Source organism: Bubalus bubalis, chromosome 14, assembly GCF_019923935.1.
Source record: "Bubalus bubalis isolate 160015118507 breed Murrah chromosome 14, NDDB_SH_1, whole genome shotgun sequence".
In the NCBI taxonomy this organism is placed as follows: domain Eukaryota; kingdom Metazoa; phylum Chordata; class Mammalia; order Artiodactyla; family Bovidae; genus Bubalus; species Bubalus bubalis.
The window spans coordinates 35,144,292-35,216,380 of record NC_059170.1 but is presented as its reverse complement, the minus strand read 5'-3'; positions in this window follow the sequence as shown (position 1 = coordinate 35,216,380).

Below are 72,089 nucleotides of genomic sequence, written 5' to 3'. Positions count from 1 at the left end.
TTGGATCACAGCCATTCTGACTGGCATGAAATGGTACCTCATTGTGGTTTTGATTTGCATTTCTCTGATAATAAGTGATGTTGAGCATCTTTTCATGTATTTGTTAGCCATCTGTATGTCTTCTTTGGAGAAATGTTTGTTTAGTTCTTTGGCCCATTTTTTGATTGGGTCATTTATATTTCTGGAATTGAGCTGCAGGAGTTGCTTGTATATTTTTGAGATTAGTTGTTTGTCAGTTGCTTCATTTGCTATTATTTCCTCCCATTCTGAAGGCTGTCTTTTCACCTTGCTTATAGTTTCCTTTGTTGTGCAGAAGCTTTTAAGTTTAATTAGGTCCCATTTGTCTATTTTTGCTTTTATTTCCATTACTCTGGGAGGTGGGTCATAGAGGATCCTGCTGTGATTTATGTCAGAGAGTGTTTTGCCTACATTCTCCTCTAGGAGTTTTATAGTTTCTGGCCTTACATTTAGATCTTTAATCCATTTTGAGTTTATTTTTGTATATGGTGTTAGAAAGTGTTCTAGTATCATTCTTTTACAAGTGGTTGACCAATTTTCCCAGCACCACTTGTTAACGAGATTGTCTTTAATCCATTGTATATTCTTGCCTCCTTTGTCAAAGATAAGGTGTCCATAGGTGCGTGGATTTATCTCTCGGCTTTCTATTTTGTTCCATTGATCTATATTTCTGTCTTTGTGCCAGTACCATAGTGTCTTGATGACTGTGGCTTTGTAGTAGAGCCTGAAGTCAGGCAGGTTGATTCCTCCAGTTCCATTCTTCTTTCTCAAGATAGCTTTGGCTATTTGAGGTTTTTTGTATTTCCATACAAATTGTGAAATTATTTGTTCTAGCTCTGTGAAAAATACTGTTGGTAGCTTCATAAAGATTGCATTGAATCTATAGATTGCTTTGGGTGGTATACTCATTTTCACTATATTGATTCTTCTGATCCATGAACATGGTATATTTCTCCATCTATTAGTGTCCTCTTTGATTTCTTTCACCAGTGTTTTATAGTTTTCTATATATAGGTCTTTAGTTTCTTTAGGTAGATATATTCCTAAGTATTTTATTCTTTCTGTTGCAATGGTGAATGGAATTGTTTCCTTAATTTCTCTTTCTATTTTCTCATTATTCGTGTATAGGGATGCAAGGGATTTCTGTGTGTTGATTTTATATCCTGCAACTTTACTAGATTCATTGATTAGCTCTAGTAATTTTCTGGTGGAGTCTTTAGGGTTTTCTATGTAGAGGATCATGTCACCTGCAAACAGTGAGAGTTTTACTTCTTCTTTTCCAATTTGGATTCCTTTTTTTTTCTTTTTCTGCTCTGATTGCTGTGGCCAAAACTTCCAAAACTATGTTGAGTAGCAGTGGTGAAAGTGGGCACCCTTGTCTTTTCCTGACTTTAGGGGAAATGCTTTCAATTTTTCACCATTGAGGATAATGTTTGCTGTGGGATGGTCATATATAGCTTTTATTATATTGAGGTATGTCCCTTCTAGTCCTGCTTTCTGGAGAGTTTTTATCATAGATGAGTGTTGAATTTTGTCAAAGGCTTTCTATGCATCTATTGAGATAATCATATGGCTTTTATTTTTCAATTCGTTAATGTGGTGTATTACATTGATTGATTTGCGGATATTGAAGAATCCTTGCATCCCTGGGATAAAGCCCACTTGGTCATGGTGTGTGATTTTTTTAATGTGTTATTGGATTCTTATTGCTAGAATTTTTTAAAAGGATTTTTGCATCTATGTTCATCAGTGATATTGGCCTGTAGTTTTCTTTTTGGGTGGCATCTTTATCAGGTTTTGGTATTACAGTGATGGTAGACTCAAAGAATGAGTTTAGAAGTTTACCTTCCTCTGCAATTTTCTGGAAGAGTTTGAGTAGGATAGGTGTTAGCTCTTCTCTAAATTTTTGGTAGAATTCAGCTGTGAAGCCGTCTGGACCTGAGCTTTTGTTTGCTGGAAGATTTCTGATTACAATTTCAATTTCTGTGCTTGTGATGGGTCTGTTAAGATTTTCTATTTCTTCCTGGTTCAGTTTTGGAAAGTTGTACTTTTCTAAGAATTTGTCCATTTCTTCCAAGTTGTCCATTTTATTGGCATATACTTGCTGATAGTAGTCTCTTATGATCCTTTGTATTTCTGTGTTATATGTTTTTTCTCTCCTTTTTCATTTCTAATTTTATTGATTTGATTTTTCTCCCTTTGCTTCTTGATGAGTCTGGCTAATGGTTTGTCAATTTTATTTATCCTTTCAAAGAACCACCTGTTGTCTTTGTTGATTTTTGTTATGGTCTCTTTTCTTTCTTTTGCATTTATTTCTGCCCTAATTTTTAAGATTTCTTTCCTTCTACTAACCCTGGGGTTCTTCATTTCTTCCTTTTCTAGTTACTTTAGGTGTAGAGTTAGGTTATTTATTTGACTTTTTTCTTGTTTCTTGAGGTATGCCTGTATTTCTATGAACTTTCCCCTTAGCACTGCTTTTACATTGCCCCACAGGTTTTGGGTTGTTGTGTTTTCATTTTCATTCGTTTCTATGCATATTTTGATTTCTTTTGTGATTTGTTGGTTATTCAGCAGCGTGTTGTTCAGTCTCCATATGTTGGAATTTTTAATAGTTTTTCTCCTGTAATTGAGATCTAATCTTACTGCATTGTGGTCAGAAAAGATGCTTGGAATGATTTCAATTTTTTTGAATTTACCAAGGCTAGATTTATGGCCCAGGATGTGATCTATCCTTGAGAAGGTTCCATGTGCACTTGAGAAAAAGATGAAATTCATTGTTTTGGGGTGCAATGTCCTATAGATATCAATTAGGTCTAACTGGTCTATTGTATCATTTAAAGTTTGTGTTTCCTTGTTAATTTTCTGTTTAGTTGATCTATCCATAGGTGTGAGTGGGGTATTAAAGTCTCCCACTATTATTGTGTTATTGTTAATTTCCCCTTTCATACTTGTTAGCGTTTGTCTTACATATTGTGGTGCTCCTATGTTGGGTGCATATATATTTATAATTGTTTTATCTTCTTCTTGGATTGATCCTTTGATGATTATGTAGTGTCCTTCTTTGACTCTTTTCACAGCCTTGTTTTAAAGTCTATTTTATCTGATAAGAGTATAAAGTAATGCTCAAAATTCTCCAAACCAGGCTTCAGCAGTATGTGAACCGTGAACTTCCTGATGTTCAAGCTGGTTTTAGAAAAGGCAGAGGAACCAGAGATCAAATTGTCAACATCTGCTGGATCATGGAAAAAGCAAAAGAGTTGCAGAAAAACATCTATTTCTGGTTTATTGACTATGCGAAAGCCTTTGACTGTGTGGATCACAATAAACTGTGGAAAATTTTGAAAGAGATGGAATACCAGACCACCTGATCTGCCTCTTGAGAAATCTGTATGCAGGTCAGGAAGCAACAGTTAGAACTGGACATGGAACAACAGACTGGTTCCAAATAGGAAAAGGAGTACATCAAGGCTGTATATCGTCACCCTGCTTATTTAACTTCTATGCAGAGTACATCATGAGAAACGCTAGGCTGGAAGAAGCACAAGCTGGAATCAAGATTACCGGGAGAAATATCAATAACCTCAGATATACAGATGACACCACCCTTATGGCAGAAAGTGAAGAGGAACTCAAAAGCTTCTTGATGAAAGTGAAAGAGGAGAGTGAAAAAGTTGGCTTAAAGCTCAACATTCAGAAAACGAAGATCATGGCATCCGGTCCCACCACTTCATGGGAAATAGATGGGGAAACAGTGGAAACAGTGTCAGACTTGATTTTTTGGGGCTCCAAAATCACTACAGATGGTGACTGCAGCCATGAAATTAAAAGATGTTACTCCTTGGAAGGAAACTTATGACCAACCTAGATAGCATATTCAAAAGCAGAGACATTACTTTGCCAACAAAAGTTCGTCTAGTCAAGGCTATGGTTTTTCCTGTGGTCATGTATGGATGTGAGAGTTTGACTGTGAAGAAGGCTGAGTGCCGAAGAATTGATGCTTTTGAACTGTGGTGTTGGAGAAGACTCTTGAGAGTCCCTTGGACTGCAAGGAGATCCAACCAGTCCATTCTGAAGGAGATCAGCCCTGGAATTTCTTTGGAAGGAATGATGCCAAAGCTGAAACTCCAGTACTTTGGCCACCTCATGCTAAGAGTTGACTCATTGGAAAAGACTCTGATGCTGGGAAGGATTGGGGGCAGGATAAGAAGGGGACGACAGAGGATGAGATGGCTGGATGGCATCACTGACTCGATGGATGTGAGTCTGGATGAACTCCGGGAGTTGGTGATGGACAGGGAGGCCTCGCGTGCTGCGATTCATGGAGTCTCAAAGAGTTGGACACGACTGAGCGACTGAACTAAACTGAACTCCTGCTTTATTTTGGTCCCTATTTGCATGGAATAACTTTTTCCAGCCCTTCACGATCAGTCCGTATGTGTCCCCTGTGATGAGGTGGGTGTCTTGTGGACAACATATATAGGGGTCTTGTTTTTGTATCCATTCAGCCAGTCTTTGTCTTTTGGTTGGAGCATTCAACCCGTTTACGTTTAAGGTAATTATTAATATGTATGATCCCATTGCCATTTACTTTATTATTTTGGGTTCGAGTTTATACACCCTTTTTGTGTTTCCTGTCTAGAGAAGATCCTTTAGCATTTGTTGGAGAGCTGGTTTGGTGGTGCTGAATTCTCTCATCTTTTGCTTGTCTGTAAAGCTTTTGATTTCTCCTTCATATTTGAATGAGATCCTTGCTGGGTACAGTAGTCTGGGCTGTAGGTTAATTTTTTTCATCACTTTAAGTATGTCCTGCCATTCCCTCCTGGCCTGAAGAGTTTCTATTGAAAGATCAGCTGTTATCCTTATGGGAATCCCCTTGTGTGTTATTTGTTGTTTTTCCCTTGCTGCTTTTAATATTTGTTCTCTGTGTTTGATCTTTGTTAATTTGATTAGTATGTATTTTGGGTTGTTTCGCCTTGGGTTTACCCTGTTTGGGACTCTCTGGGTTTCTTGGACTTGGGTGATTATTTCCTTCACTATTTTAGGGAAGTTTTCAACTATTATCTCCTCAAGTATTTTCTCATGGTCTTTCTTTTTGTCTTCTTCTTTGGGTACTCCTATGATTCGAATATTGGGGGGTTTAACACTGTCCTGGAGGTCTCTGAGATTTTCCTCATTTCTTTTAATTAATTTTTCTTTTTTCCCCTCTGCTTCATTTATTTCTACTATTCTATCTTCTACTTCACTAATCCTATCTTCTGCCTCTGTTATTCTACTATTTGTTCCCTCCAGAGTGTTTTTGATTTCATTTATTGCATTATTCATTATATATTGACTCCTTTGTATTTCTTCTAGGTCCTTGTTAAACCTTTCTTGCATTTTCTCAATCCTTGTCTCCAGGCTATTTATCTGTGATTCCATTTTGGTTTCAAGATTTTGGATCATTTTCACTATCATTATTTGGAATTCTTTATCAGGTCGATTCCCTATCTCTTCCTCTTTTGTTTGGTTTGGTGAGCATTTATCCTGTTCCTTACCTGCTGGGTATTCCTCTGTCTCTTCATCCTGTTTATATTGCTGTGTTTGGGGTGGCCTTTCTGTATTCTGGCAGTTTGTGGAGTTCTCTTTATTGTGGAGTTTCCTCGCTGTGGGTAGGGTTGTACAGATGGCTTGTCAAGGTTTCCTGGTTAGGGAAGCATGTGTTGATGTTTTGTTGGGTAGAGCTGGATTTCTTCTCTCTGGAGTGCAATGAAGTGTCCAGTAATGAGTTATGAGATGTCAGTGGGTTTGGAGTGACTTTGGGCATCCTGTATATTGAAGCTCAGGGCTGTGTTTCTGTGTTGCTGGAGAATTTGTGTAGTATGTCTTGCTCTGGAACTTGTTGGCCCTTGGGTGGTGCTTGGTTTCAGTGTAGGTATGGAGGCATTTGATCCTGTTGATTAATGTTCCTTGGAGTCAGGAATTCTCTGGTGTTCTCAGGCTTTGGACTTAAGCCTCCTGCTTCTGGTTTTCAGTCTTATTTTCACAGTAGCCTCAAGACTTCTCCATCTATACAGCACCGTTGATAAAACATCTCCTTTCAAAGACAATGGGCTGCTTTTCTGGGTGCCTGATGTTCTCTGCCGGCATTCAGAAGTTGTTTTGTGGAATTTACTCAGCGTTTAAATGTTATTTTGATGAATTTGTTGGGGAGAAAGTGGTCTCCCCTTCCTATTCCTCCGCCATCTTAGGACTGCCTCTCACAACTTAAAATTATTTTCTTTTAAATATTGCTTTTACGTTAAAAACTATTTAACATGTATTGTTGTTTGAAACTGAATAAGGCATTGGTTCTTTCATCTCTGGGGACTTTGGTTTTAAATCTGGCTCAGTTTAAGCAGAAGCAAGTTTGATCTTGTCACTCGCACCTTTCTAAGCTTTTAGTTCAGTTCAGTTCAGCCACTCAGTCGTGTCTGACTCTTTGCGACCCCATGAACTGGAGCACACCAGGCTTCCTTGTCTATCATCAACCCCAAGAGTACACTCAAACTCATGTCCATTGAGTTGGTGATGCCATCCAGCCATCTCATCCTCTGTCGTCCCCTTCTCCTCCTGCCCCCAATCCCTCCCAACATCAGAGTCTTTTCCAATGAGTCAACTCTTTGCATGAGGTGGCCAAAGTACTGGAGTTTCAGCTTTAGCACCATTCCTTCCAAAGAACACCCAGGACTGATCTCCTTTAGAATGGACTGGTTGGATATCCTTGCAGTCCAAGGGACTCTCAAGAGTCTTTTCCAACACCACAGTTCAAAAGCATCAATTCTTTGGTGCTCAGCTTTCTTCACAGTCCAACTCTCATATTCATACATGACTATTGGAAAAACCATAGCCTTGACTAGACGGACCTTTGTTGGCAAAGTAATGTCTCTGCTTTTTAATATGCTATCTAAAAAAGCTTTTAGGGTGAGTGTTAATTATAAAGACTGATACCACTCCAAAATATATTAGCATTTCATTCTGTTCCATGAAGAATAGGTATGAAATATTTCATTCGGCAGTCAAGGAAGATTAGCGTTTTTCCTGAAAATAATTACATCATACCTTAATCAGAAGAAAAATGATGAACTTCTGTAGCCTTTATTACAAACTATATTGGAAATGAAATCGGAGTATTAAGTATGAAACTGTTCACAACATTGTGAAGGACAGACTGATGCCTGGTGATCTGAGATTGCTATAATCCTTCTTGAGAGACCAATCTTGGATCCCTCAGGTCCCAATCCCCCAGGAAGTCTTTTCTTTATCACTTATCCACTCCTACTCTAGAAAACTGCTGACCATCAATCCCCTGGGGTTCCATGTTGAAGACACTAATTTAAGGTCATATCCAGCCAGAGAACATTTACATTTTAAAGGATTTATAGTCTGAAGCTGAAGAATGAAACCAGGGATTGGGAAATTTTGGTGGACAAAAGGTGTGAGACCTCTTGTCCTCAGGGGAGCCTTTGAATCTTCCTTTGAATATCTTAAAAATTAGATTTAAAATCTAAAACAGCTTGCTCACATGACTTGGAAAAGTCATTTGAATGAGGTCATTTTTGAGCCATTTACTCATGTGCAATTCTATTAAATTTATGATGGCCAATAGTATTCTCATTTTGGTCTTTAGCTCTTTTGGTAGTTAGCCAATTGTGTTTACCAGAGAGTGATCAAAGGATATTTGAGACTAGATTGTGGCTTCCTTATTCTACTGAATATAAAATTGCTGGTTGAGGTTTTAAAATCCTTTAAATAATTTGAAGTATTCATACTGTATTGTTATGTGAAAAAAAGTTTTTACAACACTATGTCATAATATGACTCCAATTTTCTAAAAGATCTATGTGTATGTGTATATATCTGATTGGAAAAAGGAAGAAAGCTGTTAAATAAAATATGAATCAGTAATTTTATTTATTTCCAGGTGGTGGAGAATATGAGTGAATGTTTAAGTAACTATCCCCCTCCCCCACGTGAGTTTCATGTCTAAAAATGCATTTGAAAAATATAACTGGAGGGTTCTGTTTATGCAGAGATGGCAATAAATTAAGGAAAATAAGATATTTGTTCTTTATTCTAAAATAGCAGCATATTCAGGGGTCTCATTAAGAATATAATTTGGGGTACTTGCTTTTTTTCCAGTGGCTTCTCATTTTGTGACTGAAGAAAGCCTTCCTCAGTGAACAATGCAAAGAAATAGAGGAAAACAACAGAATGGGAAAGACTAGGGATCTCTTCAAGAAAATTAGAGATACCAAGGGAACATTTCATGCAAAGATGGGCTCGATAAAGGACAGAAATGGTATGGACCTAACAGAAGCAGAAGATATTAAGAAGAGGTGGCAAGAATACACAGAAGAACTGTACAAAAAAGATCTTCACGACCCAGATAATCATGATGGTGTGATCACTGACCTAGAGCCAGACATCCTGGAATGTGAAGTCAAGTGGGCCTTAGAAAGCATCACTATGAACAAAGCTAGTGGAGGTGATGGAATTCCAGTTGAGCTCTTTCAAATCCTGAAGGTTGATGCTGTGAAAGTGCTGCACTCAATATGCCAGCAAATTTGGAGAACTCAACAGTGGCCACAGGACTGGAAAAGGTCAGCTTTCATTCTAATCCCAAAGAAAGGCAATGCCAAAGAATGCTCAAACTACCACACAATTGCACTCATCTCATGCTAGTAAAGTAATGCTCAAAATTCTCCAAGCCAGGCTTCAGCAAAATGTGAACCATGAACTTCCTGATGTTCAAGCTGGCTTTAGAAAAGGCAGATGAACCAGAGATCAAATTGCCAACATCTGCTGGATCATGGAAAAAAGCAAGAGAGTTCCAGAAAAACATCTATTTCTGCTTTATTGACTATGCCAAAGCCTTTGACTGTGTGGATCATAATAAACTGTGGAAAATTCTGAAAGAGATGGGAATACCAGACCACCTGACCTGCCTCTTGAGAAACCTGTATGCAGGTCAGGAAGCAACAGTTAGAACTGGACATGGAACAACAGACGGGTTCCAAATAGGAAAAGGAGTACGTCAAGGCTGTATATTGTCACCCTGCTAATTTAACTTGTATGCAGAGTACATCATGAGAAATGCTGGGCTGGAAGAAGCACAAGCTGGAATCAAAATTGCTGGGAGAAATATCAATAACCTCAGGTATGCAGATGACACCACCCTTATGGCAGAAAGTGAAGAGGAACTCAAAAGCCTCTTGATGAAAGTGAAAGAGGAGAGTGAAGAAGTTGGCTTAAAGTTCAACATTCACAAAACAAAGATCATGGCATCCAGTCCCATCACTTCATGGGAAATAGATGGGGAAACAGTGGAAACAGTGTCAGACTTTGTTTTTGGGGGCTCCAAAACCACTGCAGATGGTGACTGCAGCCATGAAATTAAAAGATGCTTACTCCTTGGAAGGAAAGTTATGACCAACCTTGATAGCATATTCAAAAGCAGAGGCATTACTTTGCCAACAAAGGTCCGTCTAGTCAAGGCTATGGTTTTTCCTGTGATCATGTATGGATGTGAGAGTTGGACTGTGAAGAAGGCTGAGCGCCAAAGAATTGATGCTTTTGAACTGTGGTGTTGGAGAAGACTCTTGAGAGTCCCTTGGACTGCAAGGAGATCTAACCAGTCCATTCTGAAGGAGATCAGCCCTGGGATTTCTTTGGAAGGAATGATGCCAAAGCTGAAACTCCAGTACTTTGGCCACCTCATGCGAAGAGCTGACTTATTGGAAAAGACTCTGATGCTGGGAGGGATTGGGGGCAGGAGGAGAAGGGGACGATAGAGGATGAAATGGCTGGATGGCATCACTGACTCGACAGATATGAGTCTGAGTGAACTCCGGGAGTTGGGGATGGACAGGGAGGCCTGGTGTGCTGCGATTCATGGAGTCGCAAAGAGTCGGACACGACTGAGCGACTGAACTGAACTGAACTGAACTGGATTGCAAGAAGATCCAACCAGTCTATTCTAAAGGAGATCAGCCCTGGGTGTTCTTTGGAAGGAATGATGCTAAAGCTGAGACTCCAGTACCTTGGCCACCTCATGTGAAGAGTTGACTCATTGGAAAAGACTCTGATGCTGGGAAGGATTGGGGGCAGGAGAAAAAGGGGACAACAGAGGATGAGATGGCTGGATGCCATCACCGACTCGAAGGATGTGTGTTTGAGTGAACTCTGGGAGTTGGTGATGGACAGAGAGGCCTGGCGTGCTGCGATTCATGGGGTCACAAAGAGTTGGACATGACTGAGCGACTGAACTGAACTGAACTGAATTTAAAAATATTAGTTCCAAAGGCATTGTTCTCCTCCAGCCTTTGAGTTAGCTACCAAGATATTCTTTGTTAACATAGAAAAGAAATTAAAGATTTTTTATATTTTCTCCCATTTCACTTGTCCAGTGACATCACTGATTACAATCTCCCTTATCTGAAGCAAAATTTTTGAATTACTACTAATTAGAATAATTCATCTGCTGGAGAAATTGTTGAGGGGCCGACCTCCTTTTAAAATTCTAGCTAGCCTGCTAGATAAAGTTGTCATTACATTTAACTTGGCCTTTAATTATAAGCAGATGGATGAATTATTTTAATCGCTGCTATATATCTTAACAGTAGTTCATACATTGACACAAAGTGAAGAACATCAAACAGAAATTAAATGCTAGGGCAGGAAAGCAGCCAGCCTTCAAGGGAAGCAATTGATCACAACCTGTCATCTTTAAAGGCCAGAAGAATGCAAAATAAACACTTGGGATTTGTGTACTAAATATGGTTCATCAGTCTTCAGCTCTGCCCTCTGCTAATTCATCTATCTCATTTATTTTAATCCTTTATCATGTATATACCCAGCTCTGTAATTAGCCTTTCAGGTATCCCCTCTCTCTCTCTTTTTTTTCCCTGCCTTTGAAATTGTGTGTGATGAGATTCTGCAAAGAGAGGATATTATTACCATACCCTACAGAAGAAATGACTCTTGCAATGATTCTGTTTTATAGCTTGCATGCTGGAATTCCTACTAAAACTTAGAGAATGTGCTAAAGTTAGTTTAAAGAGAAAGTCTTAGTAAATTTGCTATGTTCTTTCAAATGGAGAGTTTAGTTTGGCTATAGGTAAACTGATTTTACAGGAGGAGTCTGGATCTAGGCTCATTAAACTCAAAATGCTAATTGATTTTTTAAAAATAAAATGTACCAAAATTAGCTTCTGAATTAAAGTCATTAAATACTAGCATTTTATAGATTTGTTTCTGAGTGAAGTGTTTATTTTTCCTTTACTAAAAAGAATACCATTAGTAATGTGTTTTCTCCCATAGCAATGCATATACTGAGATTATAGTAAATTATATTTGGGATTTATACTCTGCCATGAATTTTGCTGTATAACAAAGTATTCCCACAGATCTTTTATAAGATGTAGATTTATTAATTTATTCATCAGTCTCAGACTATTACCAATGCTGAATCACTTTAATTACTTATTACTAAGCACTGAAAACCTGAAACAATGCATACAATTCAAATAGGTGTATTGTTTTTTTACCTTGATGTTGTAAACATGAGATTTTTCTAGTATTTTGGGTGTAGACATAACATCAAAATACTGAGTTATCATAAGCTTCTTTACAAACTCAAGAGTAAGGGATTTTCTACTTTTAGGTTCACTTTAGTATGATTCATTCATTTTGTTATCAAAATTATTTGATTGTTATCAAATAATAAAATAGGTTATCAAAGGAAGATTTAATCCTATCTGACTTTCTGTTGTAACGTCTCTAGGGTACTTCTCTTTGATAAGTGTTGGACAGTTCCCATGGGCTTGAACCTTTCTTGGAATTAACTGAAGACCAAGATGTCTTGGAGTTTTCTGTGAAAAATTCACATTCTAAAGCTAGAATGTATATTCATTTTAAAAATTCTCAGATGCATTCGTTTATTTACATGATTGTTCCTTTTTGTGGTAAGGATTGATTACTTTGGAAGAAAATATTCCAAATGTGGGGCTATCAACAATAGTATATGTGTTTTGGAACAACAGATTGGAGGAATTTGCACACAAATACTGAGAGTCAGCAGAGAGTCAGACAAGCTCATATACATTTTGTTTGTATATGAACCTAATGCAAAGAATTGCAGATTTTTTTAAAAATTTTATTTTATTTTTAAACTTTACAATATTGTATTAGTTTTGCCAAATATCGAAATGAATCCGCCACAGGTATTTGGAGGCTTATATGACCCATCTACCAAATTCATTTCCCTTGTTTGTTCACAAATAAAAAACACAAGTGGGAAATTACTAGTTTTTTTAGTTAATTATTACAGCTGTATGACTAGTTTCTGTGTAATCTTCAGAGAATCTGTTAACCTCTTGCAACCTACATTTTCTATGAAATAAGATACAGTACATGAGACAGTGTATTGAAAAGCAGAGACATCAGTTTGCTGGCAAAGATTTGTCTAGTCAGTTCAGTTCAGTGCAGTTCAGTCCCTCAGTCGTGTCTGACTCTTTGCAACCCCATGAACCGGAGCACGCCAGGCCCCCTGTCCATCACTAACTCCTGGAATCCACCCAAACCCATGTCCATCGAGTCAGTGATGCCATCCAACCATCTCATCCTCTGTCGTCCCCTTCTCCTCCTGCTCTCAATCCTTCCCAGCATCAGGGTCTTTTCAAATGAGTCAGCTCTTCACATCAGGTGGCCAAAGTATTGGAGTTTCAGCTTCAACATCAGTCCTTCCAATGAACACCCAGGACTGATCTCCTTTAGGATGGACTGGTTGGATCTCCTTTCAGTCCAAGGGACTCTCAAGAGTCTTCTCCAACACCACAGTTCAAAAGCATCAATTCTTTGGCACTCAGCTTTCTTGATAATCCAACTTTCACATCCATACATGACCACTGGAAAAACCATAGCCTTGACTAGACGGACTTTTGTTGGCAAAGTAATGTCTCTGCTTTTTAATATGCTGTCTAGGTTGGTCATAACTTTCCTTTCAAGGAGTATGCATCTTTTAATTTCATGGCTGCAATCACCATTTGCAGTGATTTTGGAGCCCAGAAAAATAAAGTCAGCCACTGTCTAGTCAAAGTGGTGGCTTTTCCAGTAGTCTTGTATGGATGTGACAGTTGGACTATAAAGAAGGCTGAGCACTGAAGAATGGATGCTTTGGAACTGTGGTGCTGGAGAAGACTCTTGAGAGTCCCTTGGACTAGAAGGAGATAAAACCAGTCAATCCTAAAGGAAATCAACCCTGAATATCCATTGGAAGGACTGATGCTAAAGCTGAAGCTCCAATACTTTGGCCACCTGATGTGAAGAGCCAACTCATTGGAAAAGACCCTGATGCTGGTAAAGATTGAGGGCAGGAGGAGAAAGGGGCGACAGGGATGATTGAGATGATTAGATGGTGTCACCAACTCAACAGACATGAGTTTGAGCAAGCCTTTGGAGACAGTGAAGGACAGGAAAGCCTGACATGCTGCAGTTCATAGGGTCACAGAGTTGGGCACAATTGAATGACTAAACAAAGACAACAACATGAGAAATAGTAGCACTTGATCAACTTTCTTCTCTCCTTCTCACCTCCCTCCTTTTGACCTTTTTTATATGTGCATTGAGGAAGAGAAAACTAACCCCTTATGGCCAGGAGCTAGTCTGCAACTCACAGCTGGGCCTTAGTATTCTCAAATATTAATAATTTTATAGAATGTAGATATCAGATATAGCCATTCTGGAATCTTGATTGAGCAAGTCAAATCAAGGCAATTCCATAACATGTCAGAGCATGGACTACATCTCTAAGATAGCTCACATTGATCCCCTCCTCCTGGTACTTGTGCTTGTGTAATCTCTTCCCAAATGTATCAGAGATTCTTCCTGTGACCAACAGCATGCAGTAGAGATGATGGTGTGTGATTTTTATGGCTGAGTCATCAAAAAACATTGAGGTTTCTGTTCTGGTCTCTTAGATTCCTTGCTCTGGAGGTTACGAGTCGCCATGGTGTTAGGAAACTCAAGCAGTCCTGTGTTGAGCCCTGTATGGGAAAAAACTGGGGCCACACACTAATAACAACACTAACTTTCCAACATTGTGAGTGGAACATCTTGGAAGCAGATCCTGCAAGATAGGGACCTGGCAAGACCTTAAGAATTCAGATGATAGCAGCTCTGGCAGATATTTGGACTGCTACCACATTTGTGACTCCAACCGAGAAACATCCTGCAAGTTACTTCCAAATTTCTGACATGTAGAAATTGCGAGAGATAATAAATGTTTATTGTTTTAAGCCACAAATTTTTGAGAAAATTGTTTACATAGGAGTAGGAAAGTAATACTCCTCACCAGAAGTTCATGCCTTCTTGGTGATGCAGAGCAGTCTGCTGCTGCTGTTTTCCTCTTTCAGTCGTGTTCGTACATAAACAGAGTGGTGTGCTAGTAGATGTTTAACAATCAGCTCTCACAAAATCAAAGAAACAATGCCCTGATTTTTAGTATTTGCTAGTTCACCATTGCCAATTTCATGCTACCAATGTGACATCATTGAACATGGAATTTTAATGATAATCAAAGTGCATATGATTATATAAACTTTCTTCCATACAGACACAATAGATATCAATAACCTTAAGAGCATAGATAATAGTAAAATGCAGTAAGGTAATCAGGGGAGATGAAGTCTGAATATTTATTACTTTTACTTTTGATATGGTTTATTTTGTTGCAAGCTTACATGATTTAAATTTCAAAGGTCGTTATATATAATAATCTGCTAGCAAAATTCCTGAAAGTTTAACAACTGGATCTTGTGATCTAGTGTGAACTGGTTTCAGCACACCATTGCCAAAGTGATTTTTTGAGTGACAATGTTTATTTAGATTCTTCTTTAGTTGAATTACCATTTGGGTGGTGATAAACCACAACTGTAATAAATTGTGTTAACATCTATATTGCTGATCCTGTTTGTGATGCCAGTTACCTCACTGTTTGCTGAACCTATGGTAGGCAACTTGTGAACTAAGAGGCTGGAAGGAGACTCGAAGAGCCATAGGAACTGCAGACATGTTTATTCCCTTATTCCCTCCTGGCTGGAACAGCGGCCATAACACAGACTCTCTCCTCTCTGACACAGCAGCTGTAGCAGCAGCCACAACATAACCATAACATAGCCATAATATAACCTCATATAACATAACCATGATGTTGCCCCAATGTAGCCCCAATGCAGCAACAGCCAGGGCTTTCATGGTGAAGCTTATACAGGCCTACCACACAAAGTAGACTGTGACCAAGTGAGCACCTCATGACATGCACGCACACTGCTATAACTGATATCAACCGTTACACAACCATGCAAAATCATTGTTTACAGAACATGGGGTGAGAGGGTGTGAGAGCATGGGGTGAGAGAGCCTGACTAGCACCATCTTGTTAATTTCCCCACAATATCTATAGCAAATTGTGATCAGGGCACCCTGATGAAACAATTTTAGGAATTCATGACACATAGTTGGTAGTAGTCATTACCCTGCAAGGAGCTGGACCTATTATATGCTTCTAGCTTAAGCTCTGAATATTGGAAGAATCAACAATTAGCCAGCATGGCCTGTGGCTGTATGAAAAGAAAACAACTGACTTTCACATTTTAGGGGCACACAAGTGAGTGGACAATCTCTTTTTACTTCCACATCTGTCCTGCTTTGTGGGGTCATTGTTGTCTTCCACTTTTATGCTTCTAAATCTTTTCTTAACTTCTAGGAGACCATACAATTTACTGGTGTGAATATGGGCTTTCAAATTATGACTGGTTCCTTGCTCCTCAAAGTTAATAGCTGTGAAAACATGGGCACATTACTTAGCCTTTCTGATATTCAACTTCTTTATCCATGAAGAGCATTGTTATGGGGACTCCATGAAATTGTGTCTGTAACATGCTTACATAGTACCTGATGTGGATAATGTATATTATCATTAGCCATTATATATTCAAAATAACTAGCCAATTCACTGACACCATCTCATGCTGACATGAACTTTAGTTTTCAGAAGTTCCTTTGGATCTTTTTGCATTATAAGTTGCTTCTTAAAATCTTCATTCTGTTCTAAAAGTATCTTCCCAAAATGCTTAATCTGAGAGAGGTGGTGAAAGATGGAGGCGGCAGGCCAGGTAACCCAAGAAACTTCCAATTTCTGGTCAGATAATGCACTGGAAAGGGAAGTACCTCTCTTGTAAGACTAGAGTCATCCTCTTAATGGGAAAAAGGGCAACACCTTCTCTTCACCGAAACATGAAGATGGAGAATCATTGTGTGTTGGTTACTTTCCCTGTGTCCTCCTTTCTGTGTTTCTTTTGCTGCTAAGTCACTTCAGTCGTGTCCGACTCTGTGCGACCCCACAGACGGCAGCCCACCAGGCTCCCCCATCCCTGGGATTCTCCAGGTAAGAACACTGGAGTGGGTTGCCATTGTTTCTCTTAAATACCATTAAAAGCAGACCCATCAAGCCAAGGACTGCAAGATCTTTTGTCTTTGTTAGAGCTTCCTCTTATCCCAGTTGGGGTTGTGGGAGGAAGTATTTATTCTGGACTAGGACAAGATCCTTGGTTTAGGTTCTACTCTCCTAATCCATGTCCCCTTGGTCTTTCAGTGCTAGTCATGGAAAAGAGGCACCATGTATCACCAGTTATCCAGATTGTCCTCCATTCACTCCCCTGAGTAACTCTCTGTTTGAATTGATCAAACACAGATTTGAGTCTCAGTTCTACTCCTTACCTTGGACAAATCACTTAACTCCTCAAAACTTCTGTATATTAAGTCATATAATGCTCATAGGAATGGTTTCACTTCTAAGGGTTGTCATGAGGATTAAATGATGTATAATGTTGCTGCATATAAAGTGCTTAATAAAATGATATTTTTACAGAGTAACTACACATATGCAGGAAACGCTCCTCAATATGGATTTTTCTATTTCAGCTATTTTCTATTTATTTCATCAATCAGTTCAAAAATTTTCCTTGAAAATATGCATTCTAAGTGACTTAAAAGACTGTATTGTGGCCTGGAATATTCAGCTTCATTCTCTAGAGCCTCAAGCAGTGCCAAATCCAGAAAAATGTATTTTTTCAAACATGTGACTACAGGGAACAATGATGTTGTACCTCGAATTAGGCCAAAAAATTTTAAAAAGAAAAAAGAAAAGCACCATTCATGCTCCAGAAGGTGATGAAAGACAGAGGAGCATGGTGACACAAAGCTGATGGCTGTGGCACACATCTTCTGATGATGCCAGAGAACTGACAAGCCGACTGGACAAGAGAGACACTCATGGGCTAACGCGGCAGCTACTTGAATGTCTTGTTTCTTATCAATCTCCTTGGAGGGCATGCTCAGAGGAAACCTTTGACGATCTGATGCCTGGGCTCAAACTAATTTTTGTCATGTTGGTGCCACATCACAGCGCTGCCAACCCTTGACCCTCCCACCCTCCCTCTCCATTTCATCCTAAAATTACAAATATTTTCACTGACCTTATTCCTTCCCTCCCCCAACTTACTTTGATGAATCAGTCAGATGATGGCTTGTAGATACACATCAGGCTTGCTAACTAATTGGAAAACTTCCAGGAACATATCAACAATGGTGATTTGGAAAGTAATATGCCCTGGAGTATTGTCATAAGGATAGTAGTGTTTTTTGTTTCCTTGTAGCAGCTTGGTTTCTCCTCCTCAGGATAACTTTTTTTCCCCCATCTGAGATAGCTCTATAATTAAGAAGGATGGACTTGTTAAGCTTTGTAAATTACCGATTGACAAGTAAATTTATTGAGTACCTTTGGAGTTCCAGCTTGAGTCAGAACAGGCATAAAGATAAGAAGGTAGAGTCCCTGTGGTCATGGGGCTCACAAGAGGACAAACTAGTAAACAGACTGATTTAATACTGTCTGGTGGAAAACATGATCAAACTTTCCAGAAAGACAATGGGTGTACTTGAAGCAAGAGAGTCAGGTACTCCTGCTGAGATGGGCTGATTCACAAGTTGGGTTTTGAAGAGTTCGTTTGTTACTCATCCCTCTCCAGACCCATTCTCCTCCCTTCTTTGCCTAGGAAACTGACATGTGCTGTGGTAGATACTGTAATATGCCACCCAGATTCCATTTCAGGAATGAAGGAATTATTCTCTCAGCTGCTGGAAGACAAGCTTCAGATGTAAGCCCCTTTAGGGGATTGCATCTCCTGGAGAAACTGCCTCCTGTGTCCAATGACTGGTAATTACCAGGATAGAAAAACCAGCTTCAACTCACTCCATCTTAAGAGAAGTCAGTTAGTTCAGTTGCTCAGTTGTGTCCGACTCTTTGCGACCCCATGGACTGCAGCATGCCAGGCTTCCCTGTCCATCACCAACTCCCAGAGCTTGCTCAAACTCATGTCCATTGAGTTGGTGATGCCATCCAACCATCTCATCCTCTGTCATCCCCTTCTCCTCCTGCCTTCAATATTGGCCAGCATCATGGTCTTTTCCAATGAGTGAGTTCTTCACATCAGGTGGCCAAAATATTGGAATTTCAACTTCAGCATCAGTCCTTCCAATGAACACTCAGGACTGATCTCCTTTAGGATTGACTGGTTGGATCTCCTTGCAGTTCAGGGGACTCTCAAGAGTCTTCTTCAACACCCAGTTCAAAAGCATCAATTTCTTTGGTGCTCAGCTTTCTTTATAGTCCAACTCTCATATCCATACATGACTACTGGAAAAATCATAGCCTTGACTAGATGGAGCTTTGTTGGCAAAGTAATGTCTCCACTTTTTAATATGCTGTCTATATTTGTCACAGTTTTTCTTCCAAGGAGCAAGCATCTTTTAATTCCATGGCTGCAGACACCATCTGCAGTGATTTTGCAGCCCTCCTCCCCCCTCCCCAAATAAAGTCTCTCACTGTTTCCATTGTTTCCCCATTTTTTGCCATGAAGAGCTTGGACTGGATGCCATGATCTTAGTTTTCTGAATGTTGAGCTTTAAGCCAACTTTTTCACTCTCCTCTTTCACTTTCATAAAGAGGCTCTTTAGTTCTTCTTCACTTTATGCCATAAGGGTGGTGCCCTCTGCGTATCTGAGGTTATTGATATTTCTCCCAGCAATCTTGATTCCAGCTTGTGCTTCATCCAGCCTGGAATTTCACATGATGTACTCTGCATATAAGTTAAATAAGCAAGGTGACAATATACAGCCTTGATGTACTCCTTTCCTGATTTGGAACCAGTCAGTTGTTTCATGTCCAATTATAACTGTTGCTTCTTGATCTGCATACAGATGTCTCAGGAGGCAGGTAAGGTTGTCTGGTATTCCCATCTCTTTAAGATTTTTCCATAGTTTGTTGTGATCCACACAAAGGCAGAAGTCAATAAAGCAGAAGTAGATGTTTTTTTGGAACTCTCTTGCTTTTTCAGTGATCCAGCTGATGTTGGCAATTTGATCTCTGGTTCCTCTGCCTTTTCTAAATATAAATATAAAACTTGAACATCTGGGAGTTCACAGTTCACATGTTGTTGAAGCCTGGCTTGGAGAATTTTGAGCATTACTTTGCTAGCGTGTGAGATGACTGCAATTGTGTGGTAGTTTGAGCATTCTTTGGTACTGCCTTTCTTTGGGATTGGAATGAAAACTTTTTCCTGTCCTGTGGCCACTGCTGAGTTTTCCAAATTTGCAGGCATATTGAATGTAGCACCTTTACAGCATCATGTTTTAGGATTCGAAATAGCTCAACCGGAATTCCATCACCTCCACTAGTTTTGTTCATAGTGATGCTTCCTGGGGCCTTGAGAGATCTTGAGAGAAACTGGAAGGATAATCCCAGCTCCAGAGCTCATCTATTTCACAACCTACCTTCTCCTCTGCCCAGTCCTGTTTCTTTCCCCTCCATTGCACACATGACCATACTAGGAATGCTCCCTAGTAAATGTCCTTCTTGGCACTCTATCTCTGGTGAACTTGACCCATCTGTGGACTTCAGCCCCCAGGTTTCTGTGCTAGCTGGATTCCTGATGGGTTTAGCCAGTGGCATATGATCAGAGGTGGGAGGAAAGGGAGGTTTATACTCTGTGCCTCTGCCTTTTTCCACGATGTTCTCTGGAAGTAGCTGGTCCCTTGGGACTCTGGCTCCTGCTCACGAGGGCCCTTCTTCCAGTGATGGCTCTCACCATTGCTTCCCTTTGCTCCATCAGGTCTAAGAGTGATAATGTTTCCCTCTTCTGCTAGTCTCCAGAGGCCTCAACATCACTAGTTGGTTTCCTTAATCCTACTTCTTAACTCAGAGATCCTTTGGCTCAACCTTCAGTTGAAGCAGTAATGTGCTGGTAAATGTTTCACAGCTGGATTTCTGGAAAAAACAAAAAGCTCTGATTTGTAGCTTTTGACAATTTCTATGGGGTAAATCGAAGAAGGCAATGGCACCCCACTCCAGTACTCTTGAAGGAAAATCCCATAGACAAAGGAGCCTGGTGGGCTGCAGTCCATGGGGTCGCTAGGAGTCAGACACGACTGAGCGACTTCACTTTCACTTTTCACTTTCATGCATTGGAGAAGGAAATGGCAACCCACTCCAGTGTTCTTGCCTGGAGAATCCCAGGGACAGGGAAGCCTGGTGGGCTGCCGTCTATGGGGTCGCACAGAGTTGGACACGACTGAAGCGACTTAGCAGCAGCAGCAGCATGGGGTAAATGAGGCTTCCCAGTTGGTGCTAGTGATAAAGAACCCACCTGGCAATGCAGGAGATGCAAAATACATGGGTTTGGTCCCTGGATTGGGAAGATCCCCCGGAGAAGGGAATGGCAACCCACTCAAGTATTCTTGCCTGGAGAATACCGTGGACAGAGGAGCCTGGTGGACTATAATCCATAGGGTCACAAATAGTCAGGCACGACAGAAATGACTTAGCACACAAGGGGTTAATACACCCACTGGCAGCCCAACATGATGCTATTAAATTTGGAATTGGAAAAAAAAGTTAAACAGTTCCACTATACAGTAGCCCCTCCTTATTTGAGATTTAGTGCTTTCTTCAGTTACAGTTACTCTCAGTTAGCTGTGGTCCAAAAATATTAATGGAAAATTTCAGAAATACGTAATTCATAAGGTTTAGATTGGGTGCTATTCTGAGTAGTGTGATGAAATGCCATGCCCTCCTGTTCCATCGCAGGATGAGAATCATCCCTTTGTCCAGCATCTTCTGCCGATTAGTCACTTGGTAGCCTTCTGGGTTATCAGGTTACCTGTCATGGTATCACAATGTTTATACTCAAGTGACTTTTTAAAAATTTAATAATGGTCCCAAAGTGTAAGAGAAGTGGTGCTGGCAAGTCAGGTATGCCAAAGAGAAGCTATAAATGCGTTTTTTTAAGTAAAAAAGGGAAAGTTCCTGACTTAATAAGGAAAGAAAAAAGTCATGGTCTGAGGATGCCAACATCCATGGTAAGAACAAACCTTTTACATGTGACATTGTGAATAAGGAAATAAAATTCAGGCTAGTTTTGCTTTTCCACCTCAAATGCAAATATTATGGCCACAGTACTTGATGAGTGGTCAGTTAAGATGGAAAGGACATTAAATTTGTACAGTAGGATATTGAGAGAGAAATAGAGATAATTCACATAACTTTTATTATGGTATTTTGTTAAAATTGTTCTATTTAATAATTAGCTATTGTTCTAAATCTATTACTGTGCCTAATTTATAAGTTAAACTTTATCATAGGTATGGATGTATAGGAAAGTAGTGTAGATTCAATACAATTGGCAATTTCAGGTGTCCATTGGAGGTATTGGAGGATATACCCAGTGGATGAGGGGGGACAACTGTGCAAATACAATAGATGTAAATAATCTCAAGATTATATGAAATAGTAAAATGTAATAAAGTAATGAGGTAGGCATGAGTATGTAGTATTTATTGCCTTTGTTTTTAATATAATTCAAATAGTTGAAGTTAATTTATTTGAAAATACTAACAGTGTTTAGCAATCAGCTTGAAAAATTCATAAGAATTAATAATTTTCTCCTTTGAGTCAGTATAAACCAGCTCCAGCATACTATTGAATTGAAGTATCCAAGTAGAATTCTGTGTTATGTTGAGACTCTGCTTGAAACAGGTAAAGAAAGTGAAAGTCACTCAGTTGTGTCCAACTCTTTGTGACCCCATGGACTATAGTCCATGGAATTCTCTAGGCAACAATACTGGAGTGGGTAGCCTTTCCTTTCTCCGGTGGATTTTCCCAACCCAGGGATCAAACCCAGGTCTCCCACATTGCAGGTGGATTGTTTACCAGATGAGCCACAAGGGACAGTTAACCAGGCAAGTTATAGGTGAGATTGAGAAATGAGTGGTAAGGGTGGAGTTGAAGCTGAAGTTGAGTAAGTGATAGGGCAATTAAGAAGTGTCCTAGACCAGTGTGTGAGTGTGCACTAAGGTGTGGCCACTAAACAGATTCTAAATTTTCTAAACAGTGGGAAACACAGATTGTCATGGACCTCTGACCTTGACAGTTCTTTCATGGCCTTTTTTGACAGTCGCTTCATGACTTCCCTTGTGGCTCAGCCAGTAAGGAATCTGCTTGCAATGCAGGAGACCCAGGTTCAATCCCTGGGTTGGGAAGATCCCCTGGGGAAATAAATGGAAACCCACTCTAGTATTCTTGCCTGGAAAATCCTATGGACAGAGGAGCCTGGCAGGCTATACAGTTCATGGGGCCCCAACATGTCCCAAAGTTGGACATGACTGAGCAACTTCACTTCTTCACTTCTTCATGACTTTTGGTTACTTAGCTACATTATGAACATCAGAAAGGAAGGGTAATCTGGAGTTAGCGAAGGGGTTTGATATTTCAAATGAGATTTTCCCATTTCCAGGGACATGAGGCCAAGGATTCAATAGTGAGTTCTGTGTCTCAGGAGTGTGGATATGGAATGCGGATGTTTGAGTTGGAAAGATGAAATCTTGTTGGTTAGCAAAGGTCGAAAAGATGAGAAAATGGGAAGACACTGAGCAGACAGGAGTGAATTTGCAATAAGAAAGTTTTTTTGTTTCCCTTTAGAGCTAGTTCTCTTCTGATTTTTTTACTATAATGGTGTGTGTGTGCTCAGTTGTGTCTGGCTGCTTTGCAATGCCATGGACTGTAGCCCTCCAGGGTCCTCTGTTCATGGGATTTTCCAGAAAAGAATACTGGAGTGCATTGCCATTTCCTTCTACAGGGGATCTTCCCAACCCAGAGATTGAACCCATGGCTCCTTCCATGTCTCCTGCATTGCAGGCAGATTCTTTAAGGCTAAGCCACCTTGCTCAAAGTTAAACACCTTGAAAGTGAATAGGTGACTGCCTCCAAGTCTCTCACATTCCTACTTACAAATCTTACCAGACACAGAGGTATGGCCTATCCCCTCCAACTCATTTAGTTGGGTTGGCTCACCATATCTGTGGGCTGTTTTAATGGAGGTGAAGCTCTGTACATGTCTCTGCCTCAGTTTTCATGGTGAGGACATTGGTGCTTAGAGACAAATAAAGACACCCTAAACTTTGAGAGGAGGGAGGGACCCTTTTACCTAAATGCAATGCCATTTCAGGTCTCTGTCTCCATCGTTTTCAGCGACATCAGGGAAATGAATTTCTGTGAAAGTGTCTCCATGAACTATATCAGACAAATCTGTGTTTGTTATTTTCTTCCAGTCCTTGCAAACAGTTTGGTAGGTAAGAGTTCAACTTGAATTTAACAGTCTTCATGGCATGTGTCCCTGTGCTGCTGTGTAGAGCCAGGGCTGGGCAGGCAGGAGGTCCTCCAGGGTGCTGGGAGGGAAATAGTTGAGCTGACAAATTACCTATTGAGAAAAGCTGGGAAGCAGGAGGTCATGGAGCAAACAGCAAGTAGGAAGAAGGAAGCTTATATTTATTGAGCACTATCTGTATACCAGGCCTTATGATGTTTTACTGAATCATTTCATTTAATACTCAAAATTATTTTATGAAATAATTGATATCATTGTCTTCAATTTTCAGGAGAAAACTGAGAATGGAGACATGAATAATCTTGCCCAACAGCTAAAGAGGGGGATGGGGAGCAAGGATTTGACATGATCTTTTTACAATAGCACCACATTCCTCTGTCTCTCAGGTTCTAAATCCAATTTGCCTCAATGCTTTGCTCCAGCCATAGAGGCTGCCATATAGTTTATAGAACCCTGTGATCTCTGCTTCTTATGCAGTCTTTCCTCTCCTCCATCCTCTTGGATAATCTTGCTCATCCTCCATGTCTCGGGTGCACACAGAAAGCCTCCCAAGTCCCCCCACGACTATACCAGGAGCTCAGGGAACCCACCAATCTGTACGTTTTCCAGTGGTGCACACACTGTAATTTGTGCTTGCCTCTTTCTTTCACAACAGAGTAAGCTTCATAAAAGCAAAGACTGTCTGATTTGTTTGCTGTTGTATTTACAACAGCCTGAGTCAAAGCATGTTCAGTAAAAGCCTGCTGCATAGTGGGTGAGGATCCTTTTGTCCCTGGGCTTTGATGCTATGCCATGTCCTCTGCCTTACCTTCTATTTTTCTGGATATTATTTCGCTTTGTGTCTCTGTTACATGTTTCCTCCTTATAACCCAAGTTGGGTTAGGTACTCCTCTTAGGTTTGTTGTGGCATCCAGTTCTCTCAAACTCATCATTCATCCCATGTTGTTATCACTGCTTCTCACTAACTGGAGTTAAAACTGGACTGAAAACTCCTCGAAGACAGAATTTATTTTCTAATAGTGTTCTCATTAAGCAATACAGAAATACAGTTCTTAGTGCAGTGTGATTAAAATTTATAGGGTGAATGGATATATTACTTTAGACACAACTAATTAAGGGACTGTGATACTAGCAAGGCTCATTCATCTCATTTCATCATCATTCATCATTCATTTCATCATCAACATCAACAAATGTTGATTCCATGCCAACTTTGTGCCAGGCATAAGCCAGGTAATGAAGGTACATTAATGAACAAACTGACATGTTCTCTGCTCTTGTAGGTCTTAGAACCCAATGGTAGAGGTGAGAGTTGTGGGAGGAAAGAGGTTCAGCTGAGGTTAACTGCTGAGCAATTCAGTTGTCCATATAAGCAGCCTTCATAAAGAATCCTGTAGAATACCATCCTTTCCTTCTTGAGTTAGTGTTGAGGATTACGGAGGTCACACATTTTGTATCTTACAGCTTCTGTAAATCTCCAACTTTAAATGCATGTTTTACTATTACGGTATGTTGTTCAGTCACTCAGTGCTGTCTGACTCTTTGCGACCCCATGGACTACAGCATGCTAGGCTTCCCTATCTTTCACCATTTCCCGGAGCTTGCTCAAACTCACGTCCATTGAGTCGGTGATGCTGTCCAATCATCTTGTCCTCCTTGGCCCCTTATCCTCCTGCCTTCAATCTTTCCCAGCATCAGGGTCTTTTCTATTGAGTTGGCTCTTCACATCAGGTGGCCTAAGTATTGGAGCTTCATCTTCAGTATCAGTCCTTCCAATGAATATTCAGGTTTGATTTCATTTATGATCTCTTGGAAGTTTAAGGGACTCTCAAGAGTTTTCTCCAACACCACAGTTCAAAAGCATCAATTCTTCAATGCTCAGCTTTCTTTATGGTACAGTTCTCACATCCACACATGACCACTGGAAAAGCCATAGCATTGACTAGACAGACTTTGTTGGCAAAGTAATGTCTCTGCTTTTTCATACTCTGTCTAGGTTTGTCATAGCTTTTCTTCCAAGGAGCAAGTGCCTTTTCTTTTCATGGGTCACCATCTGCAGTGATTTTGGAGCCCCCCCAAAATAAAGTCTGACACTGTTTCCACTGTTTACCCATCTATTTCCCACGAAGTGATGGGACCAGATGCCATGATCTTCGTTTTCTGAATGTTGAGTTTTAAGGCAACTTTTCCACTCTCTTCTTTCACTTTCATCAAGAGGCTTTTTAGTTCCTCTTCCCTTTCTACCATAAGTGTGGTGTCATCTGCATATCTGAGGTTATTGATATTTCTCCCAGCAATCTTCATTCCAGCTTGTGCTTCTTCCAGTCCAGCGTTTCTCATGATGTACTCTACATATAAGTTAAATAGTAGGGTGACAATATACAGCCTTGATGTACTCCTTCTCCTATTTGGAACCAGTCTGTTGTTCCATGTCCAGTTCTAACTGTTGCTTTCTGACCTGCATATAGGTTTCTCAAGAAGCAGGTCAGGTGGTCTGGTATTCCCATCTCTTTCAGAATTTTCCACAGTTCATTGTGATCTATGCAGTCAAAGGCTTTGGCATAGTCAATAAAGCAGAAATAGATGTTTTTCTGGAACTCTCTTGCTTTTTCCATGATCCAGCAGATGTTGCCAACTTGATCTCTGGTTCCTCTGCCTTTTTGAAAACCAGCTTGAACATCTGGAAGTTCACGGTTCACGTATTGCTGAAGCCTGGCTTGGAGAATTTTGAGCATTACTTTACCAGCGTGTGAGATGAGTGCAATTGTGCAGTAGTTTGAGCATTCTTTGGCATTGCCTTTCTTTGGGATTGGAATGAAAATTGCCCTTTTCCAGTCCTGTGGCCACTGCTGAGTTTTCCAAATTTTCTGGTATATTGAGTGCAGCACTTTCACAGCATCATCTTTCAGGATTTGAAATAGCTCAACTGGAATTCCATCACCTCCACTAGCTTTGTTCATAGTGATGCTTTCTAAGGCCCTTAGTTCATGTATTTTTGGAGCCTAACTTGGAGAATTTTGAGCATTACTTTGCTAGCAAATGAAGTGAGTCAATTGTTTGATGTTTGGAACATTGTTTGGCATTGCCTTTCTTTGGGATTGGAACGAAAACTCACCTTTTCCAGTCCTGTAGCCACTGCTGCTTTTTCCAAATTTGCTGGCATATTGAGTGCAGTGCTTTCACAGCACCATCTTTTAGGATTTGAAACAGCTTCACTGGAATTTCATCCCTTCCACTAGCTTTGTTGGTAGTGATGCTTCCTCAGGCCCACTTGACTTCACATTCCAGGATGTCTGGCTCTAGGTGAATGATCATACCATTGTGGTCACCTGGTTCATTAAGATTTTTTTTTTTTTTTTGGTATGGTTCTGTGTATTCTTGACACCTTTTCTTAATATTTTCTGCTTCTGTTAGGCCCATACCTCTGTTCTTTATTGCGCCCATCTTTTTTATGAAATGTTCCCTTGGTATCTCTAATTTTCTTGAAGAGATCGCTAGTCTTTCCTATTCTATTTTTCTCCTCTGTGTCTTTGCATTGATCACCGAGGAAAGCTTTCTTATCTTTCCTTGCTATTCTTTGGAACTCTGCATTCAGATGGGTGTATCTTTCCTTTTCTCCTGTGCTTTTCACTACTCTTCTTTTCTCAGCTATCTGTAAGGCCTCCTAAGACAACCATTTTGCCTTTTTACATTTCTTTTTCTCAGGGATGGTTTTGATTACCACCTCCTGTGCAATGTTACAAACCTCTGCCCATAGTTCTTAGACTGTATCTATTGGATCAAATCCCTTGAATCTATTTGTAACTTCCACTGTATAATTGTAAGGGATTTGATTTGGGTCATACCTGAATGGTCTAGTGGTTTTTCCTACTTTCTTCAATTTAAGTAGGATATTTGCAATAAGGAGTTCATGATCTGAGCCACAGTCAACTCCTGGTCTTGTTTTTGCTTTGCTGACTGTATAGAGCTTCTCCATCTTCAGTTACAAAGAATATAATCAATCTGATTTCAGTATTGACCATATGGTGATGTCTGTGTGCAGAGTTGTCTGTTGTGTTGTTGGAAGAGGGTGTTTGCCATGACCAGTGTGTTCTCTTGGCAAAACTCTGATAGCCTTTGCCCTGCTTCATTTTGTATTCCAAGGCCAAACTTGCCTGTTATTCCAGGTATGTCTTGACTTCCTACATTTGCATTCCATTACCCTTTGATGAAAATGACATTGGGGGTGTTAGTTCTATAAGGTCTTGTAGGTCTTCATAAAACTGTCCAACTTCAGCTTCTTCTGCATTCCTGGTTGGGGCATAAGTGTTAAGTAAGTGTTAGTTGCTCAGTCCTGCCTGACTTTTTGTGACCCCATGGACTGCAGCCCACCAGGCTCCTCTCCATGAGATTTTCCAGGCAAGGATACTGAAGTGGGTTGCCATTTTCTTCTCCAGGGGATCTTCCCAACCCAGGGATTGAACCCAGGTCTCTTGCACTTCAGGGAATTTCTTTACAAGGGCTTCCCTTGTAGCTCAGTCTACAAGCTCAGTCAAATAGCTCAGTCTATGGTTGGGGTATAGACTTGGATTAATGGAATGGAATGTAATCCAATCCATTACTTGGATTACATAGACTTGGGGCATTACTCCTATGCAATATTGTTCTTTACAGCATTGGACTTTACTTTCACCACCAGACACATCCACAGTTGGCATGTTTCCACTTTGACTCAGCCTCTTTATTCCTTCTGGAGCTATTTCTCTGCTCTTCTTCAGTAGCATATTGTGCACATACTGAACTGGGAAGTTCATCTTTCAGTATCATATCTTTTTGTATTTTCATACTATTCTTGAGATTCTCAAGGCAAGAATGCTGAAGCGGTTTGCCATTCCCTTCTCCAGTGGACCCCATTTTGTCAGAACTCTCTACCACGACCCTCTATGTTGGGTGGCCCTATAGAGCATGGCTCATAGTTTCATTAAGTTAGACAAGGCTGTGAGCCATGTGATCAGTTTGGTTAGTTTTCTGTGATTGTGGTTTTTATTCTGTCTGCCCTCTGATGGATGAGGGTAAGAGGTTGTGGAAGCTTCCTGATGGGAGTGACTGGCTGTAGAGAACCTGGGTCTTGCTCTGGTGGGCAGGGTCATGCTCAATAAATCTTTAATCCAATTTTTTGCTCATGTGTGGGGCTTTATTCCTTCCCTGAGAGGCCAAACTATTGTAGGGGTGATGGCGACCTTCGTCAAAAGGACTTATGCCAGTACACTGCAGCGCCCAGGACTGTTGTATTCAGTGCCCCTATCGACCCACACCTCCTTGTGGAGTTACTGCTCTGTTTCCTGAGTCCTGGTGTGCACAAGTGTTTTGTTTGTGCTCTCTGAGCATCTCTGGCAAGTATGAATTTTGATTCTAAATACGATTTTGCCCCATTGTGGGGCTTCTCCTTTGCCCTTGGATATTGGGTATCTTTCTTTTGGTAGGATCTAACATTCTCCTGTTGATGGTTGTTCAGCAGCTAGTTGTGATTTTGGTGTTCTCACAGAAAATGAGCGCACGTCATTCTCCTCCATCATTTTGGGATGATACAGTCCTATTGTGGTATAGTCCTTCCTAAATGAGCTTCCCAGGTAGCTCAGTGGTAAAGAATCTTCCTGTAATGTAGGAAACACAGAAGATATGGGCTTGATCCTTGGGTCAGGATGATCCCCTGAAGGAGTAAATGGCAACCCACTCCAGTATTCTTGCCTGGAGAGTTTCATGGACACAGGAGCCTGGCAGGCTCCTGAGTTACAGTCCATGAGTTACAAAGAATCGGACACAACTGAGCTTGCATGCCCTCCCTAAATAGCAGCTAACCTCTGGTAATCTAACCTGAAGTACAAAGTGCAGCTGATTATGTAGCTTTGTCTTCTTTCAAATGCTTGCTTTCACAGCAAGCTCCTTCTGGCATGGTTTGGGTATCATCTTGCCTGAAGCAGTAGGTTGGAGGTTATGACCTCTTAAAACTCATATCTCTCAATGCCTTTTTCTGATTACTCCAAATAAGTATGAAGTTTGTGACTTTTTAAAGAACTAAGCAGAATGTGATGGTGAAAAGCATTCAGTTCAGTTCAGTTCAGTTCAGTCGCTCAGTCATGTCCGACTCTTTGCGACCCCATGAATCGCAGCACGCCAGGCCTCCCTGTCCATCACCAACTCCCGGAGTTCACTCAGGCTCACGTCCATCAAGTCAGTGATGCCATCCAGCCATCTCATCCTCTGTCGTCCCCTTCTCCTCTTGCCCCCAATCCCTCCCAGCATCAGAGTCTTTTCCAATGAGTCAACTCTTCGCATGAGGTGACCAAAGTATTGGAGTTTCAGCTTTAGCATCACTCCTTCCAAAGAACACCCAGGACTGAACTCCTTTAGAATGGACTGGTTGGATCTCCTTGCAGTCCAAGGGACTCTCAAGAGTCTTCTCCAACACCACAGTTCAAAAGCACCAATTCTTCGGTTCTCAGATACTTTAAAAATCACATGTATTTGGAAATTAAATGTCCAATTTTAAATGATGGGTGTATCTAAGAAGCCATAACAAGGGAAATTAGAAAACATTTGTTATAGAATAAAAATGAAAAGACAATTTACCAGAATTTGTTGCATGCTGCTGAAGCTGCTCAATGTGATTAAATACAATGTGGCACTTGAATAAGGTATGAAAACCAAAAATGGACAGTAGTACAAAATTTTGTGAAATTTGAATAAAATCTGAACTTCAGTTAATAATATGTATCACGTATGAATTTCTTACTTTTTGCGGCATACTCTTTCTTTGTATTCTCAATATTGGATTAGAAATCTTAAGGCTCATTCAATTTTTTAAAATTACTAAGATAATAACTTTCTAGACTTTTAGCAGTAATCAGATCAGATCAGTTCAGTTGCTCAGTCGTGTCCGACTCTTTGCGACCCCATGAATCGCAGCATGCCAGGCCTCCCTGTCCATCCCCAACTCCCGGAGTTCACTCAGACTCACGTCCATCGAGTCAGTGATGCCATCCAGACATCTCATTCTCTGTCATCCCCTTCTCCTCCTGCCCGCAATCCCTCCCAGCATCAGAATCTTTTCCAATTAGTCAACTCTTCGCATGAGGTGGCCAAAGTACTGGAGTTTCAGCTTTAGCATCATTCCTTCCAAAGAAATCCCAGGGCTGATCTCCTTCAGAATGGACTGGTTGGATCTCCTTGCAGTCCAGTGGACTCTCAAGAGTCTTCTCCAACACCACAGTTCAAAAGCATCAATTCTAATGCAATTATGTAAAGTTTAAAAATAAAATAAAATTAAAAAAAAAAAAGCATCAATTCTTCGGCACTCAGCCTTCTTCACAGTCCAACTCTCACATCCATACATGATCACAGGAAAAACCATAGCCTTGACTAGATGGACCTTTGTTGGCAAAGTAATCTCTCTGCTTTTGAATATGCTATCTAAGTTGGTCATAACTTTTCTTCCAAGGAGTAGGCGTCTTTTAATTTCATGGCTACAATCACCATCTGTAGTGATTTTGGAGCCCAGAAAAATAAAGTCTGACACTGTTTCCGCTGTTTCCCCATCTATTTGCCATGAAGTGGTGGGACCAGATGCCATGATCTTCGTTTTCTGAATGTTGAGCTTTAAGCCAACTTTTTCACTCTCCACTTTCACTTTCATCAAGAGGCTTTTGAGTTCCTCTTCACTTTCTGCCATAAGGGTGGTGTCATCTGCATATCTGAGGTTATTGATATTTCTCCTGGCAATCTTGATTCCAGCTTGTATTTCTTCTAGTCCAGCGTTTCTCATGATGTACTCTGCATATAAGTTAAATAAACAGGGTGACAATATACAGCCTTGACGTACTCCTTTTCCTATTTGGAACAAGTCTGTTGTTCCATGTCCAGTTCTAACTGTTGCTTCCTGACCTGCATACAAATTTCTCAAGAGGCAGATCAGGTGGTCTTGTATTCCCATCTCTTTCAGAATTTTCCACGGTTTATTGTGATCCACATGGTCAAAGGCTTTGGCATAGTCAATAAAGGATAAATATACGTTTTTCTGGAACTCTCTTGCTTTTTCCATGATCCAGCAGATGTTGGCCATTTGATCTCTGGTTGCTCTGCCTTTTCTAAAACCAGCTTGAACATCAGGAAGTTCATGGTTCACATATTGCTGAAGCCTGGCTTGGAGAGTTTTGAGCATTATTTTACTAGTGTGTGAGATGAGTGCAATTGTGCAGTAGTTTGAGCATTCTTTGGCATTACCTTTCTTTGGGATTGGAAAGAAAAATGACCTTTTCCTGTCTTGTGGCCACTGCTGAGTTTTCCAAATTTGCTGGCATATTGAGTGCAGCACTTTCACAGCATCATCTTTCAGGATTTGGAATAGCTCAATTGGAATTCCATCACCTCCACTAGCTTTGTTCGTAGTGATGCTTTCTAGGGCAAATTGACTTCACATTCCAGGATGTCTGGCTCTAGGTCAGTGATCACACCATCGTGATTATCTGGGTCATGAAAATCTTTTTTGTACAGTTCTTCTGTGTATTCTTGCCATCTCTTCTTAATATCTTCTGCTTCTGTTAGGTCCATACCATTTCTGTCCTTTATCGGGCCCATCTTTGCATGAAATGTTCCTTTGGTATCTCTGATTTTCTTGAAGAGATCCCTAGTCTTTCCCATTCTGTTGTTTTCCTCTATTTCTTTTCATTGATCGCTGAAGAAGGCTTTCTTATCTCTTCTTGCTATTCTTTGGAACTCTGCATCCAGATGTTTATATCTTTCCTTTTCTCCTTTGCTTTTCACTTCTCTTCTTTTCACAGCTATTTGTAAGACCTCCCTAGACAGCCACTCTGCTTTTTTGCATTTCTTTTCTATGGGAATGGTCTTGATCCCTGTCTTCTGTACAATGTCATGAACCTCATTCCATAGTTCATCAGGCACTCTATCTATCAGATCTAGGCCCTTAAATCTATTTCTCACTTCCACTGTATAATCATAAGGGATTTGATTTAGGTCATACTGAATGGTCTAGTAGTTTTCCCTACTTTCTTCAATTTATGTCTGAATTTGGCAATAAGCAGTTCATGGTCTGAGCCACAGTCAGCTCCTGGTCTTGTTTTTGCTGACTGTATAGAGCTTCTCCATCTTTGGTTGCAAAGAATATAATCAATCTGATTTCGGTGTTGACCATCTGGTGATGTCCATGTGTAGAGTCTTCTCTTTTGTTGTTGGAAGAGGGTGTTTGTTATGACCGGTGCATTTTCTTGGCAAAACTCTATTAGTCTTTGCCCTGCTTCATTCCGTATTCCAAGGCTAAATTTGCCTGTTACTCCAGGTGTTTCTTGACTTCCTACTTTTGCATTCCAGTCCCCTATAATGAAAAGGACATCTTTTTTGGGTGTTAGTTCTAAAAGGTCTTGTAGGTCTTCATAGAACCGTTCAACTTCAGCTTCTTTAGCGTTACTGGTTGGTTATTATTAGCAGTAATACTAGATTCCAAAATACATGGAACTATTTCAAAGTTTTGAGTGAATATAAGCTAGAACCCTAGACTATTATTCATACTAATTCATACAAGTGGAATAAAAATGTGATACATTTTTTAGCTAGGCAAAAATTAATGTGTTTTAAAATATATATAATACATACTGTTTATATATGGGTGTGTGTGTATACAAAAGCTTTTATACTACACTTGATGAAGGCTTAAATAAGAACATAAAAAAAGAGATGTAGAAATTGGAAAATGTAAACTAAATGAAATAGGAACACTGGCTATGAAATAGAAAAGTGAAACAAGCTAGCAAACATAAAAGATCATCATGTAGTCCAGTTGTTTTAAAACAAGGTTGCTACCATCTTTCTAAATTCCATATATATGCGTTAGTATACTGTATTGGTATTTTTCTTTCTGGCTTACTTCATTCTGTATAATAGGCTCCAGTTTCATCCACCTCATTAGAACTGATTCAAATGTATTCTTTTTAATGGCTGAGTAATACTCCATTGTGTATATGTACCACAGCTTTCTTACCCATTCATCTGCTGATGGACATCTAGGTTGCTTCCATGTCCTGGCTATTATAAACAGTGCTGCGATGAACATTGGGGTACACGTGTCTCTTTCCCTTCTGGTTTCCTCAGTGTGTATGCCCAGCAGTGGGATTGCTGGATCATAAGGCAGTTCTATCTCCAGTTTTTTAAGGACTCTCCACACTGTTCTCCATAGTGGCTGTACTAGTTTGCATTCCCACCAACAGTGTAAGAGGGTTCCCTTTTCTCCACACCCTCTCCAGCATTTATTACTTGTACGAGACAGCAAAAGAGACACTGATGTATAGAACAGTCTTATGGACTCTGAGAGAGAGGGAGAGGGTGGGAAGATTTGGGAGAATGGCATTGAAACATGTAAAATATCATGTATGAAACGAGTTGCCAGTCCAGGTTCGATGCACGATACTGGATGCTTGGGGCTGGTGCACTGGGACGACCCAGAGGGATGGAATGGGGAGGCAGGAGGGAGGAGGGTTCAGGATGGGGAACACATGTATACCTGTGGCGGATTCATTTTGATATTTGGCAAAACTAATACAATTATGTAACGTTTAAAAAATAAAATAAAATTAAAACAACAACAACAACAAGGTTGCTCATTAGAAACACATCTGGAGCTTTGGAGGAAAAAAGCAATACCTGGGCACTTGTGTCTTTCAAAAAAAAAAATTCCAAGATAATTCTATTGTGCATCTGAATTTTAAAAAGTGATTATAGGTTTTTCTATTAGTGATATAGAATTCTATTATTTTCTGTTGACAAATCATGATATGATGGTATTATATGAACAATAGTTACAGAATCAGAATAGTAAAATATGTTTCACAATCAATAGCTAAACAAAAAATAAATGATGATTGGAAGCCATAATGGAAACATGATTAATCTAACAATATAAAATAATTACATACAACTTGGGAGTTTGAGTAGAGAGACATGATAAGTGGAAGTGGTGTTTTCATCTTCCAGCCTGTCTTTTGGTTGTTGCATTTAATCCATTTACATTTAAGGCAGTTATCAATATGTGTGATCCTATTACCATTTTCTTAATTGTTTTGGGTTTGTTTTCTGTAGGTCTTTTCCTTCTCTCGTGTTTCCTGCCTAGAGAAGTTCCTTTAGCATTTGCTGTAAAACTTGTTTGGTGGAGCTGAATTCTCCTGTCTTTTGCTTTTGATTTCTCCAACAAATTTGAACTAGAGTCTTTCTGGGTAGTGTATTCTTGGTTGAAGGTTATTCCCTTTCATCACTTTAAATATACCGTGTCATTCTCTTCTGACTTGTAGTTTCTGTTGAGAAATTAGCTGATAACTTTATGAGAGTTTCCTTGTATGTTATTTGTTGCTTTTTCCCTTGTTGCTTTTACTGTTCTGTCTTTGTCTCAGTTCTTGTAAGTTTGATTCCTATGTGTCTTTGTGTATTCTTTTTGGGTTTATCTTGCCTTGGACTCTGCACTTCCTAGACTTGGTTGACTATTTCCTTTCCTATGTTGGAGAATTTTTTGGCTATTATCTCTTCAAATATTTCCTTGGGTCCTTTCTTTCTCTTTTCTCCTTCCAGGACCCCTATAATGCAAATGTTGGTGCATTTAATGTTGTTCCAAACGTCTCTTATAGACCTAAAGTGTTAGTTGCTCAGTCATGTCTGACCCTATGACCCTTAGGCTGTCTTCGTTTTGTTTTTTTTTTTTTCCAATTCTTTTTTCTATATTCTGTTCTGCTGTGATTTCCACCATTCTGTCTTCCAGGTCATTTATCCATTCTTCTGTTTCGGTTATTCTGCTACTGATTCCTTCTAGTATATTGTTTATCTCTGTTTGTTTTTTAGTTCTTCTAGATCTTTGGAAAACATTTATTGCTTCTTCTCCCTTCGGTTTCCAAGATCCTTGATCATCTTCACTATTGCTATTCTGAATCATTTTTTTCTGGGAGTTTGCCTAGCTCCATTTCATTTAGTTGTTTTTCTGGGGGTTTTATCTTGTCCCTTCATCTGGGACACAACCTTCTGCTTTTTCATCCTGATTGATTTTCTGTAGTGTGGCTTTTGTTCTAGCCACTGTGGGATTTTGGTTCTTCTTGCTTCTTCCGTCTTCCTTCTGGTGGATGAGGCTAAGAGGCTTATGTAAATTTCCTGATGGGAGGGATTGGCTGTGGGAAAAGCTAGATCTTGCTCTGTGGGGCAGGGTTGTGCTCAGTAAAGCTTTAATCAATTATCTGCTGATGTGTGGAGTGGCATTCCCTACCTGTTAGTTGTTTGGACTGAGGTGACCCAGCCCTGGGATCTATGGGCTCTATGGTTGGGTTAATGGCAATCTCCAAGAGAACATACACCAAGGAGCACCTTCCAGAACTGCTGCTGCTAGTGCCCCCATCCCTATGGCCACCCACACCTCCCTGAAACCCTCCAACACTAGGAGGTAGATCTGGTTCAGTCTCCTGGGGTCACTGCTCCTTTCTGCTGGGTCTTGGTGCATGCAAGATTTTGTATGTGTCCTCCAAGAGTGGAATTCCTGTTTCTCTCAGTCCTGTGGAAGTCCTGTAGTCAAATCCCACTGGTCTTTAAGATTAGATTCCCCATGGATTCCTTTCCTTTTGTCAGATCTCCAGACTGGGAAACCTGAATAGGGGCTCAGAACCTTCACAACAATAGTAAAACTTCTCTGGTATTATTGTTCTCCAGTTTGTGGATCACCCAGCTGGTGAGTATGGGATTTGATTTTATTATGATTGCACCCCTCCTGCCATCTTGTTGCAGCCTCTTCTTTGTCTTTGGATGTGGGACATCTCTCTTTGGTAGGTTCAAGATTCCTCCTTTTGATAGTTGTTTAACAGCTAGCTGCAATTTTGGTGCTCTCACAGGAGGAGATGAGCAGTTGCTCTTCTACTCTGCCATCTTGAACTGGAAATCATAAATGTCGGTTTGTTAAGATACTCAGTTAATGGTATTTGTTATTGCAGTCTGAGCTAAGACAGACTTCCTCTAGAATTTTATCTCTTCTCTCTTTATTAGAAAGAAAGTTAGCTTTCTACTCATTGCTCAGCATTGCCCACTATAGCTTTGAATCTTCTTATAATACTACCTCAGAAGGCCAAAGTCTGAATGTCTGTTATGTGAAAATACTTCCTTCATCTGTAAACATATGGATTTGATAACAGTCATTAGGAAAGTGTGAACTAGCTAGATTGAGCCTTTTCTATCCTGATGAATAAATTATATAAATTAGCCCTAAGGGAGGGGATTAAATCACGAGCTGTCCCCATGTCTTGAAAAGCTTTGCACCTTAGTTGATTTGGGAAATATCTGTCAGATTACAGGAGGAATCTGGTCTCTCAGCATCCCAAGAGAAAAAGGAAAGGTCGTAATTGGGTACTATAGTTGTCAATATTTGTAAGTAAAAAAGGGAGATAAACCACCTTGTAGGGATTGTTAGTTTGGGTGCTTCCAGACACAAATCCTTACATAAGGAAGTGAGAACAAGTAACTTATTTGGAAAGGTGATCCCAGAAAGCACTGTTGTTGAACATTCAGATTGCTTTAAAGCTTTTACAACTACAATTAATATTAAACCTACATATGTGTTTATATCTGTGAGTACTGTAATAAGAAACATTTCTGGAAATAGCTTTTGTTGGCTAAACATATGCACTCTTAAAATTTTGAGAGAAGCCAAAAACTGTTTTCTAAGAAGTTTGCATTCATCTATACTTACCAAAAAAGTATTCAATGGCTCATTTCTCCACCCCCAATTCAATATTGTATATTGTCAAATCTCAATTTTTTTTTTTTTGCCAAATAAAGAGTTAAAAAAGTAATATTTTAATTTGTGTTTTCCTATTGCGAGAGAACACATCTATTTATGTTCATTGAATTTATATGTCCTTTTGTGAACTTAGTCTATTCACAGTCTTTGTTCATTTTATGCTTAAATAAGAAAAATATTATCTTATTTTTCTTTTATAAACGATATATAGGAGTTTCTCATATATTCTGGATGGTAATACTTTGTCTGCTATATATGTAGCAATATTTTAGACCTAGGGCCATACTGCTTTATAAATTTAGCACCTGGATCACTGTCTCCCTCTCCACTATTATTCTTGTTGTTAATCTTGGCGGCTCCAAAATTGATATAGGGGATTCCTTCTAATACCCTGCCTCCTGAGTTCCTTAACCTCTCCCTATGTAAAGGTCTTTTCCTTCTTCCTACCTCAAACAATGATCAAGGTTATTACCTAAACCTCGTTGTCCACAGCAAGCCCTTCTTAAATCTGTTTCAAGTCTCCCATACTCTGGGTACCCTCCAATCTCACCTTTCCTCAGGGCTCTTTTCATCTGCAATTTTTCATGATTTATATATTACTCACTTCAAGTTCTTCTCTTTTTATTTGGTAATAACTTAGATCTTGTGGTATAGAGTTATAATTATTCCCGGGAAAACATCCCTGATGCTCTGATCTCTCTCCTCCATCATTCTCCTCTGCAAAACTCAATTATCCACTCATTCCCACTTTATACTCAAGCAGCCAAACATGGCTGGAGAAAATCAAATGACATTGTCATCTGGACTCACTTCAGCCTGTGACCACATATCTCAAATGGCACTTAATTCTTTCAGGCAATTATACTATATATCCCTGATATGTTTAGTTTTCACTTTTAGAGATCAACATTTCACACCTTTTTTCCAACTTCCCTTCTACACTGCATCTTAGCTTGTGAAGTTGCCCCATATTGTAGAGAAGTTAGATACATTCTAATGAGAAGGATACCTTCTAAATATAAAATTTGCAATCTATTTGCTTATCTACTTACGTGCTCTGACATGTGAGATATTCCTGCTTCTCTTAGACCAGCCTCTCTTCTGTCTTCTTGCCTCCTCAAACAACTTGCTTCTAATTTTATTCTCACTCTGTTTCATTGTGTTTGTTCAATTCTGTTATTATAGTCATTTGGATTGGTTTCAATAATTTTTTTGTCATCAAGAACAATGATATTGTGAACATCCATTTATTGGGTTGGCCAAAATGTTCCTTTGAGTTATATCTCACGAAGAAACCAAATAAAAATTTTGACCAACTATACATATATAGCTTCCCAGGTGGTGCTAGTGGTAAAGATCCCACCTGCCAGTGCAGGAGATATAACGGATGTGGTTTGATCTCTGGGTAGGGAAGATCCACTGGAAGAGGAAATGACAACCACTCCAGTATTCTTGCCTGGGAAATCTCATAGACAGAGGAGCCTGGTGGGCTACAGTTCAAAGGGTACCAAAGAGTCAGACACGACTGAAGGAACTTAGCACATAGCATAGCCTGCATGTGTCCTCAGTTGTGTCTGACTTTTTGTGATCCTATGAAATGTAGCCTGCCAGGCTCCTCTGTCCATAGCATTTTCCAGGCAAGAATACTGGAGTGGATTGCCATGCTCCCCTCCAAGGGTTCTTCCCGATGCAGGGATCAAACCTGCCATCTCCTGTGCAGGTAGATGGATACTTTATGACTGAGCCACCTGAGAAGCCTATATATAATAGCACACTTATGCAAAAGTGTGTCAGGCAGAGCAAACAGCTAGCAATGGAACTGCTGGGGTAGCAGAAGTTGCTAGCACTCAACAATACAGGGCATCTTTGCTTTTTTAAAGTGTGATTTACACTGTTTCACTGAAAGATGAATTCCCCAGGTCAGAAGGTGTCCAATATGCTACTGGAGATCAGTAGAGAAATAACTCCAGAAAGAATAAAGAGATGGAGCCAAAGCAACAGTAACACTCAGTTGTGGATGTGACTGATGATGGAAGTCAAGTCCAATGCTGTAAAGAGCAATATTGCATCAGATCAGATCAGTCGCTCAGTCGTGTCCGACTCTTTGCAACCCCATGAATCGCAGCACGCCAGGCCTCCCTGTCCATCACCAACTCCCGGAGTTTACTCAGACTCACATCCATCAAGTCAGTGATGCCATCCAGCCATCTCATCCTCTGTCGTCTGCTTCTCCTCTTGCCCCCAGTCCCTCCCAGCATTAGAGTCTTTTCCAATGAGTCAACTCTTCCCATGAGGTGGGCAAAATACTGGAGTTTCAGCTTTAGCATCATTCCTTCCAAAGAACACCCAGAACTGATCTCCTTCAGAATGAACTGGTTGGATCTCCATGCAGTCCAAGGGACTCTCAAGAGTCTTCTCCAACACCACAGTTCAAAAGCATCAGTTCTTCTGCGCTCAGCCTTCTTCACAGTCCAACTCTCACATCCATACATGATCACAGGAAAAACCATAGCCTTGACTAGATGAACCTTTGTTGGCAAAGTAATGTCTCTGCTTTTGAATATGCTATCAAGGTTGGTCATAACTTTCCTTCCAAGGACTAAGCATCTTTTAATGTCATGGCTGCAATCACCATCTGTAGTGATTTTGGAGCCCAGAAAAATAAAGTCTGACACTGTTTCCACTGTTTCCCCATCTCTTTCCCATGAAGTGATGGGACCGGATGCCATGGTCTTTGTTTTCTGAATGTTGAGCTTTAAGCCAACTTTTTCACTCTCCTCTTTCACTTTCATCAAGAAGCTTTTTAGTTTCTCTTCACTTTCTGCCATAAGGGTGGTGTCATCTGCATATCTGAGGTTATTGATATTTCTCCCAGCATTCTTGATTCCAGCTTGTGTTTCTTCCAGTCCAGTGTTTCTCATGATGTACTCTGCATATAAGTTAAATAAACAGGGTGACAATATACAGCCTTGACGTACTCTTTTTCCTATTTGGAACCAGTCTGTTGTTCCATGTCCAGTTGTAACTGTTGCTTCCTGACCTGCATACAAATTTCTCAAGAGGCAGATCAGGTAGTCTTGTATTCCCATCTCTTTCAGAATTTTCCACAGTTGATTGTGATCCACAGAGTCAAAGGCTTTGGCATAGTCAATAAAGCAGAAATAGATGTTTTTCTGGAACTCTCTTGCTTTTTCCATGATCCAGCGGATGTTGGCAATTTGATCTCTGGTTCTTTTGCCTTTTCTAAAACCAGCTTGAACATCAGGAAGTTCACGGTTCACATATTGCTGAAGCCTGGCTTGGAGAATTTTGAGCATTACTTTACTAGCATGTGAGATGAGTGCAATTGTGTGGTAGTTTGAGCTTTCTTTGGCATTGCCTTTCTTAGGGATTGGAATGAAAAGGGACCTTTTCCAGTCCTGTGGCCACTGCTGAGTTTTCCAAATTTGCTGGCATATTGAGTGCAGCACTTTCACAGCATCATCTTTCAGGATTTGAAATAGCTCAACTGGAATTCTATTACCTCCACTAGCTTTGTTCGTAGTGATGCTTTCTAAGGCCCATTTGACTTCACATTCCAGGATGTCTGGCTCTAGGTCAGTGATCACACCATCATGGTTATCTGGGTCATGAAGATATTTTTTGTACAGTTCTTCTGTGTATTCTTGCCATCTCTTCTTAATATCTTCTGCTTCTGTTAGGTCCATACCATTTCTGTCCTTTATCAAGCCCATCTTTGCATGAAATGTTCCTGGTATCTCTGATTTTCTTGAAGAGATCCCTAGTCTTTCCCATTCTGTTGTTTTCCTCTATTTCTTTGCATTGATCACTGAAGAAGGCTTTCTTATCTCTTCTTGCTATTCTTTGGAACTCTGCATCCAGATGTTTATATCTTTCCTTTTCTCCTTTGCTTTTTGCTTCTCTTCTTTTCACAGCTATTTGTAAGGCCTCCCCAGACAGCCATTTTACTTTTTTGCATTTCTTTTCTAAGGGGATGGCCTTGATCCCTGTCTCCTGTACAATGTCACGAACCTCATTCCATAGTTCATCAGGCACTCTATCTATCAGATCTAGGCCCTTAAATCTATTTCTCACTTCCACTGTATAATCATAAGGGATTTGATTTAGGTCATACTGAATGGTCTAGTAGTTTTCCCTACTTTCTTCAATTTATGTCTGAATTTGGCAATAAGCAGTTCATGGTCTGAGCCACAGTCAGCTCCTGGTCTTGTTTTTGCTGACTGTATAGAGCTTCTCCATCTTTGGCTGCAAAGAATATAATCAATCTGATTTCGGTGTTGACCATCTGGTGATGTCCATGTGTAGAGCCTTCTCTTGTGTTGTTGGAAGAGGGTGTTTGTTATGACCGGTGCATTTTCTTGACAAAACTCTATTAGTCTTTGCCCTACTTCATTCTGTATTCCAAGGCCAAATTTCTCTGTTACTCCCGGTGTTTCTTGACTTCCTACTTTTGCATTCCAGTCCCCTATAATGAAAAGGACATCTTTTTTGGGTGTTAGTTCTAAAAGGTCTTGTAGGTCTTCATAGGAACCTGGAATGTTAGGTTCATGAATCAAGGCAAATTGGAAGTGGTCAAACAGGAGATGGCAAGAGTGAACATCAACATTTTAGTAATCAGTAAACTAAAATGGACTGAAATGGGTGAATTTAACTCAGATGACCATTATATCTACTACTGTGGGCAGTAATTCCTTAGAAGAAATGAGGCAGCCATCATAGTCAATGAAAGAGTCTGAAATGCAGTACTTGGATGCAATCTCAAAAACGACAGAATGATCTCTGTTCATTTCCAAGGCAGACCATTCAATGTCATGGTGATCCAAGCAGATGCCCCAACCAGTAATGCTGAAGAAGCTGACATTGAACGTTTCTTTGAAGACCTACAAGACCTTCTAGAACTAACAAACACTCAAAAAAGATGTCCTTTTCATTATAGGGGACTGGAATGCAAAAGTAGGAAGTCAAGAGATTCCTGGAGTAACAGGCAAGTTTGGTCTTGGAGTACAAAATGAAGTAATCAAAGGCTAACAGAGTTTTGCCAAGAGAACACACTGGTCATAGGAAACACCCTCTTCCAACAACACAAGAAAAGACTCTACACATGGAAATAACCAGATGGTCAATACTGAAATCAGATTGATTATATTCTCTGCAGCCAAAGATGGAGAAGCTCTATACAATCAGCAAAAGCAAGATCAGGAGCTGACTGTAGCTCAAATCATGAACTCCTTATTTAAATTCAGACTTAAATGGAAGAAAGTAGGGAAAACCACTAGACCATTCAGGTATCGAATCCCTTATGATTATACAGTGGAAGTGACAAATAAATTCAATGGACTAGATCTGATAGAGTGCCCAAAGAACTGTGGACGGAGGTTTGTAACACTGTAGAGGAGATAGGGATCAAGACCATCCCCAAGAAAAAGAAATGCAAAAAAGCAAAATGGTTGTCTGAGGAGGCCTTACAAATAGCTGTGAAAGAAGATAAGTTAAAGGCAAAGGAGAAAAGGAAAGATATATCCATCTGAATGCAGAGTTCCAAAGAATACCAAGGAGAGATAAGAAAGCCTTCCTAAGTGATCAATGCAAAGAAATAAAGGAAAACAATAGAATGGGAAAGACTAGAGATCTCTTCAAGAGAATTAGAGAAACCAAGGAAACATTTCATAAAAAGATGGGCCTACAATAAAGGACAGAAATGGCATGGATGTAACAGAAGCAGAAGATATTAAGAAGAGGTGACACGAATACACAGAACTGTACAAAAAAGATCTTCATGACTCAGATAATCATGTTGGTGTGATCACTCACCTAGAGCCAGACATCCTGGAGTGTGAAGTCAAGTAGGCCTGAGGAAGCATCACGAACAAAGCTAGTTTATGTGATGGAAACCAGTTGAACTATTTCAAATCCTAAAAGATGATGCTGTGAAAGTGCTGCACTCAATATGCCAGCACATTTGGAAAACTCAGCAGTGGCCACATGACTGGAAGAGGTCAATTTTCATTCCAATCCCAAAGAAAGGCAATACCAAAGAATGCTCAAACTATCACACAATTGCACTTATCTCATACGCTAGGAAAGTAAAGCTGAAAATTCTCCAAGCCAATCTTCAACAGTACATGAACCGTGAACTCCCAGATGTTCAAGTTGGATTTAGAAAAGGCAGAGGAACCAGAGATCAAATTACCAACATCTGTTGCATCATAGAAAAAGCAAGAGATTTCCAGAAAAACATCTACTTTTGCTTTATTGACTATGCCAAAGCCTTTGACTGTGTGGATTACAACAAACTGTGGAAAATTCTTAGACAAACAGGAACACCAGACCACCTGACCTGCCTCCTGAGAAATCTGTATGCAGGTCAGAAAGCAACAGGTTGAACTTGACATGGAACAACAGACTGGTTCCAAATCAGAAAGGAGTATGTCAAGGCTGTATATTGTCACCCTGCTTGTTTAACTTATATGCAGATACATCATGAGAAAATCTGGTTATGATGAAGCACAAGCTGGAATCAAGATTGCCAGGAGAAATATCAATAACCTCGGATATGCAGATGCCACCACCCTGATGCCACCACCCTATGGCAGAAAGAGAAGAAGAACTAAATAGCCTCCTGATGAAAGTGAAACAAGAGAGTGAAAAAGTTGGCTTAAAACAATGACCCAGAGGGATGGGATGGGGAGGGAGGTGGGAGGGGGGTTCAGGATGGGAAACACATGTACACTCATGGCAGATTCAAGTCAATGTATGGCAAAACCAACACAATATTGTAAAGTAAAATAAAATAAAAAATAAAATAAAATTAAAAACAAAAACAAAACCCTCAACATTCAGAAAATTAAGATCATGGCATCTGGTCCCATTACCTCATGGCAAATAGATGGGGAAACAATGGAAAAAGTGGCAGACTTTATTTATTTATTTATTTATTTTTGGCTCCAAAATCACTGCAGATGGTGACTGCAGCCACGAAATTAAAAGACACTTACTCCTTGGAAGGAAAGTTATGACCAATCTAGACAGAATATTAAAAAGCAGAGAAATTACTTTGCCAACAAAGGTCCATCTAATCAAAGCTATTGTTTTCCGAGTAGTCATGTATGGATGTGAGAATTGGACTGTAAAGAAAGCTGAGTACTGAAGAATTGATGCTTCTGAACTGTGGGGTCGGAGAAGACTCTTGAGAGTCTCTTGGACTACAAGGAGATCCAATCAGTCCACCCTAAAGGAAATCAGTCCTGAGTATTCATTGGAAGGACTGATGCTGAAATTGTAACTCCAATACTTTGGCCACCTGCTGCAAAGAACTGGCTCATTGGAAAAGACGCTGATGCTGGAAAAGATTGGAAGTGGGAGGAGAAAGGGACAACAGAGGATGAGATGGTTGGATGGCATCACTGACTCAATGGACATGAGTTTTAATAAACTCTGGGAGTTGGTGATAGACAGGGAGGCCTGGCATTCTGCAGTCCATGGGGTCAGAAAGAGTCGGACATGACTGAGCAAATGAACTGAACTGAATTGCACTTTAATGAAACTTATACAAGTTCCTGTTTTCATTAATCAAAAGAAATCTGAAAAGGATTTTTCAGTTTACAAAAAAAAAAGACAAAAAATGAAATATAGCGCATATAGCATATTTTGCAGTGGAGCTACTGTCCAGGCAGCACACATCCAGAGCAGCCAGTGGGGCCCTACCAAGCTACTTCCCCTGTACTCAAAGCCTCAGATCCAGCCACCAGTGCTGTTCACTGTGTCTGTGAGAACCTTTAGCTTCCCTGATTTATTTTGTGCAGCTGTTAGCAAGATGTGTCCTGAGGTAATCAAAGGAGCCTTATGCCACTTTATCTTCCATGAACACAATACTTGGATAGTATTAGAGACCTGTGTCTGTGTTCTTTGGTTCTTCTGGTGAACGCAGACTATGTTACTTCAGATTGTCTTGCAGTTTGGTGAGGCAAAGGCCTTAGTTCTGGATCACAGGTGTAAATGAGTAATGTTTGTGATTTTTAAGTCTTGCCCATGAAAACAGCAATCTCACGTGACTTGTGGATTAATTACCACCACTGGCTCCTCTCAGCTTGGTGTTCCCATGACCGCTCTTGTGAACAAAACATTAAATTTTACTATATTAAGTTTATTACAAAGTTATTACTCACCTTGACCAATACACTGGGTTGTAGAGAATAAAATCTTGAATTTTGCTAGGTAATAACAAACTGTTTTACAAAGAGATTCTTTAAGTTCACACTCAGCCAGCAGTTCATTAGATTTTTCTTTTGGGCCATATTCTTCAGTTCAGTGCAGTTCAGTTGCTCAGTCATGTCCGACTTTTGCAATCCCATGAACCGCAGCACAACAGGCCTCTCTGTCCACCACCAACTCCCGAAGTCCACCCAAACCCATGGCCATTGAGTCAGTGATGTCATCCAACCATCTCATCCTCTGTCATCCCCTTCTACTCCTGACCTCAATCTTTCCCAGCATCAGGGTCTTTTCCAATGAGTCAACACTTCACATCAGGCGGCCAAAGTATTGGAGTTTCAGCTTCAACATCAGTCTTTCCAATGAACACCCAGGACTGATCTCCTTTAGGATGGACTGGTTGGATCTCCTTGCAGTCCAAGGAACTCTCAAGAGTCTTCTCCAACACCACAGTTCAAAAGCATCAATTCTTCGGCACTCAGCTTTCTTGATAGTCCAACTCTCACATCCATACATGACCAAAGGAAAAACCATAGCCTTGACTAGACGGACCTTTGTTGGCAAAGTAATGTCTCTGCTTTTTATATTATGTCTAGGTTGGTCATAACTTTCCTTCCAAGAAGTAAGCATCTTTTAATTTCATGGCTGCAATCACCATCCGCAGTGATTTTGGAGCCCAGAAAAATAAAGTCTGACACTGTTTCCACTGTTTCCCCATCTATTTGCCATGAAGTGATGGGACCGGATGCCATGATCTTAGTTTTCTGAATGTTGAGCTTTAAGCCAACTTTTTCACTCTCCACTTTCACTCTCATCAAGAGGCTTTTTAGCTCCTCTTCACTTTCTGCCATAAGAGTGGTGTCCTCTGCATATCTGAGGTTATTGATATTTCTCCCGGCAATCTTGATTCCAGCTTATGCTTCATCCAGCCCAGCGTTTCTCGTGATGTACTCTGTATATAAGTTAAATAAGCAGGTGACAATATACAGCCTTGACATACTCCTTTTCCTATTTGGAACCAGTCTGTTGTTCCATGTCCAGTTCTAACTGTTGCTTCCTGACCTGCATATAGGTTTCTCAAGAGGCAGGTCAGGTGGTCTGGTATTCCCATCTTTTTCAGAATTTTCCACAGTTTATGGTGATCCACACAGTCAAAGGCTTTGGCATAGCCAATAAACCAGAAATAGATGTTTTTCTGGAACTCTCTTGCTTTTTTCCATGATCCAGTGAATGTTGGCAATTTGATCTCTGGTTCCTCTACCTTTTCTAAAACCAGCTTGAACATCTGAAAGTTCATGCTTCATGTATTGGTGAAGACTGGCTTGAAGAATTTTAAGCATTACTTTACTAGGGTGTGAGATGAGTGCAATTGTGCAGTAGTTTGAGCATTCTTTGGCATTGCCTTTCTTAGGGATTGGAATGAAAACTGACCTTTTCCAGTCCTGTGGCCACTGATGCAAATTTGCTGGCATATTGAGTGTAGCACTTTTACAGCATCATCTTTCAGGATTTGAAATAGCTCAACTGGAATTCCATCACCTCCACTAGCTTTGCTTGTAGTGATGCTTCCTAAGGCTCACTTGACTTCACATTCTGGGATTTTGGCTCTATGTGAGTGATCACACCATCATGATTATCTGGGTCATAAAGATCTTTTTTGTACAGTTTTTATGTGTATTCTTGCCACCTCTTCTTAATATCTTCTGCTTCTGCAATGGCAAAGAATCACAGCAGCTGTGAAGGTGAAGAAGCATGGTTGATAGGAGCTATGGCACCTCTGAGGTCAGGGGTGGCAGCCAAGAGGAGCTACCCCACTTCTGAGGTAAGAGAAACCCAGGTAAAACAGTAGGCACTGAGAGAGGGCATCAGAGGGCAGACAGACTGAAACCACAATCACTGACAACTAGCCAATCTGATCACATGGACCTCAGGCTTGTTTAACTCAATGAAACTAAGCCATGCCATGTGGGGCCGCCCAAGATGGATGGGTCATGGTGGAGAGGTCTGACAGAATATGGTCCACTGGAGAAGGGAATGGCAAACCACTTAAGTATTCTTGCCTTGAGAACCCCATGAACAGTATGAAAAGGCGAAAAGATAGGACACTGAAAGATGAACTCCCCAGGTCAGTAGGTGCCCAATATGCTACTGGAGATCGGTGGAAAAATAACTCCAGAAAGAATGAAGCGATGGAGCCAAAGCAAAAACAACACCCAGTTGTGGATGTGACTGGTGATAGAAGCAAGTTTCTATGTTGTAAAGAGCATATTGCATAGTAACCTGGGATGTTAGGTCCATGAATCAAGGCAAATTGGAAGTGGTCAAACAGGAGATGACAAGAGTGAAAATCGACATTCTAAGAATCAGCGAACTAAGATGGACTGGAATGGGTGAATTTAACTCAGATGACCATTATTTCTACTACTGTGGGCAGGAATCCCTAAGAAGAAATAGAGTAGCCATCATAGTCAACAAAAGAATCTGAAATGCAGTACTCGGATGCAATTTCAAAAATGACAGAATGATCTCTGTTCGCTTCCAAGGCAAACCATTCAATATCATGGTAATCCAAGTCTATGCCCCGATGTGTAACGCTGAATAAGCTGAAGTTGAACAGTTCTATGAAGACCTACAAGACCTTCTTCTAGAACTAACAGTGCAGAAAGATGTCCTTTTCATTATAGGGTACTGGAATGAAAAAGTAGGAAGTCAAGAAACACCTGGAGTAACAGGCAAATTTGGCCTTGGAGTACAGAATGTAGAAGGGCAAAGGCTAATAGAGTTCTGCAAAGAGAACGCACTGGTCATAGGAAACACCCTCTTCCAACAACACAGGAGAAGACTCTACACATGGTCATCACCAGATTGTTGACACCAAAATCAGATTGATTATATTATTTGTAGCCAAAGATGGAGAAGCTCTATATAGTCAGGAAAAGCAAGACTGGGAGCGAACTGTGGCTCAGATCATGGACTCCTTATTGCCAAATTCAGACTGAAATTAAAGTGGAGAAAACCACTAGTCATTCAAAGTGAAAGTGAAAAATCAAAGTTGCTCAGTCGTGCGACTCTTTGTGACCCCATGGACTGTAGCCTACCAGTCTCCTCCATCCATGGGATTTTCCAGGCAAGAGAACTGGAGTGGGTTGCCATTTACCTAAATCAAATACTCTTTTCAGTACTTGGCATTTTCCAAGTTTAAAAATGTTGCCAGGTTTAAAAATTTTTAAATTTTCCAAGTTTAAAAATTTTAAAATGAGTTTTAAATGGTATCTGAGTTTTCTTTTAGCTTTTATTTTTCTAATTACTGATAAGATTGATCAACTTTCTATATGTTTATGGGATTTGTATTTCTTCTCCTATGTAAGGCATATTTTAATCACTTATCTATTTTTTATAGTTGCCCTATCTTGTAATCATTTGTAGAAATTCTCTAAATATCATGAAAACCAATCCTGTGTCAATTTTTAATATAAATTTAATTATTTTAATTGTAGGCTAATTACTTTACAATATTGTATTGGTTTTGCCATATATTGACATGAATCCGCCACAGGTGTACACGTGTTCCCCATCCTGAAACCCCCTTCCACCTCCCTCCCCATACCATCCCTCTGGGTCATCCCAGTGCACCAGCCCCAAGCATCCTGTATCATGCATCAAACCTGGACTGGTGATTTGTTTCATATATGATATTATACATGTTTCAATGCTCTTCTCCCAAATCATCCCACCCTCTCTCTCTCCCACAGAGTCCAAAATACTGTTCTATACATCTTTGTCTCTTTTGCTGTCTCACATACAGGGTTGTCATTACCATCTTTCTAAATTCCATATATATGTGTTAGTATACTGTATTGGTGTTTTTCTTTCTGGCTTACTTTACTCTGTATAATAGGCTCCAGTTTCATCCACCTCATTAGAACTGATTCAAATGTATTCTTTTTAATGGCTGAGTAATACTCCATTGTGTATATGTACCACAGCTTTCTTATCCATTCATCTGCGGATGGACATCTAGGTTGCTTCCATGTCCTGGCTATTATAAACAGTGCTGTGATGAACACTGGGGTACATGTGTCTCTTTCAATTCTGGTTTTCTCAGTGTGTATGCCCAGCAGTGGGATTGCTGGGTCATAAGACAGTTCTGTTTCCAGTTTTTTAAAGAATCTCCACACTGTTCTCCATAGTGGCTGTACTAGTTTGCATTCCCACCAACAGTGTAAGAGGGTTCCCTTTTCTCCACACCCTCTCCAGCAGTTATTGCTTGCAGACTTTTGGATAGCAACCATTCTGACTGGCGTGAAATGATACCTCATTGTGATTTTGATTTGCATCTCTCTGATAATGAGTGATGTTGAGCATCTTTTCATGTGTTTGCTGGCCATCTGTATGTCTTCTTTGGAGAAATGTCTGTTTAGTACTTTGGCCCATTTTTTGATTGGGTCGTTTATATTTCTGGAGTTGAGCTGCAGAAATTGCTTGTATATTTTTGAGATTAGTTCTTTGTCAGTTGCTTCATTTGCTACTATTTTCTCCCATTCTGAATGCTGTCTTTTCACCTTGCTTAGGGTGTCCTTTGTTGTGCAGAAGCTTTTAATTTTAATTAGGTCCCATTTGTTTATTTTTGCTTTTATTTCCAATATTCTGGGAGGTGGTCATAGAGGATCCTGCTGTGATTTATGTCGGAGAGTGTTTTGCCTACATTCTCCTCTAGGAGTTTTATAGTTTCTGATCTTACATTTAGATCTTTAATCCATTTTGAGTTTATTTTTGTGTATGGTGTTAGAAAGTGCTCTAGTTTCATTCTTTAACAAGTGATTGACCAATTTTCCCAGCACCACTTGTTATAGAGATTGTCTTTTCTCCATTGTATATTCTTGCCTCCTTTGTCGAGGTGCGTGGATTTATCTCTGGGCTTTCTATTTTGTTCCATTGATCTATATGTCTGTCTTTGTGCCAGTACCATACTGTCTTGATGACTGTGGCTTTGTAGTAGAGCCTGAAGTCAGGCAGGTTGATTCCTCCAGTTCCATTCTTCTTTCTCAAGGGTGCTTTGGCTATTCAAAGTTTTTTGTATTTCCACACAAATTGTGAAATTATTTGTTCTAGCTCTGTGAAAAATACTGTTGGTAGCTTGATAGGTGTTGCATTGAATCTATAGATTGCTTTGAACAGTATACTCGTTTTCACTATATTGATTCTTCTGATCCATGAACACAATATATTTCTCCATCTATTACTGTCCTCTTTGATTTCTTTCACAAGTGTTTTATAGTTTTCTATATATAGGTCTTTAGTTTCTGTAGGTAGATATATTCCTAAGTATTTTATTCTCTTCGTTGCAATGGTGAATGGAATAGTTTCCTTAATTTCTCTTTCTATTTTCTCATTATTCATGTATAAGGAATGCAAGGGATTTCTGTGTTTTAATTTTATATCCTGAAACTTTACTATATTCATTGATTAGCTCTAGTAATTTTCTGGTGGAGTCTTTAGGGTTTTCTATTTAGAGGATCATGTCATCTGCAAACAGTGAGAGTTTTACTTCTTCTTTTCCAATTTGGATTCATTTTATTTCTTTTGCTGCTCTGATTGCTGTGGCCAAAACTTCCAAAACTATGTTGAATAGTAGTGGTGAAAGTGGGCACCCTTGTCTTGTTCCTGACTTTAGGGGAAATGCTTTCAATTTTTCACCATTGAGGATAATGTTTGCTGTGGGTTTGTCATATATAGCTTTTATTATATTGAGGTATGTTCCTTCTATTTCTGCTTTCTGGAGAGTTTTATTCATAAATGGATGTTGAATTTTGTCAAAGGCTCTCTCTGCATCTATTGAGATAATCATATAGCTTTTATTTTTCAATTTGTTAATGTGGTGTATTACATTGATTGATTTGCAGATATTGAAGAATCCTTGCATCCCTGGGATAAAGCCCACTTGGTCATGATGTATAATCTTTTTAATGTGTTGTTGGATTCTGATTGCTAGAATTTTGTTAAGGATTTTTGCATCTATGTTCATCAGTGATATTGGCCTGTAGTTTTCTTTTTGGGTGGCATCTTTGTCAGGTTTTGGTATTAGGGTGATGGTGGCCTCATAGAATGAGTTTGGAAGTTTACCTTCCTCTGCAATTTTCTGGAAGAGTTTGAGTAGGATAGGTGTTAGCTCTTCTCTAAATTTTTGGTAGAATTCAGCTGTGAAGCCGTCTGGACCTGGGCTTTTGTTTGCTGGAAGATTTCTGATTACAGTTTCAGTTTCTGTGCTTGTGATGGGTCTGTTAAGATTTTCTATTTCTTCCTGGTTAAGTTTTGGAAAGTTGTACTTTTCTAAGAATTTGTCCATTTCTTCCAAGTTGTCCATTTTATTGGCATATACTTGCTGATAGTAGTCTCTTATGATCCTTTGTATTTCTGTGTTGTCTGTTGTGATCTCTCCATTTTCATTTCTGATTTTACTTATTTGATTTTCCCCCTCTTTGTTTCTTGATGAGTCTGGCTAATGGTTTGTCAATTTTATCTATCCTCTTAAAGAACTAGCTTTTGGTTTTGTTGATTTTTGCTACGGTCTCTTTTGTTTCTTTTGCATTTATCTCTGCCCTAATTTTTAAGATTTCTTTCCCTCTACTAACCCTGGGATTCTTCCTTTCTTCCTTTTCTAGTTACTTTAGGTGTAGAGTTAGGTTATTTATTTGACTTTTTTCTTGTTTCTTGAGGTATGCCTGTATTTCTATGTACCTTCCCCTTAGCTCTGCTTTTACATTGCCCCACAGGTTTTGGGTTGTTGTGTTTTCATTTTCATTCGTTTCTATGCTTATCTTGATTTCTTCTGTGATTTATTGGTTATTCAGCAGCGTGTTGTTCAGCCTCCATATGTTGGAATTTTTAATAGTTTTTCTCCTGTAATTGAGATCTAATCTTACTGCATTTTGGTCAGAAAAGATGCTTGTAATGATTTCAATTTTTTTTTTTTTTGAATTTACCAAGGCTAGATTTATGGCCCAGGATGTGATCTATCCTTGTGAAGGTTCCGTGTGCACTTGAGAAAAAAGTGAAATTCACTGTTTTGGGGTGAAATGTCTTAAAGATATCAATTAGGTCTAACTGGTCTATTGTATCATTTAAAGTTTGTGTTTCCTTGTTAATTTTCTGTTTAGTTCATCTAGCCATAGGTGTGAGTGGGGTATTAAAATCTTCCACTATTATTGTGTTATTGTTAGTTTCCCCTTTCATACTTGTTAGCATTTGCCTTACATATTGTGGTGCTCCTATGTTGGGTGTATATATATTTATAATTGTTATATCTTCTTCTTGGATTGATCCTTTGATCATTATGCAGTGTCTTCTTTGTCTTTTTTCACAGCCTTTGTTTTAAAGTCTATTTTATCTGATATGAGTATTGCTACTCCTGCTTTCTTTTGGTCTCTATTTGCATGGAATATCTTTTTCCAGCCCTTCACTTTCAGTCTGTATGTGTCCCCTGTTTTGAGGTGGGTGTCTTGTAGACAACATATATAGGGGTCTTGTTTTTGTATCCATTCGGCCAGTCTTTGTTTTTTGGTTGGGCATTCAGCCCATTTACATTTAAGGTAATTATTGATAAGTATGATCCCGTTGCCATTTACTTTATTGTTTTGGGTTTGAGTTTATACACCCTTTTTGTGTTTCCTGTCTAGAAAAGATCCTTTAGCATTTGTTGGAGAGCTGGTTTGGTGGTGCTGGCTTCTCTCATCTTTTGCTTGTCTGTAAAGCTTTTGATTTCTCCTTCATATCTGAATGAGATCCTTGCTGGGTACAGTAATCTGGGCTGTAGGTTATTTTCTTTCATCACTTTAAGTATGTCCTGCCATTCCCTCCTGGCCTGAAGAGTTTCTATTGAAAAAACAGCTGTTATCATTATGGGAGCCCATTGTGTGTTATTTGTTGTTTTTCCCTTGCTGCTTTTAATATTTGTTCCTTGTGTTTGATCTTTGTTAATTTGATTAATACGTATTTTGGGGTGTTTGGCCTTGGGTTTATCCTGTTTGGGACTCTCTGGGTTTCTTGGACTTGGGTGATTATTTCCTTCTCCATTTTAGGGAAGTTTTCAACTATTATCTCCTCAAGTATTTTCTCATGGTCTTTCTTTTTGTCTTCTTCTGGGACTCCTATGATTCAAATGTTGGGGCATTTAACATTGTCCCAGAGGTCTCTGAGATTGTTCTCATTTCTTTTAAATCGTTTTTCTTTTTTCCTCTCTGATTCATTTATTTCTACCATTTTATCTTCTACCTCACTAATCCTATATTCTGCCTCAGTTATTCTACTGTTTGTTCCCTCCAGAGTGTTTTTGATATCATTTATTGCAGTATTCATTCTATTTTGACTCTATTTATTTCTTCTAGGTCCTTGTTAAACCTTTCTTGCATCTTCTCAATCCTTGTCTCCAGGCTATTTATCTGTGATTCCATTTTGGTTTCAAGATTTTGGATCATTTTCACTATCATTATTTGGAATTCTTTATCACGTCGATTCCCTATCTCTTCCTCTTTTGTTAGGGTTGGTGGGCATTTATCCTGTTCCTTTATCTGCTGGGTATTCCTCTGTCTCTTCATCTTGTTTATATTGCTGTGTTTGGGGTGGCCTTTCTGTATTCTGGCAGTTTATGGAGTTCTCTTTATTGTGGGTTTTCCTCACTGTGGGTGAGGTTGTACGGGTGGCTTGTCAAGGTTTCCTGGTTAGGGAAGCTTGTGTCAGTGTTCTGGTGTGTGGAGCTGGATTTCTTCTCTCTGGAGTGCAATGAAGTGTCCAGTAATGAGTTATGAGGTGTCAGTGGGTTTGGAGTGAATTTGGGCAGCCTGTATATTGAAGCTCAGGGCTATGTTCCTGTGTTGTTGGAGAATTTGTTTGGTATGTCTTGCTCTGGAACTTGTTGGCCCTTGGATGGTGCTTGGTTTCAGTGTAGGTATGGAGGCATTGGATGAGCTCCTTTCGATTAATGTTCCTTGGAGTCAGGCGTTCTCTGTTCTCAGGATTTGGACCTAAGCCTCCTGCTTCTGGTTTTCAGTCTTATTTTTACAGTAGCCTAAGGACTTCTCCATTTGTACAGCACCATTGATAAAACATCTAGGTTAAAGATTAAGTTTCTCCACAGTGAGGGACACCCAGAGAGGTTCACAGAGTTACATGGAGAAGAGAAGAGGGAGGAGGGAGATAGAGGTGACCAGGATGAGATGAGGTGGAATCAAAAGAGGAGAGAGCAAGCTAGCCAGTAATCACTTCCTTATGTGCGCTTCACAGTCTGGACCACTCAGAGATGTTCATGGAGTTATACAGAGAGGAGAAGAGGGAGGAAGGATACAGAGGTGGCCAGGAGGATAAAGGGGGGAGTCAAAAGGAGAGAGACAGATCCAGCCAGTAATCAGTTCCCTAAGTGTTTTCTACCGTCCGGAACACACAAAGAGATTCACAGAGTTGGGTAGAGAAGAGAAGGGGAGGGAGAAGATAGAGGCGACCTGGTGGAGAAAAAGGAGAGTCCAAAGGGGGAGAGAGCAGTCAAGCCAGTAATCTCGCTCCCAAGTAAAAATGGGTACTGAAGATTGGGTTCTTAAAGGTACAAAATTGATAACAAATACCAAAAAGCAAAGATAAAAAAATCTAGAGTAGATGTTGGATTTTCAAAAATACAATATTAAAGAAAAAAAGTCACAAAAATTATAAAATATATATATGAAGTTTGCTTTAAAAAAAATAGGGTCTCTCTCTCTCTTTTTTTTTTGCAAAGTAGTAGTAGGTTATAAACATGAAAATTAAAGGAGTAATAGGGGACTTAAAAATTAAAAAAAGTAAAAAATAATTAAAAAATTATAGTAAAAATATTTCTAGGACTTCCTCTGATGTTGTTGTGGGCAGTGTGGGGTCAGTTCATTTTCAGAAAGTTCCTTGATCTGGCTTATATTTCTCAAGATCTATAGGCCCCTTCCTATTTAGTTGGTACTAACTACAGGGTTTTAATCTATTGCACCTGTCCCTTCCAAGGAGGTTCCCTCTGTTTTAGCTTCTTCTGTTTGCTGGTCTCTTCAGTGTCTAATTTCTGCCCTGACACAGGGGGCGGTGGTGGACACTTTTTAAGGCTCACTTGTTCTGTCGTGCTGTGGAGGGGGAGGGACGCTGCAAACAAATAACACAGCCATGTGCTCGCAGTGTCTTGGCCACACTGGTTTGCCCCCGCTTACGGTGTGTGTGCTTTCCCTGTCTACAGTGCTTAGGCTCTAGATTGCTCTGCTGGGAACTGACTGAGGCCGGCCGTGGGTTGTACGCACTTCCCAGGTCTAAGCCGCCCAGGTTCAGGTACTTGGGTAGTCCTCAGAGGCGCAGACTCAGTTGGGCCTGCATTTTGTGCCCTTCCCAGGTCCGAGCAGCTCAGGTGACCAGGTGTTTGGTGAGAGCGGTTGCTGCGACTTATCGCCTTCACATCCCTGCTGCTTGGTTTTCTGGGTATACAACCAGCGCACCATCTCAGGCAGATGTTGACCGTCCAGAATCCCAAGAAGTCTTGGTTAGCAACGAAGCCTGCTTGCAGTTTGGTAGATAATGCCTCTCTGGGGCCACAATTGCCCCCTTCCGGCTTTGGATGCCCTCGCCTGCCTGTTACCAGAGAGGGATGGGTTGGTCTGCAGCGGGTTAGCTCTGCTCAGTCCTTTGTTCTGTGAGCGGGCCAGGAGGTATCTTAGGTTAGGGCTTTTCGCATGGTAGCTATTCCACAGTCTGGTTTGCTATCCCAAGTTAGTTCCTTCAGATTGCCCTCGGGGCATTCAGGCCCGGTCCTTACCCTAAGCAATGCAGCCCCCACTTGCTAGTGGCGGATGTGTTGGGCACGTAATCTGTGGGTTTTAATTATTTATTTATTTTTCCTCCCAGTTATGTTGCCCTCTGTGGTTCCAAGGCTCACCACAGACTCGGCAGGGAGAGTGTTTCCTGGTATTTGGAAACTTCCCTCTTCTTTAAGACTCCCTTCCTGGGATGGAGCTCCATCCCTCTCTTTTGTCTCTCTTTTTATTGTTTATATTTCTTTCCTACCTCCTTTCGAAGACAATGGGCTGCTTTTCTGGGTGCCTGATGTCCTCTTCCCACATTCAGAAGTTGTTTTGTGGAATTTACTTTGCATTCAAATGTTCTTTTGATAAATTTGTCGGGGAGAAAGTGGTCTCCCTGTCCTATTCCTCCACCATCTTAGTGCCGCCCCTCCTGTGTCAATTACATGTGCTGCAAATGTCTTTTCCCAGTTTGTATCTTATCTTTTCCCTATTAATGGTATCTTTTGTTGAATAAAGCTTTTGGATAATTGTAGTTGAACATATAAGTATTTTCTCTCATGGGTTGCATACTGCACCTTATAAGAAATAATATTCTATCATGAGGTCATACAGATATTCTCTTATATTTTCATCTGGATGTTTCGATTTTTTTGTTTACATTGGGGACTATAATCTGTTGGAGACTTATTTTTTTTTTTTATACAGGGTTAGGTTAGAGTGCAATTTTTTCTTTCTTAATGGATAGTCAATATTCTTAGCCTTAGGCTCTTCAGTGAAATCAGCTTATTTAATTACCTTATTCTTGTCTGGTTTTCTACTTGATGTCAAGGTTGGGATAATCACATAAAATAAATTAATATATGAGCCATATTTTCCCCTTTCTTAGAACAGGAATCCACATCACCTGTTTCTGTAGATAAAATTTTATCAGAACATACACATGCTGATTCCTTATATATTGTCTATTGCTTCTTTTGTTACAGCGACAGAGTTGACATTTGTAATAGAAATGGCATGGTCTGCAAAGTTTATCATCTGATCCTTAAAAGAAAGGTCTAGCACATGGTCAGATTTCATACATGTTCCTTGTATGCTTGGAAAAAATGTGTATTCTCTTATTTTTGACAATAATTTTTTTTCTCTGTATCTATTAGATGAAACAATATTTATTATTAATGTTAATTAATTATGAAACATTTGAACAGCAAAATTACTTTTTTGTAGCTCTATCATTTACTGAGGAAGGTATAATAAAATGCTTTACAATAATTTATAATGATTAAAATATTTTACATTGTATAATATTTAAACACTTTAAAATGATGGTGGATTTTAAATTTTCTCCTTGAGGTTCTGTCTGTGTGCTGGCCCACATCGCAGATTTTGAAACCGCCAGCCTCAAGAGCTGCATATTGCATGTGCCAATTCCTTATCCTGCACACACACACATGTTTTATTTGTTCTGTTTCCCTGTAGAGTCTCACCGAATACACTCCTTAACTTTTTCTCCTTCTTCTTTTATTTTGCTCCTAATACCATCTGCAGTGATTTTGGAACCCAAAAAAGTAAAGCCTGACACTGTTTCCACTGTTTCCCCATCTATTTCCCATGAAGCGATGGGACCAGATGCCATGATCTTCATTTTCTGAATTTTGAGCTTTAAGCCAACTTTTTCTCTCTCTTCTTTCACTTTCATCAAGAGGTTTTTTAGTTCCTCTTCATTTTCTGCCATAAGGGTGGTGTCATCTGCATATCTGAAGTTATTGATATTTCACCCAGCAATCTTGATTCCAGCTTGTGCTTCATCCAGCCCAGTGTTTCTCATGATGTACTCTGCATAGACGTTAAATAAGCAGGGTGATATACAGCCTTGACATACTCCTTTTCCTATTTGGAACCAGTCTGTTGTTCCATGTCCAGTTCTAACTGTTGCTTCCAGACCTGCATATAGGTTTCTCAAGAGGCAGGTCAGGTGGTCTGGTATTCCCATCTCTTTCAGAATTTTCCACAGTTGATTGTGATCCACAGAGTCAAAGGCTTTGGCATAGTCAATAAAGCAGAAATAGATGTTTTTCTGGAACTCTCTTGCTTTTTCCATGATCCAGTGGATGTTGGCAATTTGATCTCTGGTTCCTCTACCTTTTCTAAAACCAGCTTGAACATCTGGAAGTTCACGGTTCACATATTGCTGAACCCTGGCTTGGAGAATTTTGAGCATTACTTTACTAGCGTGTGAGATGAGTGCAATTGTGCAGTAGTTTGAGCATTCTTTGGCATTGTCTTTCTTTGGGATTGGAATGAAAACTGCCCTTTTCCAGTCCTGTGGCCACTGCTGAGTTTTCCAAATTTGCTGGCATATTGAGTGCAGCACTTTCACAGCATCAGAAATTGAAGAGGAACTAAAAAGCCTCTTGATGAAAGTGAAAGAGGAGAGTGAAAAAGTTGGCTTAAAGCTCAACATTCAGAAAATGAAGATCATGGAATCTGGTCCCATCACTTCATGGGAAATAGATGGGGAAACAGTGGAAACAGTGTCAGACTTTATTTCTTGGGGCTCCAAAATCACTGCAGATGGTGACTGCAGCCATGAAATTAAAAGACGCTTACTCCTTGGAAGGAAAGTTATGACCAACCTAGATAGCATATTCAAAAGCAGAGACATTACTTTGCCAACAAAGGTCCGTCTAGTCAAGGCTATGGTTTTTCCAGTGGTCATGTATGGATGCGAGAGTTGGACTGTGAAGAAGGCTGAGTGCAGAAGAACTGATGCTTTTGAACCGTGGTGTTGGAGAAGACTCTTAAGAGTCCTTTGGACTGCAAGGAGATCCAACCAGTCCATTTTAAAGGAGATCAGCCCTGGGATTTCTTTGGAAGGACTGATGCTAAAGCTGAAACTCCAGTACTTTGGCCACCTCATGCAAAGAGTTGACTCATTGGAAAAGACTCTGATGCTGGGAGGGATTGGGGGCAGGAGGAGAAGGGGACGACAGAGGATGAGGTGGCTGGATGGCATCACCGACTTGATGGACGTGAATTTGAGTGAAGTCCAGGAGATGGTGATGGACAGGGAGGCCTTGGCGTGCTGATATTCATGGGGCTGCAAAGAGTTGGACATGACTGAGTGACTGAACTGAACTGAACTGTTATTGAAAATCTCCTTCTTGTTAATGTAAAAGGGAAGGTAGACATGTATTCTCATTTCCAGGTGGATCCAATCCTTTGTATATCTTTTGTTACTTTTATTAGCATAATCAATTAGGTTTCATATCCCTGTCTTGCTCAGGTGTGTAATAATATTATTTCTACTATTTTGTATATTTCTTATTTCATTTATTTTGCTTCTGACTTTACATTCAAATTTTCAGAGGATAACTCCATATTCTTGGATGGGACATTAGAATTGTGCTTGCTTGGCTTTAAGTTTTGTGATTATTAGAAAGCACCTGGGCATAGAGAAGATTCCAGGGTCTACTGGAATTTGCTTGTTTTAAAATTTAGTTAAGCCACTCAAATTCTCTAATATATACCTATTATATAGTTTTGATAAATTAGTACATATATTTTCTATAAATGACATAGGTTTTGAATTTAAACAGTCCTGAATTTGAGTCATGCTTGTGCCATTTTTAAAATGTGTGTGATCTTCAATGGAACAAAATAGAAAGCCCAGAGATAAATCCACGCACATATGGACACCTTATCTTCGACAAAGGAGGCAAGAATATACAATGGATTAAAGACAATCTCTTTAACAAGTGGTGCTGGGAACTCTGGTCAACCACTTGTAAAAGAATGAAACTAGAACACTTTCTAACACCATACACAAAAATAAACTCAAAATGGATTAAAGATCTAAACGTAAGACCAGAAACTATAAAACTCCTAGAGGAGAACATAGGCAAAACACTCTCTGACATACATCACAGCAGGATCCTCTATGACCCACCTCCCAGAATATTGGAAATAAAAGCAAAAATAAACAAATGGGACCTAATTAACCTTAAAAGCTTCTGCACATCAAAGGAAACTATTAGCAAGGTGAAAAGACAGCCTTCAGAATGGGAGAAGATAATAGCAAATGAAGCAACTGACAAACAACTAATCTCCAGAATATACAAGCAACTCCTACAGCTCAACTCCAGAAAAATAAATGACCCAATCAAAAAATGGGCCAAAGAACTAAATAGACATTTCTCCAAAGAAGACATACAGATGGCTAACAAGCACATGAAAAGATGCTCAGCATCACTCATTATCAGAGAAATGCAAATCAAAACCACTATGAGGTACCATTTCACGCCAGTCAGAATGGCTGCGATCCAAAAGTCTACAAGTAATAAATGCTGGAGAGGGTGTGGAGAAAAGGGAACCCTCTTACACTGTTGGTGGGAATGCAAACTAGTACAGCCACTATGGAGAACAGTGTGGAGATTCCTTAAAAAACTGGAAATAGACATGCCTTATGATCCAGCAATCCCACTGCTGGGCATACACACTGAAAAAACCAGAAGGGAAAGAGACACGAGTACCCCAATGTTCATCGCAGCACTGTTTATAATAGCCAGGACATGGAAGCAACCTAGATGTCCATCAGCAGATGAATGGATAAGAAAGCTGTGGTACATATACACAATGGAGTATTATTCAGCCATTAAAAAGAATACATTTGAATCAGTTCTAATGAGGTGGATGAAACTGGAGCCTATTATACAGAGTGAAGTAAGCCAGAAAGAAAAACACCAATACAGTATACTAACGCATATATATGGAATTTAGAAAGATGGTAACAATAACCCTGTGTACGAGACAGCAAAAGAGACACTGATGTATAGAACAGTCTTATGGACTCTGTGGGAGAGGGAGAGGGTGGGAAGATTTGGGAGAATGGCATTGAAACATGTAAAATATCATGTATGAAATGAGTTGCCAGTCCAGGTTCGATGCACGATACTGGATGCTTGGGGCTGGTGCACTGGGACGACCCAGAGGGATGGAATGGGGAGGGAGGAGGGAGGAGGGTTCAGGATGGGGAACACATGTAAACCTGTGGCGGATTCATTTTGATATTTGGCAAATCTAATACAGTTATGTAAAGTTTAAAAATAAAATAAAATTAAAAAAAAAAAAAAAAAAAAAAAAAAATAAAATGTGTGTGATCTTGAACAAGTTGTTCAGTTACTTTTAGCCTCAATTATCTCATATTTGAAATGGGATAAATAATATATATATATATATATTAATTTTATTTTATTTAACTTTACAATATTGTATTGGTTTTGCCATATATCAAAATGAATCTGCCACAGGTATGCATGTGTTCCCCATCCTGAACCCTCCTCCCTCCCCATACCATCCCTCTGGGTCGTCCCAGTGCACCAGCCCCAAGCATCCAGTATCATGCATCGAACCTGGACTGGCAACTCGTTTCATATATGATATTATACATATTTCAATGCCATTCTCCCAAATCATCCCATCCTCTCCCTCTCCCACCGAGTCCAAAAGACTGTTCTATATATCAGTGTCTCTTTTGCTGTCTCATATACAGGCTTATTGTTACCATCTTTCTAAATCCCATATATATGCATTAGTACACTGTATTGGTGTTTTTCTTTCAGGCTTACTTCACTCTGTATAATAGGCTCCAGTTTCATCCACCTCATTAGCACTGATTCAAATGTATTCTTTTTAATGGCTGAGTAATATTCCATTGTGTATATGTACCATGGCTTTCTTATCCATTCATCTGCTGATGGGCATCTAGGTTGCTTCCATGTCCTGGCTATTATAAACAGTGCTGTGATGAACATTGGGGTATATGTGTCTCTTTCAATTCTGTTTTCCTCAGTGTGTATGCCCAGCAGTGGGATTGCTGGGTCATAATGCAGCTCTATTTCCAGTTTTTAAAGGAATCTCCACACTGTTCTCCATAGTGGCTGTACTAGTTTGCATTCCCACCAACAGTGTAAGAGGGTTCCCTTTTTTCCATACCCTCTCCATCATTTATTGCTTGTAGACTTTTGGATTGCAGCCATTCTGACTGGCGTGCAATGGTACCTCATTGTGGTTTTGATTTGCATTTCTCTGATAATGAGTGATGTTGAGCGTCTTTTCATGTGTTTGTTAGCCATCTGTATGTCTTCTTTGGAGAAATGTCTATTTAGTTCTTTGGCCCATTTTTCGATTGGGTCATTTATTTTTCTGGAGTTGAGCTGTAGGAGTTGCTTGTATATTTTTGAGATTAGTTTTTTGTCTGTTGCTTCATTTGCTATTATTTTCTCCCATTCTGAATGCTGTATTTTCACCTTGCTTATAGTTTCCTTTGTTGTGCAGAAGCTTTTAATTTTAATTAGGTCCGATTTGTTTATTTTTGCTTTTATTTCCAACATTTTGGGAGATGGGTCATAGAGGATCCTGCTGTGATGTATGTCGGAGAGTGTTTTACCTATGTTCTCCTCTAGGAGTTTTATAGTTTCTGGTCTTATGTTTAGATCTTTAATCCATTTTGAGTTTATTTTTGTGTATGGTGTTAGAAAGTGCTCTAGTTTCATTCTTTTACAAGTGGTTGACCAGTTTTCCCAGCACCACTTGTTAAAGAGATTGTCTTTTCTCCATTGTATATTCTTGCCTCCTTTGTCAAAGATAAGGTGTCCATATGTGAGTGGATTTATCTCTGGGCTTTCTATTTTTTTCCATTGATCTATATTTCTGTCTTTGTGCCAGTACCATAGTGTCTTGATGACTGTGGCTTTGTAGTAGAGCCTGTAGTCAGGCAGGTTGATTCCTCCAGTTCCATTCTTCTTTATCAAGATAGCTTTGGCTATTTGAGGTTTTTTGTATTTCCATACAAATTGTGAAATTATTTGTTCTAGCTCTGCGAAGAATACTGTTGGTAGCTTGATAGGGGTTGTATTGAATCTATAAATTGCTTTGGGTAGTATACTCATTTTCACTATATTGATTCTTCCAATCCATGAACATGGTATACTTCTCCATCTATTAGTGTCCTCTTTGATTGCTTTCACCAGTATTTTATAGTTTTCTATACATAGGTCTTTAGTTTCTTTAGGTAGATGTATTCCTAAGTATTTTATTCTTTTCGTTGCAATGGTGAATGGAATTGTTTCCTTAATTTCTCTTTCTATTTTCTCATTATTAGTGTATAGGAATGCAAGGGATTTCTGTGTGTTGACTTTATATCCTGCAACTTTACTATAGTCATTGATTAGTTCTAGTAATTTTCTGGCGGAGTCTTTAGGGTTTTCTATGTAGAGGATCATGTCATCTGCAAACAGTGAGAGTTTTACTTCTTCTTTTCCAATTTGGATTCCTTTTATTTCTTTTTCTGGTCTGATTGCTGTGGCCAAATAATATATTTTTTAAAGAACTGACAAAAGAATCAAGTGAAACAGCTGATTAGACACCTAGGAGAGTGTCTAGAACATAATAGAATCTAAGTAAATTGTACCTAATATTGTTATTACTATAGCTGTAATTATTTTCATTTATTCATTCATCAAGCCAATATATGTTTATTGAAATCCTATTATGTGTCAGCCATTATACATGAGAAACATTAATGACCCTAAGAGACAAGATGTATACTCTCATGGGATTTGTGTACAAGTATATTTATTGCTATGGAATGGGATTGTGGATGATAAGATAATTTTCAAGCTCTTCTGTCAGTAACAAACCATTTAAAACCTGTGTTCCTAGATGAGATGCATTGTTGCAGATTGGCTGGGTGGTTCTTCTGATCTCAGCTAGGTTTTCCCACACATTGGGAGATTTGCAGGTTGTGTGTGATCTAGGAAGGCCTCAACAATGATGACAACTCAGATTTTCTCTCTCTCACTCTCCATCTTAGCACCGGAATATTCTAATAGCAATGGCAGAAGAGTAGGAACAATTGTGGACAATTTTAAAGCCTTTGCACCATGTCTGCCAACATCCCTTTGGCCACATCAAGACACTTTACCACCCCAGCATCAGAGTGGGAGTGCACTGCAAGTTTATAAAGGGCATGGATATAAGGATGGGTGAAGAAGTGGGACCATTAATGAAACAAATCTGCTCCACCTGTAAAACATAATTTGGTGTACTTATTATTTGTAGGTGTGGAAACATACATAAGAAGTTCTTTCCCAAGCCTATTAGATGAAGTCATAAGGAAGTAGTATGTGACATTTATTTCTACATGAATGACTATTCTGCTGTAAGCCTAGTTTTGAAAACAAAGTTTAAGGGCATGTTATTCAGTTTTGTTCAATTCCACACAGCATGGCTATCTTGGGTACAACATCTATTGACTTAAAGAATACTACTTAATTCAAAGGGCTTAGAAAACTTGACAACAGGTAGAGCTTAGAGGTTACTGCAAGGATTTGAAGTTGCAAGAACAAAATGTGGAAGATCAAAGGGCATAGGTTAGCTCAGGTAACAGTAGTAGGAGCAAGGTGTGCACTGTTTCCATATGTCAGGGCCAAGTGATGGGTCAGGAAGTTCAAGATGGCAAGATAATCTAATATGTGACCTGGTTGCCAGAAGCTTGTGACATCACCTTGATAATCAAGCATGTCTCAGACCCAGACAAAACTTGGCTGGAAAGAGGGACCATATAAAGGCTGCTGAGATTAGATCCAAACAACATCTTTTAGCATTGGGGTGGGGGGGAGGTGCGGGTGTGATTCCTTTGTTTTTTCACTCATACCTATAACTCTCAACTCACTTCTTTAATGGATGTTATGTGCACACATTATCTTATTTATCTGCCAGTGATCCACACATAATCTACTGCCCACATTCCTAAAGTTTTATTGATGGTGTTGACTCTCCCTAGCATTTATCTCCAGAATGAAAGTTTTAATGGTGCACCTCTGCACAACTGTGCTCCGGTGATTTTTCATTCATATTTTTGATTAGTAGCCAGGAACAATATTGTTTCATGTCTATACTCCTGTTCTTTTGATGGCCAATGTATTGAAATAAGAAACTACTCATCTGTTTGTCCTCAATATTCAGAATTAGAATGTTAAAACAAACATTTTGCCCACAAAATGTTGTAGTTAGCTCATTCCCTCTGCTTTCCCACCCCAAAGAATGAAAAGTTCTTTATGTTCATGGAGATGTTCTCTGTTGAACAGACAGTGGCCAAACCAAGATGGAAATTGCAAATGAGAAGACTCATTGCATTGTATCTGTGGGGGGGGAGGTCTGCCATCGCACAGAAGAGGGACTGGTTTGAGTCTTCACTTGGAATTTCCATAGCTAAGCTGATGATAAGTGTGGGGTTACCTTTACATAATGGATCATACGAGGCTGGGTTGTAGTGAACAGACTTGAGGCAGAAGTATGCTATTGGATGAATAGCTCCAGATCAGAAACCAAACTTTTAGGGTGAAAATGCTAATGTGATTACACACTTACCATTTATGGGCTGAATTGTATCTCTCCAACCCCCAAATTCATGTGTTGGAGTCCTAACCCCCAGTTCCTCAGAATATAATCTTATTTGGAAATAAAGTCGCTGAAGATATAGTTAGTTAAGATGAGGTCATACTGGATTAGGATGGGCCCCTAATACAATATGACTGATATCCTTATATTAAAAAGGAAATTTGGCAGCAGATGTTAGGGAGCATGCCATATGAGTATTGAAGTTTTGCTACCACAAACCAAGAAACATCTGGGGCTTCCAGAATTTGGAAGGATCCTTTCCCTACAGGTTTCAGAAGGAACATAGACTTGCTGATACATGAATCTGGGACTTCTAGCCTCCAGAGCTATGAGACAACACATTTTTGTTGTTCAGGCCATTCAGTTTGTGGTACTTTGTTATGGTAGCTCTAGGAAACTACCACATCACCCACTGCTTCTGACATTTGGTAATACATGCTGTAGCATACCCAAACACAGAAGTGCTTGTCACTTGTTGGACAAAAACTGTGGCTGGTGGATCCATGATTCCTTTTGGAAATTCATTCTAGTCAGAAGAGCTGTTCTCTGCTGTTTGGAGATGCCCTAGGCACACAAAAGGGAATACTGTTCATGCTTTGCCCAATCTTTTATACTAGTGTATGAGTGCATGCTCAGTTTCTCAGTCATGTCCAACTCTTTGCAACCCCATGGATTGTAGCCTGCCAGGCTTCTCTGTCCATGGGATTTTCTCTGCAAAAATACTGCAGTGGATTGGCATTTCCTCCTCCAGGGGATCTTCCAGACCCAGGGATAAAATCCATGTCTCTGGCATCTCCTGCACTGGCAGGCAGATTCTTTACCACTGAGCCACTTGGGCTGCCAGTCTTCTTTACTTAGAGCCTGTTTCCCAGTTGTAGGTGTGTTCTTGGCTTTTCTAGAGGATTGCCCTAAGCCAGCCAGGACCCCCTTTATCAGGAAAACTATACCACCCACTATCCCCTTTAGCTTATATCCATAACAGGGCCTACCTCTGGGATGTCATTTGTGGTGCAGGGCTCCCCAGGGGGTCAGGATGAGGCTGGACCCCATCTGAGCTTATAGCATTGCTCAGCTCTGCAACCGTCCTGCTCTCCTCACTCAACTTCTGAGAGTACAGTCTCTCTAAATCCCTGACATGGCTGTGCTCCTGGTGAACTTGACTTTAGACCCCAGGTCCCACTGTTCTCCTTCCTGGAGAAACTGGAAAGAGAAGGGCCAAGCCATTTCCTACAGCAGCTTAAGGGGAAGGAAGACATGGTGCAGAGCAGGGCCCAGTTGAATGAGGTCAGGTGCTAAGGCGTGGTGCCCTCAGTCTTTGAGGTGGTGGAGTTAACGTGTGCACCAACCTTCTTTCATCTACTGCTCTTTATAATGTCATCAGTCAGTAAGCTTGACTATCTCTGTGGTCATTATGGGTATATTGACCTTGTTCTTAGAGACAGCTTCGCATTGATTTCATTTTAAACTTTCCAAATGAGGGCCAGGTGTGTGAGAAGACTTGTGAAAGATGCCCTTTCCCAATTAATGAGTGATGGGAGTGGTCTAACCAGGTTTGCTCCTCACAAGTGTCCTAGCCTGCCCTATTCTTTTGGCTTTGGCATCACCAGCAAGACCCATCTGGCTTGACAAAGGAGCCCTTGGTGACCTCCTTACCTTAGGTGAACCCTCTGGTGACTCAGATACACTGAACACAGAGGTTAAAAGAGAGATGAACCATTTGGGATTTGACAAATGCAATAAGAGGTCCTAAAGACAGAAGATAAAAGAACAGAGAAATTCAAGGAAAATAGTCTGGGCAAGAAAAATTTGGAAGATATATTTTTGGGGCATATTTTCTTTCCAGAGATTCTTTTTTATCTATTGTCTTGCCTATCCACTGTTAAATGGGACTAAGTGAAAACTCATAAATTTAACTTTAATTTTAAAATAAGTAATATGAGATTATAGCTCAAAATTTTGAGTTCAAATTATTAACACAGTGAACAGTTAGCCTCATTCTTACCTTGTTCCCAGTTGCTTTGTTCCTCTTCTTAGATGGAAACTTACTTATAGTTTCATAAGTATCCTTCCAGTGACAAGGCATTTTATGCATTTGTAAATGTGTGTGGTGTGTGTCTGTGAGTGCTCATTCCCACCCACATGATAGCATCTTTTACATTCCGTCCTGCATGTCGCTTTTGTGCTGAACATTACACCTTGGAGTTTATTCTATTTTAGAAGATGAGCCCTCCCTATTGTTTTTACAGTTGAATATTTTTCCACAATATGGATATGTTTAAATTGTTCTCAATTTTTGGCTTCAGTTAATATCCTTGTTGTTATTTTGTTTCACACATGTGTGAGTATACCAGTGAACTGCAGGCTTAGAGTTACAATTGCTCCATCAAAAAGTATGTGTACTTTAACTGTGACATATGATGCTAGACTAACTTTCATGACAGTGGTACCAATTTATAGTCCCATTGGCACTGTAAGTACATGCTCATTTATCTATACCAAGGATAAACAAGGTGTGGCTTCTTGTTTTTGGAAATAAAGTTTTGCTTGAACCCAACCATGCACATTGTCTATGGTTGCTTTCAAACTGCAGAGTTGAGTGGATGCAATAGAGAACATATTGGCATGTTTCACAAAGGTGAAAATAGTCAATAACAGAAATGAAATCTGGGTTTTACAGAAAAAAAATTGCCAATCCCTACTTCATATTCAGTGACACAGAAAGAAATAAAACTTTCTGATCCCTGCTATCTTGTGTAAGAAAAAGATGTTTCATTAGAGATTTATATTCCTCCCTTGATGAGTAAGGTTGGAAGGTTTTTTATCTTCTTTTCTTTTGTTTTTTGAAAGAAAACAAATTTTTGTTATTCTTCACATTTATCCTATATTGCATCATATTACACCACATTATAGTTTGTTGAAGTAAGGGTTGAATAGGAAAACCAAACAAACAAGTAGAAAAAATCCTATAATTCAATGTTTTCCACGATCAGAAGATGAGAAAAAGCAAACCACGGGTAAGATAGAATATATTCTGAGATGTCTTTTCAATCTTCCTCCATTTTTAATAATATTGCAAAGTAATTGTTGACAGTTTGGCCCTAAAAATCTCTGAAAATAGTGATTCTAAAACTCTTTTGATGAACCATTGGTTATTTTCTGTTATTTCATGATTACAATGTCTATTTTTCCTCCTTGCTTGGATAACAAGAAATCATGATATACCTCTTAAAAATTACCCTTAACTCACATGTTAAATTGTGAGTTAACATTTACCTTTCTTTTTAATTTTATTTTAGCATAATTGTTTTACAGTGTGGTCTTAGTTTCTGCTGTACAATAAAGTGAAACAGCTATAATACCTCAAACAGTGTGTGCTCAGTCATGTGTGACTCTTTGCGAACTCAAGGACAGTAGCCAACTAGGCTTTTCTGTCCATGGGATTTTCCAGGCAAGAATACTGTAGTGGGTTGCCATTTCCTTCTCCAGGAGATCTTCCCCACCCAGGGATTGAACCTATGTTTCTTGCATCTCCTGCACTGGCGGGCAGATTCTTTACCACTGAGCTACCTGGAAAGCCTGAAATCAGCTATATATATATATATATATATGTATATGTGTATATATATATATATATATATCTCCCCTATTTTTAAATTTCCTTCCCATTTAGGTCACCACAGAGTATTTAGTAGAGTTTCCTGTGCTATACAGTAGGTTCTCATTAGTTATCTATTTTATACTTAGTAGTGTGTGTAAGTCGACCCCAATCTCCCAAATTCATCCCACCCCCCTGCTTCCTCTCTTGGTATCCATAGGTTTGTGTCTATGTCTGTGTCTCTATTTCTGCTTTGATAACAAGTTCATCTATACCATTTTTCTAGATTCCACATATATGCATTAATATACGATATCCATTGTCTTTTCTGCAAAACTTGTATTTTTGGCTTGTTTCTTGAGGAAATTGGCTCTTCTTCAGAGACATGAGTAGCAAATATATTCCCCTGTTTGTTGTTCTTCTTTGGATTTTGATATGCTGTCCATTTTGGGCATGTAAAAATGTTTGATTTTTTTATATAACTGGATATACCAAATTTTTATTTACCAATTTTGGATTTTCTATCATATTTATAAAAATCTTACCCACTGTTCTTTTATTCTTTGCCTTTTAATGTTCATGCATTTGATCCATTTAGATTTTTTTTTTTTGGTAAGATGTGAGATGCAGCCTTATTGCTTTTTGTCCCCAAGAAAGGTAGTTGTCTGAAATCCATTTACTGAAGAATTCATCTTGGGGAAACTTATTCAAAACACCATCTTTATTGTGAACTAAATTATACTTTTTTCCCCCCTCTATTCTTGAATGTTTTATTTTATTTAATTGATCCTCATATTTTAATGATTATAGCTTTACAATATGTTTTATTTTCTGAAAAAGGTTAGTTTCTCTCCTCATTATTAATTTTTAGAATACATTTTTCCAGGCTCTTTTTGCTTTAAATATTTTTTTCCATGTAATCATTAGAATTATCTTGTACAGTTTTAAATAGACTTTCATGCTTTCTCTCTCAAACCTGTACTGTGAGAATAAATGTAAGCCTAAATTAGTCTGTTGGAGGATGAGAACAAAGTGACTCATCCTAGTTGAGACTATCCCAGACCAGCCAGCCCCCAGCTGGCTGAGTAGCTGAGCAACATAGGAGTGATTTTATCAGATAATAACTAAGCCTGTCCTATGTCAGTAGAATTGTCCAGGCAGCATACATATTTGTAAACAAAAGTGAATATTTATTGTTGCATGCCACTGAGATTTCTTGGTAGTTGTACAGTATTGTGGCAATAATAACTGATAAAGAGGAGATGAGACCACATAAGGAGACAGTACATACAGAAACAAAAAGAAGTCCTAAAGTGGAATCCTGGCACGCACCAATATTTGGAGGCAAAAGGGAGGAACTTAGGATGAAGCCTTACCTGCATTTATTCTTTTAATTTTAAGCAATAATACCTATAAACCATGTCCAAAGAGGTAAAAAACAATATATAAAATATATGGACAATGAGCTGTACAAATAACTCTGGAGAGTGACAAATAAAATTCTTTCATCCATTTATTCATAAATGTTTAATAAGTGTTCCTTCATGCTAAGCATGGTTAAAATTTCAAAAATGAAAGTGATATAGTACAAGTCAATAAAGAGATCAGAGACCAGTGAGACAGTCACACATACAGACCACTACATGGTATAAAAAGTATCTTAACAGGTGTTTTAAACAAGTTCCATTTAATCTTTAACTCTGGGAAGGTCTGGAGAGGTTTATTTCCAGTTTCCAAGAATTGCATTCAAATCAAGGCACATTGAATTTGGACAAAAAGTAAGACAGTTTCTTTCTAATAAACTCATCATTGAAAAGACCCATTTGCTCTACATTTCTTAGCCTTCTCTGCAGTTTGGTGTGATCATGTGATTGAATTCTAAGTGCAGGAATTCCTCCTGCATGTGACCTTCTTGGGTTCATTTGCCTTCTACCTGTTTGGTGCAGAGGAGCCCATAACCTGGCAAATCACATATTGAAGAAGACAGAGCAACACAATAGATGGAGCTTGGGTCCCTGATTGACTAGAACTCACCATGTCTTGGAATTATACTACTTGCCAACCAGGGACAGCTATATACACCTAACCTGAGAAAGGAATAAATTTCTGTCATGTTTCAGGCATTATATATGCTGGCATTTGTTACAGCAGCTAATGATATCCTAGCCAAATACTAGCAGATAGAAATAGTACCAAAGTCTAATGTGTATATTGACACTGGTGGAGCAAGCTTTTGTTACAGGTTATTAAAACAAATATCAAATATTTGTCCCCCCCAAATTCAAATCCAGTAATAACAACCCAAGGTATTTAAATAAACTACAACATATAGATGATAGATGCAGAGATGTTCTATAGTAGAGGCATTGTTCTGGGTGAACTTAGTTTGA